This window comes from Lissotriton helveticus, chromosome 6 (assembly GCF_964261635.1).
Source record: "Lissotriton helveticus chromosome 6, aLisHel1.1, whole genome shotgun sequence".
Classification (NCBI taxonomy): domain Eukaryota; kingdom Metazoa; phylum Chordata; class Amphibia; order Caudata; family Salamandridae; genus Lissotriton; species Lissotriton helveticus.
The window spans coordinates 130774012-130846100 of NC_136067.1; positions in this window are offsets into that span (position 1 = coordinate 130774012).

A 72089-nucleotide genomic window follows, 5' to 3' on the forward strand; every position below is an offset into this window, starting at 1 on the left:
TTAATCCTAACCTCAGGATGTCCCAATAAAATGTACTCGTCATACCTGACAGTTAGTTTTAGCCCACATCACTTTTGTTCTTTGTCCACCCCACACCTAGCTCATCAAGAGGTTTTAGGATACCTCTATTGATAAACAAAACATCCCCGAGCTCCTCCCTCTCAGAGAGGGGGTTGTAGCATGCACTGCGACTAGGCTCGCATTACGAGGAGGTTCCCTATGATGAAGCATGCCACCTTTGGGTGGGTGAGAGAAATCGTCCTGTAAAAGGGATACTCCCGCACTCTCTTCTTTCTTCTTAACTGAGACCCAGGGGACTCTTTTTGTATTCATAGTCCTTCTGAAGCTGCCACACAAGAGCTAGGTGATCAGAGTGTCCTTTGGAATGTTTTTTTTTTTTAAATGGAGACTGCAACACTTTTCTTCGTGTTGCTGTGGCCATCACATTGCTTGGTCCTGTGGGCGCCCCCTGGATTGACTAATATGTTTGAGTATTTCAACAGTATTTTCCCATGGGACTATTGTGGGAGTCCCTCTGCAACAGATATCTCTAAATTTTAAACCTTAATTCGTCTAAAACCCTTGAGCAGAATTACACTAAAACAGGAAAAAAGTGCTTTCTGGATAAATATCTAGCTTTCTGCCAAATTTGGTGTAATCCAGTTGACCAAATTTTCTGTATCTTTGTCTACTTTTTCCCATGTAAAATGCATTGGAAATTCAAAACAGTTTTGCCCCCCTCACCCACCCCTTTTCCTCCGCACCTCCTTGATGTATAATCCCAAAACTTTGCAGGAAGGTGCTGAGGTGGATAAACCTTTGGTAAAGTTTTGTGAAGATTCGTCAAACGGCGTCAAAGTTATTACCAAATCAGGAAAAACTATTTCTATGAAACCTCTGACTCACTTACAAGTACACATTTATATTTAATACACATATATATCCCAATTTACAATGTGGGATAAAGGCTTGCATTGAAACTCTGTGTGTGATATTACAACATGTTGTAAAGGTCGAATTATTGTAATGCCAATGGGACATAAGGCATTTGGTGTAAAGATCCGTTGTAATGACTAATGTTCATTTGATGAGCCAGAAATGACAGGAATTTAAGTTTCAGGATGAGATGTGGTGGAGCAGAAGTGTCTGGAATAATTTTGCCTTTTTCCTCCACTTAGCTTTATTTATAATGCATAACATTTTAACTTTAACCCCTTTTAAAGTTTAGGAAAATCTAGCGACTCCAAAGCAGATGTGTGATGCGTTTAAACGTAATAAACCATGTGCAGGCTTTGATTGCCTGCACCCCGCAATTACTCTTTCAGTTCCTTCTGTCAATCTGCCAGGGCCTGCTCTTTAGTTTTCCTGCTCCCCTTTAAAGTCAGCCTTTGAAAGTAAATAGAAGATGGGTCCACTGTTAATTCCTGAATGTTCTTTACAAAGAATAATGAATGGTTATAGAGGATAAAACAGAGGACTTAAAGTGCCAGACTACCAAAAGGTAGGCCAATCGGAACCCAGAGTTTAGGAAAACATTACATCAAGGAATAGCTGAAAGATACTAGGATTAAAAAAGGAAATGACAAAGTCACTGGTGTATATAGCCTTTCTTCTGAATTGTCCAAAGCTACTAGTAAGGTGCCAAAGATTCAGTAGAAGAACTGCACAGCTTGATTTCTCTGGCAGTGAGACATCCCAAATCAAAACATGGATCACTGCAAAGAAAGCAGCATTGCTGATTGAAGAGAATCCTCAAATTCCATAATTTTGCATCCTTCCTAAACTACACAAAAATAAAAATTCATTAGATGAGTGTTCTATATCTTCCAGGAAAGGATTTATCCTACACCTTCTTTCAAATTTTACTCACTTCTTTCTGACAGAAATAGTACTCAATATGCCCTCAAGTGCATGACACAATTCAAATTTTAGGGGCGGAATGATTTAACCGCATGCGCGCTAGCGGTTTTCCCGCTGCGCGCTTCGATTTAAAAAAACCCGCGTTACGTGACGAGCTCAGCGCGTCATCCGCGTAGCGCAGGTTACGCCCATGACGAGCTGAGCTCGTCATGAGCGTAGAAGGGGTTAAAAGCCTTAGAGCCTTCTGTAGCGACTCCACCGGACATTAAGGGCATGCTCCATTGTCAAAGGTCCTTGCCTTCAGCTCGGGCCACCTTTAACACTGAAGAGGTGTGTTTGATGGCTGGTAGAGCCTGCTACGGCGGGCTCTAAGGCTCTAAGGCTATATTAGTACAGCATTTATTTGCCATACAGAAACATCCTTGAAGAAAACTATTCTGAGTTCCAGGATCAACATTATTGAAAAATTAATGGTATTTCATCTGCAGCAGGTGGTTTATTCAGTATTTCTGTGGCACAGATTGAGGCTTTGGTGATATAGATAATGAAGAAGAAGAAGAAAGGTGTGCTAGCGAAATCATTTCATAGGTGATGTAATGTGCATTTAGACTAGGGGGTGGGCATAACTTGCATAACTCTGTGCAGTGTAATCATGCAGAATTACCTAAGAATACCGCAAGATTATGCAAAATTAGGTAATAAGAATAATTATTTGTTTAGTACTATTTCGTAGATCAGAAAGGCATCCTCGCGTCCAAAATTGCAACAGAACTCGGATAGAGAGTGCGAGCGGCTACTCAAGCTCGGTGAATTTGCTCTTGTGGAAGGATTGTTTCCTCCAAATTAGGCTTAATTACACGAGCAGGAGCAATTGTGTAATTATTAGTAATTCCTCATCAAAGGGAAACACAGAACTATTGAAATTACTTCAATTACTCCGGCATAATTGAAATTCTGCCAAGGCCTAATTTAAACTGGTTCAAACAGTAAAATGACAAATGCCCTCACATGGATAAATCAATAAGATAAAGCAAACACAATAGGATGATGGCTCATAGAGCTGAAACATTTCAGATACTCACCCCCACTCACTATTAGGTCTGGGTTAAATCCATCATCGTTCTTCTGCTCACTTTGCCACCCCAGTTCAAACCCAGCCATATGCAAATCCGTCTTGACCCTGCTCCTCATGGGAACAGTCCAGCCCGAACTGCCAGGCCAGGTCGTCCCTGGACCGAAAATAATCATTCCGGGACCAGTTTTGGGGTAATACCCCTCGTCAGCCAGGATAGCTTAACATCCAGTGGCAAAGTGAGTAAGGGACCCATGTCTGGGCATATCCTGCCAACTTAGGGTGAACAAAGCAAACACAATAAGATGATGGACGGAGCGCTGAAACATTTCAGACACTCCCACCTAGTCACTATTAGATCTGGGTTAGATCCATCATCGTTTTTCCCCTCACTCGGCGACCCCAGTTCAGACCCAGCCATATGCAAATCAGTCTTGACCCTGTTTGTCATGGGAACAGTCCAACCCGAAATGCCAGGCCATGTCCTCACTGGACCGGAGGTAAGCATTCTGAGATCAGTTTCAGGGCAACATCCCTCATCAGCCAGGCTAGATTGAATCCAGTGGGAATGTGATCAAGGAACCCATGCCTGGGCATACCCTGCCAACTTAGGGCAAATACAGCAAGCACAATAGGATGATGGACAGAGCGCTGATACTTTTCAGAAACTCAGCCCAGTCACTATTAGATCTGTGAAATCCCTCATCATCCTTTTCCTCACTTTGCCACCCCAGTTCAGACCCAGCCATATGCAAATCAGTCTTGACCCTGTTCGTCATGGAAACAGTCCAGCTGCACTGCCAGGCAAGGACCATTAATATTATGGATGGAAGATGGCAAACTATAAGAACTTCAACAAAGTACAAACTGAGGCACCTGATTTGATATACCAGCTCAAGGGTCCTGGTCATCCAAATTCTATTAGTATGACAACATGAAGGATCAAACTATGGTTTCAGGGATGTTTTACTACAGTCTGCTAAGCCATATATTAACCACTAAATTGGTATCTCATTTTATGCAAAACATTCATGCACATGAGAATTTACAATGGGTGACCAAATAGAAAATTACCCCATCACACTTGAGCATCACTCGACGTTTTGGAAAAAGAACACAGATTTTTTTTTATTGAATACCAATAAAACTGCCCATAATGAAGACATTGAGTTAGAGTTTGGACAGTAGACATGTGATGCCACTAAGGGCTTGGTGTAAGTTCTAATTCTAACTAAGAACTGGTGAAGAATAAAAAATGGAAGTTGTGATGCAAAGCACTGTAGTCATTACTAGAGATGTGCACTCATAAATCACAAGACTTAATAATAAACCTGATCAGGATGCATTATATTTATGACAAGGTCTACAAGGAGGTACCTAAATACTTGAACTAAGGAGGCTAATGACAAACTCCATTTTGTAGTATGTGAAGTATTTGTACTGAAGTACAACCGATGTAGTACAAAATGTTATTCACTAACCCACATATGGAGATCTCCAACTCTGACACCGCTATCTTTCCTGTGAGGAGATCTCTGCCATGTGTGTGGAGAACTCCTCACACAAAGGTCTACTTTCTCAGATATACCTATAAACCTTGCTCTGCTGGAGGATTTTGACTTCTATGAAAACGACTACCACGAAAATACGAGCCGGAAGTTGGACAGCACTGTGGCAATTCTGCTGCATGTTAAGTTCACATACAAATTTACCTTTGCCATGCTGGAAAGTCTCCCCAGCACTGTGTGATTATAAGTAAACCCCATGGAATGGTGCAATACCATGTGGGGCAATTTGTCCAGCCACGGATTTCAGCATATCATGCGGTGTTCTGTATGCATTTATCACCTATTCTTAAAAGGTGCTAAATGTATGCAGGCCGGTGCAAGGGATGAAGGTTGAGTGAGTGAGGTGTAGGGACTAGGTGAGGGAAGTGGAAGTTTTTTCTACCCCTTTAGATAAAAACGAAACAGAATGAGACTTGGCTGCTTCTGCAGCTAAAGTCTTGTGTGATTTTTCCAGCAGTTTTTTCCAGCTGGAAAAATCGGCTTGGTTCTTTTACACCTGGTAACTCCAGTTGAGGGAAAAACAAATTACTTACAATCAGATGGTGCAAAATTAATGCATAAAATCATGTGGTAATTTTCCTACACCCAGCTTAAAGATTTAGGGCCATATGTAGGTAATTTGGAAATACCGATTCCAAATTACCGAATTTTACCGAATCGGTATTTAGAAATCGTCCTGACTGAACTTGAGAGGCTTGTGGAGTCCACGATAGAGCCAGAGAGCATCTGAGGAATTGGGGATGCAGACAGCTCTGCCAGAGCTGCTTCCAAACAAGGTAAGAAGCATACACAGCATTGTGCACCCCCCTTTCCCATCACAAATACCCAATTGGACTATGTGAATCCCACTCCAGTATAGGTTTTAGTTCAGACCAGCAATGCATTATGGGAGATGTAGTCAGTGAAACCCCTATCATGGCAGGAATCACACTGAACAACAAGGCATGCTACACACATCAGCGATAAGCAGGCAGAGGACAATGAGATAGTGTGGCAGAAATGTATTTTAATTGTTTCAATGCAGGGCTGCAGGAACACTGAGCTAATGTACAATTTCTGTCTACAGGTGAGACCTCACGCAGGACTGTGCAGGACAAGGGAGAAAGGGCACCCTGGAAGGCAACAACAGAGAAGGCCAGTACAAGTGCAGGGCACACAACACCACCACAGCCAGCCTCACCACCACAGTCAGCCTCGCCACCACAGCCAGCCTCACCACCACAGCCAGCCTCACCACCACAGCCAGCCTCACCAACATCAACACCACCTGCAGTGGTGAGACCTAGAAGGCGTGCTGTTGCCAGACAGCTGGATTCTGAGTCCTCCTCTGAAGACTCGATGGGGGGGAACTTTTACTGTGTCACTGGATGTCAGCAATGCTGGTTTGGTGGCCACGACTGAGGGAGCACACACAGGTGCCAGGCGCCGATGCAGGGCTCGGGTGAGCAGTCCACCTCCACAGGATGAGAGGCATGGTGTCTTCGGAGGGCTGGAGGCCACAATGGTAAAGGTGCAACGCCTACAGGGAAAGGCTATTCAGTCAGTGCAAAGACAAATGAGGCGCCTCAATGAAAACATGAACATCATTGACAAGGGCATTAACTCAATGGCTGAGGGCGTGAAGGAGATGGCTGCGGGTATGCGGGACATGTCCCAGTCTGTGATGCTGCTGTGCAGCAAAATGGATGAGGACAGAGTACAAAGGCGCAGGGAGAGGCAAAAAATGGGGCACCATACGAGGGCAGTGAACCGCCTGGCAACTGCCACTACTCTACTATGCAGGTGCTCCGTGGCCATGCAGGAGGGGATGGCGCACTGCAGCACTGATGTGTCTAGGGGGCTGGTAAAGGTGACCACTGCTCTTGAAATGCTGCTTATGAGTCACTCTGCCACTACTGGTGCTGTCGAGGTTGCAGACAGCGAAGACACAACCAGTCAGAGCAGCATTACCCCCGTAACAGAAACCCCACCCAGACACCCAGAGGAGCAGCAGACAGCATGGGGCCACCACTGTTTCCACAGCTAGTGGGAAAGTTAGTCAATGCCATCCAGCACTGTTGTGCGTGGCCGTAGACGTTGATGCAGCCCACACTTTTCAGGACAGAATTGGGTGAAGTAACTCATTACTTGCTACTATGGATGTCACAAATTGGAGGTTTTTGTTATGGCGTAGTGCCTACAAATTAAACTACATCATTACATTCAACAACTGGCTGTGTCTCCTTACTTACTTAAAAACAGTTGCATGTGACCTCTGCCCGTCTCTGTCTCCCATCTGTTGCTGGTGGCACTCCTGCTGCGTTGAGCTCTGGTTGTGCACATTCATCATCATGGTCCTCATAATCAGTTAATTCCACTTCTGTACCTTTCTCTGTGGCAAGGTTGTGCAGCATTGCACAAGTTGTAATGATTTTGCAGCAGATGATGGGTGTGTACAGATGTGCGCCTCCGCTTTTGTGGAGGCAGCGGAACCTGCTTTTTAACAGTCCAAACGTGCGCTCCATTACGTTCCATGTTGTTTAGTGTGCCACATTGTATCGTCTCTCACTCAGGGTTGATGGGTTTAGGTAGGGAGTGAGGATAAATGACCGCACGGCATATGCACTGTCGCCTAGGTGGAAATGAGAGTGCCATTAGTCACATACACCAATACACATTCATCTGCAGTAAGTGTAAGGGAGTGTCACAGTGATTTACCTAGCAGGTATCCTTCTTCAAATTCTCCAGCAGCCAGGAGTGTGTAGATCCCACTGTTCTGGAAGATGTATTAATCGTCGTTGCTCCCAGGAAATTTGGCCAAGATGTCAGTGATCATGTTGGCAGCATCGCAGATTACCTGCACATTTATGGAGTGGGTGGACCTTCTGTTTCTGTAGATATTCTCAGTGGCTGGTGGTGGGCAGATTGGAATGTGTGTGCCATCAATACAGCCTATGACATGCGGGAACTGTGCCATCTGGTAAACGTCTGTTTTGATTTTCAGCAGTTACGCATGTGTGTGTGGGAAGCTGATGTAGTGATGCATTCTCTGCATCATAGCATCCAGGAACTTTCTGAAGAAACGGGACAGGCAACTCTAAGACACCCCACCTACCGCAGCTATCACCCCCTGGTAACTACCAGATGCGAGCAGATGTAGGCTACAGAGCACCTGCACATGTGGTGGTATGGCGTGCGCCCTTGGTGTTGGGTGCTCCAGGAGTGGGTGCAGGTCCTTTATCAAGTCCAGGATGGTGTGGGGTGTAGCCTGTACCTTTCATGGATCTCAGCCTCAGTCTGTTGGAAGAGTGCAATGCGCTGTCTGTAAATGCGCTCCTCCCATCTACAGATCCTGCATCCTGCTGCCTGTAGACGTAGCCGCCTTGCAATCACATAGAAAGCCGCCATAGTGATCACACTGTTGCATTTTGGGATTGCTTATATATAATGTGGCTGATTACCACCTGCTTCCAGTCAGTGTTAATTACAGACTCTTAAAATACCGAATTTCATGAAATTCGGTATTACAGAATTTACCTACATCTCTTTTCTAGTTTTTACCGTTTCTTATTTACCGATTCGGTAAATAAGAATTCTGTAAATACCGATTCGGTAATTTAGAATTCGATAATGAGGAATCGGTATTTACAGATTCATAATTACTGATTCCTAATTTTTGGCCTCCTACATCTCAAATGCCTAAATACCGGTTGGTAACGGCTAATTTACCAAATTTCGGCCGTTACCGACCGGTATTTAGCTACCTACCGGTATTTAGCTACCTACATATTGCCCTATGTACTATATCTACCCTCTCTTACCATAAATTATGTTTTACTTCAATCATCATATTGCTCTTGTTATTTAAATAGTATTTGATAACAAATTTTTAATTTGTTTACTCTTGCCAGTTTTCCAACTAAAGACAGGAAATATATTTTAACAAAAACACAGAGATTTGAAAAGTTTACTTAAACAAAATATAAAGCCTTTACGTGTATATGATAAACCTATATATACAGATACTACAAAAAGCATTTCTAATTTCTGACTTTTATGTCAAAGGTGATTAAGATCTTCTTCACATATGATTATCCTTTAAAAAAATACACTTACTGCTGTCCCACACAGGGGCTAATTGCTATGTCCATGGAATTGTGTGAATCACTTTTTGGATTCTATTCATCAAACCACTTTCATAACAATAAATATTGTACTGCTAATTCTCCTCCATATCTGCTTAACACTGAGGAGTATTATCAGTGCCATCGTTATGAACTTGATATGATGGATAGAATCTGTGACTGAGATTTGAATTATCGGCATGTTGCAAGGATGATTGATGTAAAACGTGATTTATGTTAAGAGAGGGTTGCTATAGTGTGTAAGGTTACTGTGGACCCCTACCTTATTTAACATAGAACGTGTAAAGCACACGTATCACCCAAGGGTATCAAGGTGCTGAATAACAGGTGTGTATTATTACCCAACTCAATGGTACTCATTTTATTGATCTCAGATGGATGAAAGGCTGAGTGGACCCACCTGGATTTGAACCTGTGCCCAAGAGGTTGAACACAGGTCCCTACATTGGACATATTAGTCCACTGAGCCATCAGACATGGCTGTTTCTCCTTAACAGGGTCCTCCCTTTGTATAAACTAAGCTGTAAATCAGGGCATAAGTCATAAGGTAAAAACCTTGACTGGGAAGACCGACTAGGTGTGTTAACCTCTACTCCATCAGACTGAAATTGTGACTAGGTCCTAGTTAACCACAAACAATGTCTTCTAATTAGGGCCTTTAATTTTTCTTGGAGCTTTTAGCCCTAATATTAAAACAATGACATCCCTGGTTCTCATTTTTGGATTTTAAACATTTGGAACTCCTTTTTCCTATCATACTTTTCTGGATTTTTAGAAATTATGTTGCATTTTATGAATGTTTTATGGTTTTGGAACTGCTATGCACTTTACTAACTTTTCCTAAATTAAGACTCTCTGTTGTCTGCTCTCTACAATAGCTGACAGGGTTTGAATTGTTAAAACTGTGTTTAACCAGACAGGATTTTGAACTTATTTCAGTGGAAAGACTCACACCCTCGCCCAGCTAATAACCCATTTTCTTACAAACTCTTAAAAGGTACAAATAATTAAAATAATTGACATTCATTCTATACATACCTTTGAATACATTTTAGTTGATATAAAATGTTACTATAGGTGGGATTATTTTATTAGTATCTTTGACAAATATTATTTAACAAATAAAAAAAAATAATTTAAATTAATATTTAGACATACATGGGTGAAAGTATTAAAACATTTGAGTTACTACTTAGAGCTTTAAAATTAATATTGAGATGTAATTTATATAAATATTGTATATTAAAATATTTTTACATCTTTCAATAGATCATACAGTTTTAAAAAATTGCCCATGTTTCCCTATCAGGAGATCTCCACCATGGTGGCAGAGTGCTTCTGTTACCTGTGAAAAGTTATGAGTAGTACCATTAGAAACATAAGTCTTGGTCTAGGAGAATCCACCAATGGGTGGAAACATGTAAGTCTTAACCTAGGATGACCTTTACACTCAGAAGCGTGAATAACAAAAAAGTGTAAAGTTTGTACTGGTGCAGTATTAGATTAATCTATGTGTATCTTTACAGATGGTAATTTGCTTATGTGAATACGCCCCTAAAGTTATATTTGGAGCAGGGTGTTGTCAAGAATAAATGGAATGAATGTTCCATATTTACATTTTAATGAGATCTGAGTAGCTGTATCATGGGAGTAATGAGCCTTTCAGGAAACGGCATAATAGCAGGGAAAGTGCCAGTCAGATATTCATTACATGGTGGTTGCACAATCTCTGTTTGATGTTTAGGGACAGCAGTTGCAAGAGCAAGTGAGATGACAAGACCCTCACTGACAGGGTGAATGAATTAGTTCTTGGACTTAGTTGAATACCTACCAACGGCAACACTGTTGCAGCTCCTGTGCAGCAGTCTCTCCAGCAGTTCATGGCAAGACTTGTGAAGTATAGATCACTTTTTTTTTCTCTTTTTTTGTCCCTTGCCTGCATTTTCTGACCGCTGCACCGGGGCTGGGACTTCATTCCCCAGCAAGCTTTGGGACCCACACAGGACGCTCCTGGGTGTGTATCTAGGCCAAGAGAGGGCCCGTCTTCACCTGTCATTGCCAGGAAAAGGCACTGCTGGACTTGTATGCAAGAAGGTAGGACTGCTTTGTGGGCTTCCCTATTCCCACTATAGACCCAAGAGGTCCTATAAATTCATTTAATTGGAGAATATGGGCAAACGTAAAGTACAGGTGTCCAGAGGAGTGTAGGACTCTGCAGATACTCTTATCCCCTCTAACACTAACTACCTGTCCTCTGTAATGCAAGCCATTGATAAAATGGGCTTGGTGGAGGAAAGAATTGATTCTGTAAGGCAGCTCCTTATCCTGCCACCCACCATCACCCAGGGCCCTGGTGGCTGCCACAGTCCAATGAATTCTGGAAAGACTGTGGCTGTAGGTGTGAGTAGTGGATTAGCCCTCCCCAGTATTGCCAGAAACTTGACGAATAATTCTAATAAGGGGAGATTTGGAAACCAAGGTGATTGGCAAGTAGATATCACCAGTGCGGCTTCTAATTTTCCAATAAAGGCTGTTGAATATATCATAGAATCTCTCCTCCAGCTTAATTCACCTCTCCGTAAGAGATGCAGAAGGACAAGCAGGTCACCTCCGAAAGGAAGGCTGTGCACAAATAATATTGGCTTGATAAGTTTAGTTGTCCGTTGCCCACTGTTGTGCAACAAGAAGAAAGTTTGAACGCTTCCCTCATAGCCCTCTTAAATTACACTATTAAAAAACTTTGCAATGGACTGTTTTCCAGTCTGGAATTGGTTTTAATGGACCTGCGAGAGAATCTACTCACCAAATTTGAGCAAGGGATAGTGAATGTTCTGGCACCCCATCGATCAAAGTCCCCCCTTTAAATCAAGCAAAGAGAGAATCATGGCTGGACCTGAAATACAAAGTTATGCTATGGATCAATCAATCAATCAATCAATCATGCCATTTGTATAGCGCACTACTCACCGGGAGAGTCTCAAGGCGCTTGGGGGGAGGGGTATGCTACTGCTCGAACAGCCAGGTCTTGAGTTGTTTCCTGAAGGCGAGATGGTCCTGGGTCAGCCAAAGGTGGATGGGGAGGGAGTTCCAAGTCTTGGCAGCCAGGTAAGAGAAGGATCTTCCTCCGGCGGTGGCTCTTCGGATGCGTGGTACGGCTGCAAGGGCGAGGCTGGTGGACCGTAGCTGGCGGGTGGGCGTGTAGAAGGTCAGGCGGTCGTTGAGGTACTTGGGGCCCAGGTCGTGGAAAGACTTGTGTGCGTGGGTGAGGAGCCGGAACGTGATCCTCTTGTCGACGGGGAGCCAGTGCAGGTTCCTCAGGTGGCTGGAGATGTGGCTGCGTCGGGGGACATCCAGGATGAGTCGGGCGGAGGCGTTCTGGATGCGCTGGAGTCTTTTCTGTAGCTTGGCTGTGGTTCCGGCGTAGAGGGCGTTTCCGTAGTCCAGTCGGCTGGTGACGAGTGCCTGGGTGACAGTCTTCCTGGTCTCGGTCGGGATCCAGCGGAAGATCTTGCGAAGCATACGCAGGGTGTTGAAGCACGTTGAGGGGACGGCGTTGACTTGTCTGGTCATCGAGAGGGAGGGGTCCAGGATGAAGCCCAGGTTGCGTGCGTGGTCGGTTGGCTTGGGTGCGGTGCCCAGGGCTGGGGGCCACCAGGAGTCGTCCCAGGCGGAGGGCGAAGATCTCAGGATGAGGACTTCCGTCTTGTTCAAGTTCAGTTTCAGGCGGCTGTCCTTCATCCACTCGGCGACGTCTTTCATCCCTTCGTGTAGGCAGGTTCTGGCGGTGTCGGGGTCTCTGGTGAGGGAGAGGATCAGCTGGGTGTCGTCGGCGTAAGAGATGATGTTGAGGTTGTGCTGGCGTGCGATGGCTGCGAGAGGTTTCATGTAGATGTTGAAGAGGGTGGGGCTGAGTGAAGATCCTTGCGGGACGCCGCAGATGGCTTCGGTGGCCTCGGAGCGAAACGGGGGGAGGCGGACTCGAGATGATCCACTCCAGTGCCTTCTCTTGGATACCGATGTTGCTGAGGCGCTGGACTAGGGTGTGGTGGCAGACCGTGTCGAACGCAGCGGAGAGGTCCAGGAGGATGAGGGCCACTGTTTCCCCCTTGTCGAGCAGGGTCTGGATGTCGTCGGTGGCTGCGATGAGGGCGGTCTCGGTGCTGTGGTTGGCTCTGAAGCCTGACTGCGAGGGGTCGAGGGATCCGTTCGTCTCGAGGAAGGCGGTCAGCTGTCTGTTGACGATCTTCTCGATGACTTTAGCAGGAAAAGGAAGGAGCGAGATGGGGCGGACGTTTTTGAGATCGGTGGGGTCCGCTGTAGGTTTCTTCAGGAGGGCGCTGATCTCGGCGTGCTTCCAGCTCTCCGGGAAGGTGGCGGTGTTGAAGGAGGCGTTGATGATGTTCCGGAGTTGGGGTGCGATGGTGGAGTCGGCTTTGTTGAAGACGTGGTGTGGGCAGGGGTCGGTCGGTGATCCGGAGTGAATGGTGTTCATCGTGTGGGCTGTGTCTTCGGTGGTCACCGTGGTCCAGGTGCGAAGGGTGGCGGTGGGGGGCGTTGGTTCGACGGTTGGGTGCGTGGGTGGTGCGCCGAAGCTGTTGTGGATGTCGGCGATCTTGCGGTGGAAGAACGAGGCGAGGGAGTCGCAGAGGTCTTGTGACGGAGTGATGTCTTTGGTGCCGGTGCTGGGGTTGGAGAACTCCTTGACGATAGTGAAGAGCTCTTTGCTGTCGTGGGCGTTGTTGTCCAGTCGTTCCTTTAGCAATTTCTTCTTGGTGGTGCGGATGAGCTGGTGGTGCTTGCGGGTAGCGTGTTTGAGGGCGGTCATGTTGTCGGTGGTCCGGTCGAGGAGCCAGGCTTTCTCGAGGGTGCGGCAGGTCTTCTTGGAGTCCTTGAGGTCGTCGGTGAACCAGGATGCCTTCTTGCTTCTGGGTCTGCTGGGAGGGTTCTTTAGTGGCGCGAGGTCGTCGGCGCAGACGGTCAGCCACTGTGTGAAGTTGCGGGCTGCTTCGTTGGGGTCTGTTGTGTTGGCGGGTGGGCTCTGGCTGAGGGAGGTGGTGAGCTGGTCTGCGGTGATCTTGCTCCAATTCCTGTGAGGTACCTGTTGCGGGTGGTGGTGGGTCGTGGATCTTTTGAAGCTGAAGTGGACGCAGTTGTGGTCGGTCCAGTGGAGTCCGGTGGCGTGGCTGAAGGTGATGTACTTGCTGGAAGAGAAGACGGGATCAAGCGTGTGGCCGGCGTAGTGGGTGGGGGTGTTGACCAGTTGCTTGAGTCCGAGGTTGGCGAGGTTTTCCAGCAGGGCGGTGGTGTTGCGGTCCTTGTTGTTCTCCAGGTGGAAGTTGAGGTCCCCGAGGAGGATGTAGTCGGTGGAGGGGAGGGCGTGCGGGCTGATGAAGTCTGTGATGTCTTCGCTGAATTGTGTGCGTGGTCCCGGGGGTCTGTAGACGAGGGTGCCTCTGAGGGTCGTCTTAGGGTCGGTGTGAATCTGGAAGTGGAGATGTTCGGCTGCGGCGAAGGAGTCGTTGGCGTCGGTCGTGATGCGGATGGTGTTCCTGTGGAGGATGGCGATGCCACCTCCGGTCTGGTTGATGCGGTCCCTCCTGTTGATCTTGTACCCATCCGGGATGGCGATGGCGATGTCGGGTGCAGAGGAGGCGTTCATCCAGGTTTCCGTGAGGAAGGCGACGTCCGGTGATGTAGCGTCGAGGAGGTTCCAGAGTTCCACGGCGTGTCTGTGGACGGAGCGGGTGTTGATCAGGATGCACTTGAGGTGGTTGCTGCTGGTGTTTGTCTTGGCGGATGCGGGGCAGGTTCGGAGGCAGGTGAACTTGCAGGTGCAGCAGGTGAAGGGTCCGTGGGTGCGTCTCGGGGTGGCTCGGCAGCAGGCGTGGGTCCGGCCGGCATTGAGTGCGTTGAGAGTGGCGGCGTCGTAGGTCAGTCGGGTCGTCTTGCCTCGGCGGGGAGGACCAGGGGTCCTGGCGCTGGGCACGGGCCAGGCGCGGACCGGCGCAGACGGGCTTACCTTTGGCGCACCTTCGGCGCTCAATCGGTGCTCCCGCTGCGCGCGTCTGCTGCGCGGGCACTCTGGGGGCGTCATAAGTAAGGAGCCGGGAGGGAGGAGCAGCTGGGTGGCGGGAGCGGGGCGGCGAATGGAATCACAGGGGGGCGGGGCCGCAGGGAGGCAGCGGCGTGAAATTCCAAGCAGCAGCGGGCAGCGGGATCGGAGCTAACTCAGGCTGGATAGGTGATCTTTTACCTGAGATCCTGATAAAGAGGAGAATGTCAGCGGTAGGCCGAGAACCAAAATCATCTCCAGTTGACTGTGTTGTTGTTAGTTTTAGAAACCCATTGCTGGCGGGGAAACTACTTGTTGCTTTGAAACATCTGGCTGTTTCTTTTATAAACCTTCTCATATTTTGGGTTGGATGGAAAAAGATTCTCTGCAGCGTAAGGTAAAGACTTTCACTCCAGCCCGGGCTTCACTGGTTCCTCTGTGTAATAGCTTTTCATTCCCTGAGTAATCTGCAGGAAATTGACTGCCGTCTATTGTCTTTTGGGCCCTATTCTCTACTACCCCAGAATGCAACATCCACACAAGATTGACTTAGAGCCCAGTCCTGAAAGCTAATTCAAGACTAATATCAAGACTAAAGTCTGTTTTTGTAATTTTCAATTTGCTGTCTTGGAACATCGCCAGTATCCACTCCAAGTTATCCAACAAAAACTGTTTGAGTTATATAAAATAATTTGATCCAATCTGTTTACAGGAGACATGGACCATGAACGATTTTCATATTCATAGATTTATTTCTTTTTGTAAACCTGCAGTACCATCGACATGTGGGTGGGTGAGGGTGGGCAAGGGGAGTTTTGGCTATCTTGATTTCTATTTAGATTCCTCGTTTAAAAATTAAGCCAGTTGGATCTTCCCCTTGTTTTCAGGTATTAATGTTGAATGGTCTGGGTTCAGCCGATTTATTAGTTGTTAATTTTTACCATATCACTTTTTGATTATCATTTTTCTGATGTTGTGGCTATGTTAGATGAAACTATCACAAATGTGAGTTCTGCAAACTGAACCTACTGCCTACTTGCCGAATCAATGGTGAATGCATTTCAGGATTGCTGATTTCCCAGTCCCAAGACAATCAGCAGGCCCCCTGACAGCATTGGGAGACGTCAGCACCCGGTATGCAAGGACTGCTGCTTGCACAACTGCTGTGTACGAGCATCTTAAGTGGACAGCTAAAAGCCTCAACTTGGTTCAGAGCAGATGTATCCCATTGGTGGCTTAGTAACATTATTGTTCTTCCCTATCCATGGAATGAGTGCAAGATAAAGGACTCACAGTCCTTATATGGTCCTGAGGAGGCTCCGAATTACCTGCCCCAAAACACGCCGAGTTTCTTCTGAAAAAGGAGGAAACCACAAGTTGAAAGATTATTTGAGACAAGGATCACCAGCCAAATCACATTCAGTGTGGGACTTTCGGATATTAGGCAATTGGTTCATTGCTTTCGAAGTGGACTACCTTGCAAATTAATCCAAGTGTAAATATTGGTTTTTGGGAAATGTATGTGCAATCATATTATATCAAAATGTTTTGGGAAAATGTAGTTACTTAAAATGCAGGTGCAATCAATAGGTGTTTGTCACCTGATATTGCCTCTCCTCTGTAATGGCCTCTTCCAATTGATGACTGCGAAACATTTTCCATCTATTCCTACTTTACATCAATGATTTTTTTTTTTTTAAAGGTTTTATATAGGGCTGGCTGGACCCAAGGGTATCAGAGCACTTTACAATGGTCACATGAGTATATATAAAGATAAACATAAAATAAGATATCAAAAAAGTACAATGAGATAGTAAACAAGTACAATAAAAGAATAGATGACAGTGCAATTTTTACAATCTGGATAACAACGTGCGAAATTTTACAGCAAGTCAAGTTGCGTGAGGATTGTGGTAGATAAAGGGGGTAAAGAGAAGAGGAGGGCAGGATGTAAGAATGGTGAGAGGCTGTGATGAGGGTTGGGGAAAAAATCAAGTGAGTCAGGAAGGGCCTATGAGAGGGAATAGAGAGATAGAGGGAGAAGAAAGGAAGTGAAAAAAGGAGGTGGAGAAAGGGCATCGGGGAAAAGACGGGGGATCCTGAAGAGTAGAAAGCCGGGTTGGGATAAGAACCCAGAGATGGGCTTAAGGGCGCCACAATTTGCTGAGAAGGTGTAGTTTGAGATCTTTTTTGAAGCTGAAGTAGGAGGGGTTGCACCAGAGTTCTTTAGGGAGTGCATTCCAGATGGGAGGCGCATTTCCGGAGAAGGAGCGTGATTGAGTGGATTTCTTGTTTAACAGGGGAAGGACGAGCACGAGTGTGTTTGAGCTCCTCAATGATCGTGAGCAGCCAGCTATATTTAGTTTATCTGCGAGGTACAGCGGGGTGTGTTGATGCAGGGTGCGTAATGCAGGCAGTCTTATAGGTAGATCTGCCTTCAATGGGAAGCCATTTGAGGGCTTTAAGGGTAGTAGAGATGTGATTGAACTGTTTGAGGTCAGGGATTTAATTGGAGCTAAGTGGACTTTAGGTGTTCCAGATAGAATGGAGTTACCGTAGTCGATTTTAGACAGGGCCAGAGATTGGACAGCTGATCTAAAGTCATCAGCAGGAATAAAGGGTTTTAGTTTCTTTCAGAGAGTGAAGAGAGCAATGTTGGCCGAGTTTTTTATGTGGGAGATAAGAGAAAGGTTCTGGTCAATGTTAATTCCGAGGGATTTAACTGAATTGGCTAAGGTGAGGGAGCAGTTGAGAACTGTAAGATCCTAGATCCAGGATTAAATGGGGAGTGGGCTGTTTTTAGGGGAGAAAAGAATGATTTCAGTTTTTTTGGGGTTGAGCTTGAGGTGGTTGAAGTGCAACCAGGATTGAATCTTAGTCAAGGTGTCATTGAGGTGTAGCACGTCAGGGCGGGATTTAATCTCATGATAAATTTGGGTGTCATCAGCGTAGAGGTGGTACTTGATTCCCGCATGCTTAAGAATAAGGGTGAGGGGTTCCATGAAGAGGTTGAAAAGAGAGGGAGAGAGAATAGAGCCCTGGGGGACACCCAGCGAGACAGGCACTGGTTTGGAAAGGCAGTCTTGAATTTTAATTTGCTGGGTTCTGTGCAGGAAAAAGAAGGAGAACCATTTGAGAACAGAGCCGTTGAAGACAAAACATTCTTTGAGAGTGTTAAGTAAAGTAGAGTGGTTCACGGTATCGAAAGCAGAAGAGAGATCAAGGAGAATTAGAATGGAGGACTCACCCTTGTCGAGGGAGTGATGAATGTCATCAATTATGTTGAGCAAGGCTGTTTCTTTGCTACAGCCCTTTCTGAAACCTGATTGTAAAGAGTCCAACAAATTCAAAGTGGTGATGTGTGTGTCTAATTGGTGCAGGGCACATTTTTCAAGGGCTTTAGAGAGAAGAGGAAGGTTAGAGATAGGTCAAAGATTATTTAGGTCCTTAGCAGGATTTTTGAGGATGGGAGAAATGTGTCCAAGTTGGAAGGAGGCAGGGACACATCCTGTGGCAAAGGAGGAGTTGATGATAGATGTCCATAAAGGGGCAATGATGTGTTTTAAATCTTGGACAAGGTTGGCAGGGATAGGGTCTCTGCAGTGAGAGGATGGTTTAAGTTTAGCAATGACATTATGGACTTCGAGCTCAGTCACTGGATGGAAGTGATGCCAGAAAGCATTGTTTTTTTCTCAAGTTTAGGGGGGTTGGATACAGGAAGAGAAATGACTAGAGGCAGAGATGAGGGGTCGTGAGGAGGAGTTAAGAGGGCCAGAGAATTGGAGGAAAAATCTAGTGGGGGTAGAGAGCAGTGTGGAAGGGGAGATACGACGAAGGAGTGATCGATTTTGGAGATTTTTTCAGAGAAGTACTTAGCAATCTCTTCACATCTCTCAATAGTGGCAGTAACCTTGGGGAGGCGGACGTGGTTTGGTTTTTAATTATGCTGAATAGCTCCCTGGGTCTATTTTTAGCCTGGTCAAGTTGAGAGTGGAAGAAGACCGCTTTAGTATTAAGGATATATTTTTTGTAATTGAAACTGGCAGATCTGAGGAGTGCGAGATTTGAAGGGGATGGATTTTGTCTCCAAAAGCATTCAGTCGACCTAAGGGCGCGCCTCTCGTTGTTGAGATCCGTAATGAACCAGGATTTGGAGGAGGTGTTTTTCTGAAGTTTAAGTTTAGCAGGACCAATTTGGTCAAGGACAACCATGATGGATTTATTATAGTGCTCGGTGAGGTCATTAGCATTAAGGGAAAGAGGAGGAAGTTAAAGTTGCGCTGTGACTTTAGATTCCAGTTCGCCCGGGGGAATAAGATGGAAATTTCTAGTCAGTTTCTTCTGTTTGATGAGTTTAGGGGAGGGGGTAGCATTTTGTTAGAGATCGTGAAAAGGATAAGGTGATGGTCAGACCAGTCAGTGGGTACGATGGAGGAAAGGGAGGCCAAATCAGCACTTGAAATTACAGTGTCCAGAGTTGTTCCTTTTGTGTGAGTAGGCGAATGGCAGAGTTGTTTCAGGTCATTTATATCAATTAGATCTGTAAGGAGGTTAACCAAAGGATTGTCCTTTTTGTTCCAATGGAGGTTAAAGTCCACGAAGAAGAGGTTTTTAGAATTGGAAAGGGAGGATTGAGACAGAAGGTCGGATAATTCTTCTACAAAGGGAAGTGAGTCACTAGGGGGGGTGGTAGATATTATGAAGGTGAATTGGCGGGGAACCATGCACTCGGAGTTCAGCTCCGATGTATTTGAAAGTAGAATGTTTGGAGCTCTGCACAAATGAGAGTTGGAGTTCGTTTTTATAGATTATGGCAAGACCACCTCCAATTATGTCCTGTCTATCTTTTCTGAGGATGGAGTAGCCAGGGGGAGAGAGCAGGTCAAGAATGGAAGAAGAATGATCATTAAGCCAAGTTTCAGTTAGAAAGGTAATGTCAATGGTTTCACTAAGGATGGTTTCTGAAATTTCAATCGCATGACGGGCCGCAGAGAGACAGTTAACCAGCATGCAGGAAAGGGGTTTAGGCTTTGGAGGGGGGATAGAATGGATAGTGGTAAGTTGCGGTGGCAGCCTAGGGGAAGCTGGGGAGGTTGGCATTCTGTTTGTTCCAAGGATCACAGGGATATATGCTTGGGGGATAGGGGGGTCAGTAATCAGAGAGTTCTGAGGGAAAGAGTGGCCGAGAACACTGAGATCAGGAGAGGGGAGCTGGCTAGCGGTATGTGATGTACTATCTGAATCGTTACAGAGGGGGATAGATCTCCGTTGTTGAAGGAATGTAGTGTTGGTTTGGGCAGAGCCCAGGGGAATAGAGTGGTTGTTGAGTGCGGAGAGGGAGTTGACGTCATTCCTGAGGGATGTGAGTTCAAACGAAAGGTTAGCGAGATGGAGTTCGATGTTGAAGAGTGTCTGAGTTAAAATAGAGGTAGGGACGAAGTCAGGGAGGTTGGAGAGGAGAGGAGAGTGCTCCGAGATAGTCTAGGTGGGAGGTCTGTGGTGGGGTGGGGTCGGAGCCCAGGAGGGGGGTGAAGAGGGGTGTTCTGGAAGGAGGACGAAGGGAGGGGAGGGAGGAGAGAAAGGAGATTCACTGGTGCCCGTTGAGAGTCATGGGGAGGAAAGGGTGCGTGAGGAGAGTGAGTAGGGCAGACGTCCTGGTTGGGTCATTATGAGATGGAGAATTTGGAGTCAGTAATTTGGCCGAACAGAGATCAACTTTAGGGTGGTGGGAGGAAAGAAAAGATAAAAGGGGGGAATTAGAGTAAAGAGGTAACGAATCAAGAGGAGGAGGTAAAGTTTGAGTGGTGGGGGGCTATAGGGGACTTAGAGGGAGGGATGGTAATTGACATGGGAGGGAACTGGTGCGTGTGAGGGATATGGTGTGTGAGGTCTTCGGAGACATCCAAGGTAATTGAAGTGTCAGAGAGAGGAGGGGTGGAAGTAGGAGAGAGAAAGGGAGGGCGGTCAACCTGTGGGAGGGAGACTGGAGGGTTGGAGGGAGATTTTGATAGAAGGTAAAATAAGGTGCTGTACTGGTTTTCAAAGATGCTCAGGTGTTTTTCGGAGGCTTGGATGAGGATGTTGCCAGATTTTAAAATAAAGATGTCAGTTTTGCCTTGAAAAGCCGGAGAGGGGAAGGTAGAAAGTTTTAGACCATTTGGGATTTTGGATGATTTTGAGATGGGGAGGTGGTTAAGGAAGATACTTTTCCATTTGAAGGAACGTTTGGAGTTGAAGATGTAGTTGTTTTTTATCGAGGAGGTGAGACTGAGGTAGTTATCCGTGAATAAGGTTTCTTGGGGACAAATTAATAATTTATGTTTAAAATTTTTCTTAGCATTTTTTGAGAGGTTAGGGGGGTATAGGATGGTCCAAGAATTGGGGCGATGTTTAGTTCTAGGTGAATCCGGAGTAGCGAGGGGGTGATTACGGGGAGGCATGTTAATCCTCAAGTAAGGTCCAGGGGGAGAGAAGAGAAGTGAGGGAGGGAAAGAGGGATGGGGCGTGGAAAGGAGTGGGAGAGAACCTAGGGAGAACCGGGGGAAAGCCAGAGGCTCGAGTAAACCCCCCAGAGAGGGCCAAGTTATGAGGGTGAGCGATGGGTGAGGCGTTCTAAGGGAATGTAAAGGGGAGAGATAGGGGAGGGTCCAAAAAGGTGAATAAGTAGACTGAGAGGAACCATGCAGCATGTAAGAGTGAGGGGGTGAGAAAAAAAACAGTTACAAGCCAGGGCGAAAAGAGAAAGATGAAAAAAGGGGGCAAGAGAGAGGTTAGCAAAAGACAGCAGGCATTGACAGATCAGTGGGGCATGGAGAGGAGAAGGTGTACTGGACAGTCGAGTCACATATAAAGATACATGTACTATTTTACACAATCAGAATGAGGAACATTGTGTTACCGTAAACCTTCAAACATATGAATAATAAAATTCCGCACTTGTTCCGTCAGTATTACAAGAAGAACTCAGTGCAATAAAGAGTCTGGACAGTCGAGTCGCATATAAAGATACATTCACTATTTAAAGAATCAGAATAAGGAACATTGTGTTACCGTAAACCTTCAAACATATGAGTAATAATATTCCGCAGATGTTCCATCAGTATTACAAGAAGAACTCAATAAAGAGTCAAAATGAGGCCAATCAGTCAGAGTGCAAATATAACAAAAGAATAAAAAAAATGACATGAGGCTGCTCATGCGAAATAACAATTAGAAGACATAACCAGATATAAGATTGAGGAGGTCCTGCCGCAGCAGTAGGCTAGATTGTAGTAAATTAATTAGTGCATTGAAGAAACGACATAAGGCAGATTCTTAGGGTGTATCTATGGCAAGGGATTAATAATATCATGTTGCTGATCAGGCTAAATTACAAGGGAGACACTCAGACCAAAAAGACATAAGTTTGACATGGTTTGTTCCGACTTGTTTGAAAACACATAAATGGTTGAAGATTGCCCTAAACAGTGACCTGTAAAATAGGGGGAAGATTTTTGCAGTGCGAAAGTCATTAAAAGCTTCTTTGAGGGCCACGAAGGCAGAACATATAGATTTGGCATGGTCAGACCTGTTATGGGCTGGGAACTCAAAGGATAAAAGGTTTTACTGGAAGGTTGTGAATCGCCCATTATTTAAAGAAGGGCTTGTATCCAATATAGACTGCTAAATCCCAGTGGGGTCTTGTGTTGCACACTTTATGCAATTTATCTTGTACACAACAGGACAATATGCTATGTTTTGTTAAAAATATGGTATTGGCTCTTTAGTTTAGGCTTATCTTCACTGTCAAGGATGTTACTGTACCCATTACAAAAAAACAGTGCAGTAAAGCACCAGGCCCTGATGGAGTCCCTGCAGACTTTTTTAGAGAGCATATTTATTTATGGGCTTCTTTTCTACAAATTGGGAGATAGGATTAACCCTGCCTGTTATCGCCCAGTATCTCTATTGGATTCTGTAAGTGAGATTGGAGGATCGGGCCAACTCTAATAATATCTTCTCTGAGGTGCAATGTGGCTTCAGACAAGGCTTTTGTACAGCTGAACAGCGTCTGAATCTTTCCTTAATAATCAGTAAGTACACCAAGGTCATGAAAGCCTCCTTACCTCCTTACCTCCTTACCTTTAGCATTCTTGGACTTGCCCTGAGCATGCAACACTGCAAACCATTCCAGATTATGTGTAATGTTTGGAAAACCCGGTTTAGAAGAACCCGTTATTACCCTTCTTTGCCATCTTCGTTGTGACACATTGTCTGAGATCCGCTCTATTCATTGTAATCAAGGAGTTGACCAGGGTTGAATTGGTGCCCCATTCTTGTTTCTTATATATATTAATGGCCTAGAAGGCCATTTGTTAGAGAAGAAATTTATTTTCCTGAGGGCGGGCACCCGGTTTATTCTGAGCCTCCTATTCATGGATGATACTGTCCTTATAACTAGGACTGCAAATAGTTTGCAGAGAGCATTAGATATTTTTACTGAATTCATGACAACTTTAGATCTGAAGATCAACCAGCAAAGTCCTTTGTAATTGTGTGTGGGCCAAAGGGAACTAAAACCAAGACACACTTTATTGAGGGCACCTCTGTCACAAAAGTAGAGGGTTTTAGTTACCTGGGGCTACCTATTGATTCACAATTAAATTGGGAATCTCTGCTAGGCTTGAGGGTGCAGCAAATGACCATATCAGTGGATGCTGTTTTCCGCTTTGCATCCAAAGTAGGCCATAGACCATTGAGGAAGATAAAAACCCTGCACAAAGCAAAATGACACTCAGTTGCTACCTACGGGGCAAGATTGCTCCAGACTCCAAAAAGCGGAAAATGTTTTTTTGTGCAGATTACTTATGGTGTCACTGGGTTTGCCCACCTTTTTTTGTCATATGGTAGTGGGCTTACATTATATGGAAGATGCTATTGGGCTTGCCCCATTTTTATTATGGTTGAAAATGTTATAAATCCCTGAGCTAAAAGCATTCTTTTGAACTGCCTACCCTTGGACAAATCAGACAACATTCCCTGTCTAGGGTATGTTAAGTGCCCCTTTTATTAGACTGGGAGCCCCAGAGTTATTTAATAATGATGATCTAATCCCCCTCTCAGCTAAAGCTTGGATAAAGTCTGGTTTTTATGACCAGACTCAGCTTACTCACAGACATAAGGCAGTCCACCTTTCCTCTTTGGATAATTATCATTCTTTCTCTCCAATGAATGAGGTGGAATTATATTCCACCTCACATATACTCACATTGAAAATGCCCAATATAGGTTTTGTCTGACCAGGCTACGAAAAGGGTCATTGCATTTTCTTTTATCCTTTCCACAGCAAGGTGCATGGCTTTAATTTATCACCATGACAACAATTGACGGCAAAGCACATTGCTCTTTTGAGAGTTCTACAAATTTGAAAGAACTCGACCCCCCCCCCCCTTTTGCACCCACTACATTTCAACTCATATAGGAACGGTTTTATATTCCCACAACACTTGGACTCGCCAGGGGATTGCCATGCACTGATTATCTATATCGGAGGGTCTTTAAGATTTAAGAAGAGATATTTCTGATCAGTCTCTATTGATCACTTTTACAACAGTATTTTGGAACTTGGTAAATTCGATTGTACTTTTAGCTTTAAGACATTTTTTTCTATTAGTGAGATTTTATTTGCTGTGCAATCTTTTATGATAAACAATCGATTTCAAAGTGCGTGTATTTCTATTTTATGTTGATCTTTTCTGGCTATTTTGCTGAATAAATATTAGGAGGTACTGACTGACAGGGTGTGGGCATGAGTTTTTGGGCTTAGTCGAATAGCTACCAATGATGACGCTGGTGCAGATTCTGTTCTGCAGTCTTTCCAGCGGTTTATGCCAAAAGTTGTGAAGAATCGCTCTCTTCTTTTAAGTACCTTTGTCACCTTTTCCTTTGTATGTTAATATTCTCTTTCTGTCGCGTCCCTTTATACAAATATGTGGGAACGAGATTAGACATATTATCTCAATCTGATTCAATTGATTTTTTTGTGTGATTTAATTTGATCTTTTAGAGATTAAGAACATAGGGGCTGATTACAACGCTGGAAGCCCGCCACTGCCCGCCGGGCGGTGGCGAGCCCTCCGCCATCGAACAACGATTCTCCAACAGACAAATTATGATGGCGGGGGATACGGACCACGACCATGGCAGGCGCAAAGACCGCCCGCCATGTATCCACCACAACATGTAATGGGGTGACCCTGTAACCCTCAGAACCTGGGTGGGTAATGTAGTAAATAATAATGGTTCTGTCGGACAGAAATACACAATTATATAGTATTCCAATTACGTTATTCATACACTTTGTCCCTGATGAGGATACAAAGACAATGGTATCTATACCAGTAAACTTAAACACACTTGTACATTTAAACACACTGACCAAAAAGTTTTAAGTGAAGTTTTACTCATACACTTTCGTATTCTTTATATTTGAATCAAGACATTCATGTTGCTGTCCAATTATAAAACATTAAACATACAAGGCACGTGAATTCTGTGCCAAACTGTTACACCATTAAAACAACATATAAAATTGTCACTTCATGGACTTATTAACAACGACAACTATATGTACAATAATCCCGTAGGTGCATCAATCTATTCTTGGGTCCTAGAGGATTTTTAATAGTTCATTCGTGTAGGAAGGGAATGCGTCGACGTTTCGACCCTGGGAATGATGCGCTAATTTTGCGCATCAGGAGCGGGTCTTCATCAGGACTGTAGTGATGTAGGACAGCCTTATGTGGACCTTGACTCAATTTGGTCCGGTTTGAGTAGAACTGCTGGTCAGACGACTCTGTGGAAAATGACAATGTATATGTACATAAGCGGCGTTCATTTGTGTTCACTCATTACCAACTGCATGTGCCCTAAGACTCCGAATTTCGAAGCTGAACGTACGAAAGCTTTGTATGATATCGAAATACGTAATATAATGGGGATAGACATAAATTGACATGCTGGCTAGATATGTTGAAAAGGGAGGACTGTTAAAATCTGGATTGTGGCGTAAACATTATCGGCGCCATCTTGTCCTTTTCAGATCCATACGTGCGCGTAAGCAGCAACCATTTTGATTACCATGGCCTCTCTGCCCACTCCCGATAGCCAGCGTCTCTCTCTCCCCCTCACTCCCCAGCCTCGCAAGCATCCCCGACAGCCCCCTGTCTCTCATGCATAGGCCATAAAACCCTCTTCCTCTGCGCGACCCTGCTCTAAAAGTGACACCCCTGCCTGACCGACACCCCCTGCATTCCTCCCAGGAACACCCTTCCCCTCTTCTGATGACCCCCCCGGCTACACCTGGCCTCCCGACCCGGTCCCAAGTCATAAAACAAAGCCTCATGGATGTACCCCCCCTGGCCCCGCATAGCGAAACGTGATACACCAACCGAAGTGCCCGATCTTATCGCCTGCCCAACCTTAGATCTGACCACCCCCTCTTGCCCTCGTCTCCTGTTGGAATGTCCGGCTGCAAGATTACAATCACATGTTACATTTGGGAGGGGAAACGACATCCGAGCGACAGGCATGGGAATAGGCCTGAAGCTGGGATTCCAAACATGCCTTTTCGTACTTCAAAGTTTCTTTATTGCAATAAGGAATGTTTATGCATCATAAACCTGTGTATAAAAGACGGAGCCTCAGAGAAACTTGTTAGAGCACCTCTTGAAGACATTGTGCGCGTGTCCGAAATGACAGGCTCTCCTCATGAGAAATAAAAATCTGTTCTTGCACTCCCGCTTCCAGCGCCCGTCTCTTTATTTGGTAACTGATCGAAATGGGAACTAAGAGGCGTCTTGTGCCAGCAGCCTGGGCATCGGTTGTAATTTGGGCTGTTTTTCCTCAATTGGCGTCCCAACGCGGGGCCCATCAGCGACATAAGGTCCGGTAAGAGAGGTCCAGACGATGGGGTGAACATCTGAACGATTGGAGTATACCTGCCTTGAGAGGGCCCTCGTCCGGCTGCCGATTGAATGAACTTCACCGATTCCGAACGGACCTCTCTCAAGCGACCTACTGTCCTGACTGGGATCCCACAGGAATGCTGCGGTAAAAACATGGAGTAAGAGAACGATCGGGCGCTGGAAAGGGAAGGCGAAGAACTGTCCACACGGTCCGGTCCGGGTAAGGTTAAGTAGGACGTCTTTACGTCTGATTGATAGGATGACTTTATCCATCTGATTGATTGAATGATTGATTGTTTATATTGGAATCGGTATTTAAATACTGGTATTGTTCATTGATTGGTTCATTTAGCCTTGGTTGCTACTTGAAGTATTGGTTCTCTTTGAGACATTCTCTGTTTGCAAACAGCGACGAATAGGAACGTTCCTCTCTCTTTGCAAATAGTGAAGGATAGGTAATGCGGACTTTTGTCCCCCGTTGTAATCCGTCATGCCTATTTTTCTCCCCACTGATTGATTGGTTGCTCTTTGAGACATTCGCTGTCTACAAACGGGGAAGAATAGGAATTGCGATTCTCCTATTAACATGCCTAGAGAATCTAGATTTCATTAAAGACACGGAGGCTCACATTATGCAATGACTTTTAATTGCAGATCCAAGCCAGTCGCATCACAATATAAAGGTTCCAATAAGAACACTGAGAAGAAGTAATAGGCAAAACATAGCAACCATCAGCCTCTTTTAAATCAGGCGAAGAAAGAAGATGTAGTAGTTTCCAGAAATTTCGAAGTAGAGGATAAACGAAGAAGTCAACCGGACGGTCTCTTGGTGATGAAACATCCAAAGTAAATTAGGTGGAAGGATTACCTGAAAGAAAGGAGACAATGAAAATTGTATCCTAAAAGGGGTAATCATAAATAAACAAATCCTGAAAAAGAATTGAATAGTCATAAACAACATTTTAGTATAAGCATAAATACATCATATCATATTAAGTCATACTTAGAATATAAATTATATATCCACACCCAAACAGGGAAGGGTGGGATAATGTGAGCCTCCGTGTCTTTAATGAAATCTAGATTCTCTAGGCATGTTAATAGGAGAATCGCAATTTCATTACAAGAACGGAGGCTACATTATGCATGTTGGTAGCCTTGTAAAACTACATTAGACATGTGATCAATAGGTTTACAATAATGTCTTGCAAAGGTATTAGCATTAGACCAGTCGGCAGCTTTAAGGATATCATCCAACTTACCTCCGGACCAAAGGGACTTACTTGCCATGGCACCTCTAACGGAATGAGCCTGAAATTTGGATATATCAATACCAGCTAGGGACATAGCAGATTTAACCCATCTGGCAATCGAGGTGGAAGAGACAGCCTTATGAGGTTTAATAAAGGAAATGAGAAGCTGATTCTCATTAAGAGGACGAAGGTTAGACATTGTCCTATCATAAGCCTTCATACATTCAACAACACAAAGTTTTGGAGAAGGATCAAAACGGGGATAAAAAATTGAATCAGACATGGTCTTAGTTCTTCTAAAGATTTCAAATTTAACTCCAAATAAGTTATAAGATCTATTAGAGATCTCTAGAGCCTTAACATCTGAAACTCTATGGCAGGAGATGAGGCAAAGAAGAGTTGCGAGTTTAAAAGAAAGAAGTTTTCTGTTCAAAAGAGAATTATCCGGCCAGGAAGTGAAGAGATCTAGAATTAAATTTACATCCCAGAGAGAGTCATATTTTGGTCTTGGGGGTCTTTTAATGCGAATGCTCTTCATCACCCTACAAACAATAACATTTTTACCAATAGACTTGCCGTTAATAAGGACATGACCAGCAGAGATCGCCGATCTATAACAGTTTATTGATCTATAACTCAATCCTTTGTCGAAGAGTTCCGCGAGGAAATTCACTATATCAACAATAGGTGCTTGAGTGGGATCCAAGTCCCTCTCCAAGCACCAACGAAACCAGCATTTCCAGATATTGTTGTATCTGTAGTGAGTTCCTGGTGCCCATGACTCTCTGAGGAGAGTAGAAGCTGGTGACGAAAGTCCTGAGACTTCGTTAGATCTCCTGACACTCTCCAGGCAAGAAGGTTCAAACTCCCTGATAGGGTCATTAGATGAGGATCCCCGTTTACGTCCGTAAGGAGATCTTTCAGGGAAGGAATGAGAAATGGAACTTCGAAGGTCAGTTCCAGAACAGTGGGGAACCACGCCTGTGATGGCCAGAAAGGAGTTACTAGGGCTAGGGAGCATCTGTCCTGTCTCACCTTCTGCAGGACTCTCTGGATCATTGCGAATGGGGGAAAAGCATAAGCATTGATCCCTGACCAGGGTTGGAGAAATGCGTTCACTGCTTGTGCGCCGGGATCCGGCATCCAGCTGAAGTAACGCTCTATTTGAAAGGTGAGACGGCTCGCGAATAGGTCTATCTCGAATGGACCCCAGTAGGAATTTAGTGAGTCGAAGACAGCGACGTTCAGTTTCCAATCGCTGTAGTCTGAAAGGAATCTGGAATTCCAGTCGGCAGAAATGTTCGACTTCCCTGGGTAGTATTCCGCTCTGAGAGCGATTTTTGTGTTCTAAACAGAACATCCAAAGTTTCCTTGCTAGGTTCGAGAGGTCGGCAGACTTGGTACCTCCCAAGCGATTGATGTAGGCCACTGCTGAAATATTGTCCATTTTCAGGACAACCGATCTCCCTTGAATTGAGTGCTTGAAACTCATAAGGGCGTATAGACCGGCAGTAAGTTCTAGGAAATTGATGTGGTGAGATGACTCCTCCTGAGACCAGATACCACCCGTATTCTGGTCTAGGAAACAAGCACACCAGCCATGAAGGGAAGCGTCTGATTCCAGGACAAAATCCGGTTCTGAACCGAAAATTGCTTTCCCATTCCAAGCTTCTAGGTTCTCTAACCCCCAGTTCAGTTCTACTTTGGCCTCTAAATCTAAGGAGATTCGGTCTTCGTACCAGAGACCGGATCTCAACGCCCTTCCTTTTATCCTTTGCAGGGCCCGGTAATTCAGGGGGCCTGGGAAAATCGCTTGGATGGAGGCTGATAAGAGACCTAGAAGTCTCGCCAGTTCCCTTAAAGGGATGTCCTCCTGCCTTAGGACATGACGAATCTCCTTCTTGATCTTCGAGATTTTTGAAGGAGGCAAAAGGAGGAGACACTTGGAAGTGTTTAGAGTGAAACCCAAAAACTCTAGAGATTTTGAGGGGGTTAGAATAGACTTCTCTTTGTTGACGATGAAGCCTAGACTTTCTAACAGATTCATAGTCGTTTCCAGGTCTATAAGAATTTGGGGTAAGTCTTGAGACAAAATCAAAATGTCGTCGAGGTAAATGATAAGTCGAATTCCTCGTTCTCTTAGGAAAGAGGCTACTGCTCTCATTACCTTGGTAAAGCACCAAGGGGCGGAGGAAAGTCCGAAGGGGAGAGCCTTGAACTGATAAAGATGATTTTTCCAGAGAAACTGTAGGTAAGGTTGATGTATTTCCGCCATCGGGATAGTGAAGTAGGCATCCTTCAGGTCTAGTTTTACTAGCCAGTCTTCTTTTTGAAGGATGTCTCTTAGGAGATGTATTCCTTCCATTTTGAAGTGCCTGTAGACCAGAAATTTGTTGAGACCCTTCAAATTTATAACTGGTCTCCAACCTTTTCCTTTTTTCTCTACAAGGAACAAAGAGCTTACGAAGGTTAAAGAATCTAAGGGGACTTCTATTATAGCTCCTTTCTCCAGCATAGAGTGGATCTCTTCCTCGACTATTTTCTCTTTTTCTAATGAAATAGGAATATCTCTTGGTAGAGAGGTTTGAATAGGAGTTTGAGTGAAGTCTATCATAAAGCCTGTTACTGTGGAAAGGACCCAAGGGTCTTGAGTTATTTCTTCCCATTTTTTTGAAAAAAGGCTGAGTCTCCCTCCCACCTTTGGAGGGATAGATGGGGAAGGTGAAAGCTGGAGACTTACTTGGAGGGTTTGACGCGAAGGAAGCTCGTGATCTTGCACCTCTGGCTCTGTTTCCTCTTCCACGGTAGAAGCCGTTGTTATAATTATTTTGTTGTCCACCTCTTCCATAAGGACGTGATCTCTGATAGGGCCTCTGGTTGAATCGGCCGGAAGAAAGGCCCCTTCTTCCGGCCCTCCCGAAAACATTATTACTGAACACTCGTTTGATATTCTTTTGTGCCTTGTCAAGTGCAGTAAAGGTCGAGACGTATTTCCCTAGAGATCTTATAAGCTCTTCGCCAAAGAGCAGGCCTTTTGGGTTTGAGGATGTCTCCTTGTCGGCCATGTCTGTAAGTTTAGGATCTAGTTTAAAGAGGATTAGTCTACGTCTCTCAGCGTTAATGCTGGAATTGGCATTACCAAGGAGAATGAGGGCTCTTTGACTCCAACCCCTTATAAGGTCTGTATCAAGTTGGGTGCCTTTGAGGTAACACTCCTCGGCGGAGTCAAGAATCCTGCTTAGTGGGCCAAGTACGTCCAGCAGGCGATCCTGGCATCCTTTAACCACTTCGACGCTCATGACGAGCTCAGCTCGTCATGGAGTTTCCATTGATTTCAATGGAAATTACATGGAGGAATATCAGGTACCTTAGCATCCAAGTGGTTAAAGGCTTTCTCAAGACCCTTTCTGGGGTCGCGCCCTAGTCTAAAGAGATATTTAATTAGCTCAGGATCCATGTTAGGGGCATAACATGCCTTTTCTTCGATTGAGGGTCTAGAGCACTCGGCTCTTAGGATATTTCTTGTCCCTCTTTCGAGAGGGAAACGGATCCATTTTTGGATAAATTTAGATACGTGTTCCTGTGGAGACCATAGAGTGGAACGGGGATGCTTTAGGTTTAGGGGGGAGAACATCTCTTCTCCCAGGGGGTTTAGGATAGAATCTTTAGGTGTAGAGGGGAGTTCGTCCTCCTCATCAAAAATGCCAACATCCCTGTCATCTAAGTCCAGGACGTATTCGTCTGGATCCATATCATCGTCATCATCGGAGCCATCTCGGTAGTATTGAGCACTTTGGGATAGTGAGCCGCTAAGGGCGTCCAAGGTATTTGGGCCGCAAGGGGCACCCGAAGAAAGTGAGTCATAGAAGACATCTCTATTATTTGAGGTGTAAGGACCTCCCAAGGATTTTGTGGTGCTAAGACCACCAACAATATCAGAGGTGCTAGGACCTCCCGTGCTCACCTGCATTCCAGTAGAAATGTTATTATTTTTCTTTGTGCGTTTTGCTCCCGCTTTTGGACCAGCGAACGTATCAGATAGTTCTTGGGAAGGAAGAGGTCTTTTATAGGGGGCAAGATTGGCGAAGGTCTCCCTTAAACAGGACTTCATTTCTTTTTGGATCATGGATCGAAAATCCTCCCTATTAAAGGAAGGAGTTGTAGCATTATTGCCCTCTGAGTCTGAGTCAGAAGCATTATCCATCTCAATTTATTTTGTAATAACCCCCTTTTTTTTTTAATGTAAAATGCTATATGGGCAATAAAGCGATGGGAGTTTTTTTTTTTTGTTTTCTGTAAAATGGTATAGGCGTAGGAATAGGGGTATAGAGGCAAGGGCGTAGGGTATAGAGGTCCAGTGCTTTTAAATTATCTGTCTGTGTTGACGCTCGAAGTCGCGATGCCGAGGTGCCTCCAACAGCTGAGAGCTAACTGTCAGTCGGTAGAGGGTTGAGGAAAGTCCCTCGGCGAGACACTCACGAAGCGTGAGACTCGCCGAGGTACTTTCCTCTAAGGCGCGTCATGCCGGAAGGGAAAAGGCTCCGCGTAAATGAGGGGACAAGCGGCCGGGACGGGCATGCGGCGCTTCGTTTAAGGTGAGTGCCCCAGCGTGTATCGGATGGGCGCCTCAGCGCCCCAGGCTACGCGCGCATGTCGGGCCCACTGCGGACCTTTCCGCAGTGAACGGCAGGCGCGCGGCCCCGGACATCGAGGGGGAAGTGATGAGTAACTTGCGTGGTACAAGCGTCCCTGACAAAAATAGAGCTTAATTTACATTACGATAAGGCATAATCACGGGGGAGCCTAAATACAAAGGAAATAATCCTAAATATAAAGAAAGTAAGCGTTCAGCGCGATATCGTAACCCAATATTCCTAAAGGTAAAGCGAAATCAATGGTGTTTGAACAAGGGGGTATAAGGAGGGGGGTGGATCTCCATAAATTGCAGATCCGGGGAGGATGGAGGGTAGGAAGTGCTTTTAGGTCACAGGGTGATAAACCAGAATTAACGAAGGACAAGGTAATGTTAGGTAATTAACTTGCCTTAAACTAAAACCTCCCCAGAGACAAATATCTAACAACCAGTTAAAGATAAAAACTTTATATTAGAGAGAATGAAATGAGCTACTTATCTGCTTGGAGCCGCATTTAAAAGAGGCTGATGGTTGCTATGTTTTGCCTATTACTTCTTCTCAGTGTTCTTATTGGAACCTTTATATTGTGATGCGACTGGCTTGGATCTGCAATTAAAAGTCATTGCATAATGTAGCCTCCGTTCTTGTAATGAAATATTCTGTCTCCCTTTGCAGATAGTGAAGGGTAGGTAATGCAGACTTTTGTCCCCCATTGTAATCCGTCATGCCTATCTTTCTCCCCACTGATTGTTTGTTATCGATTTTTATCGATTATCGCTCTTTTGAGATATTCCCTGTATACAAACAGAGAAGAATAGGAATATTCTGTCTCCCTTTGCAGATAGAGAAGGATAGGTAATGTGGACTTTTGTCCCCCGTTGTAATCCGTCATGCCTGTTTTTCTCCCCACTGATTGATTGATTGTCTGGACATTTATTGTTCAAGGAATAGTTCTTTTGAGGTATTCTCTGTTTGCAAATTACGTGGAATAGAAATATTCTGTCTAGTCTTTGCAAGTAGTGAAGGGTAGGTAATGCAGACCTTTGTCCCCCGTTGTAATCTGTCATGCCTATCTACTCCCCACTGATTGGTAAACTAGTTCCACCCGAACCATTTATTAGAGGTAGATCATCTGGCTCAACCGGAGGGCGCCCCTAATAAAAAGGACATATGTAAAATCCGAAGTAACCACCGTATCCTGTTAACAGAAACTTTAGCGCAAAAACACACTAGAAAAGGAAGGAAAAAGAAATCGAGCAAAATCAGTAGGCCACTGATGAGTTTTTTGACTTCGCTAGAAATAAGAAACGTTAGGAATAGCCCGCAATAAGAAACATGAAAGTGGTGAGAGAAGCCAAGCTTGATATCACGGCAGCCACGCGGTAGCTAGGCTCCGCCGCCCCTCACTGCTCCAAACATGTCTGTCCCACCGCCCGCCACGCCCAATAACGGTAACATAAGATAGATACAAGTCAGCAGATACCTACCCCCATTCCGGAAGCTCCCGAAGTGCAACAGGTCCACGGTTACGCCCATCCGGAAGACGAGGCCTCGACACGTGCAGGGCGGGGCCCGGCTGGCCGCCATCGACCGGAGAGGCCGTGGGGTGGATGGCCCGGAATGTACTGGTCTTCCCATCCCCTTCTTCTGGCGCCTTGCAGGCCACGGGGGGGATGTCTTGCTTATGCCTCCGACCCCCCCCCTCTCTCATCGCCTGGTCCGGCCTCACGAATGTCAGCGCCAGGAGACGGCGTGGGGTGCACTGGGAGGGAGAGGCGAGGCGGACGAGCCTCTCCCACCTCCCCAGGTGGAGGCCCCTCAGCTGCACCCCCAACGCTCCACTCACCCGACAAGGGTTCGTCCACTCTTGCGGTGCAACGCCACGCCCGACAGGCTGGAGTCCGTCTACTCTTGCGATCCAGCGACTGCCGGTTGCCGCGGAACTCATAAAACAACGGTCGACTCTTGGGAGATTGGGCCTGGCGTGCAAAGATGGCCAGGTCGCTTGCCAACTAGAAAATGAGTCCCCCGACCAGAAGCGTTCTCCTCAGCTTTGAAGATTCTATGAGAGCTGCAGGGGCCCCCGACCCCTGCGGGCCCCCCCCAATGGGGAATGACTGCCATGATTGCCCGCGGAACGACCAAGACGTAGCCACGAGACGTCGGCGCTCTCATGCTGGCGCCTGCCTCAGTTAGAATTACCAAAATCCTGCAGACTACCAATTTGATCAGTTCCGGTGGAACACCAGTATGACCCGGTAGGAAAGACTGTTGCCTCCCTCCCCCCTTTGACTGATGGTTCATGTCGACGGCCCCTTCTGTTGCCCTTTAACAAAACTTTTGGACTGCCGAAAGAGGCTCTGGTCCAACCACGAGTTGGTGGAGACATTTTGACTATACTTAGACCTGCCTGACCTCACCCAAAATGGCGCCGGTACAAATGAAACTCGCAACTCCCTGTTGTGTTCCAGTTGCTCAGCCTTGATCGCATGGCGGGAGGGGATGGGTACTGATTGAACACTTGGACAATGAATTGATTTTAAGTTCTGACGCGTCATTGATTACCGTATTATTGAAAGTTCGAATTTTCGACACTTATGGTACTTGCCCACAATGAATTTTCGATATGATTTTATTGCACTTGTCGCACCTTTATGAAATCAACGACCACCGACTCCGTTACGTTTTCCTCAAATAAATATCCCCTCATGTACAGTTCCAGTCTGCTCCGTGGCCGGCCCACGTGGTGGTAGACCCGTATTTGTGCACCAACATTTTGGAATAAAGGGTTTTTTTTAAAAGCAAACATAGTTGTAGCGCTTTAGATTGGTAAGTTTCGAATAAATGGCCACTGTTTCCGATATAAGTAAACTACAGGTGAAATCAAGCAACTCGATTACTTAAAGGTTAAAAAGCAAAGTACACAGAAATATTGCAAATGTGAATGGTCCAGGTTTGTTGTGTGTGTGTTTTTATATATATTTTTATTTTTGTGCAACGTAAAGCAATCGATAAAGGTCCCGGTATTTAGCCTTTACTTTATGTGCCACATGTATCAGGGAAGTTGTTTCAGATGCCCCTAAGCCACTCCGAAGGAATGCCACCTAGCCCCTCTAGTTTCTGTGCCTGATGAACAAAAACGACCCTGTACCACTGTAGACCATCCCTCCTCCTCGAAGGAGAGCACGAGTTCACCCCCCACTTTACACTGACTGCCCTTTGTTTTGACCCTTCCCTACACACGATCCGTAATACCACACTTGGGCGATCTATGCAATATACAGTCCATCAATGATTATCTCTCCCGCACTACCGGTCCCTCTGGGCTTAAACGCCGAGATGAAAGGGACTGCATCCCACGGAGATAGGTCGAGTATGTGGTAAGTAGAAGCATTTTTGGGTTTATGCGCGCTGATGTGTTTTAAAACGCTGCCCCACCCCTTCTTGTTCCCTTATTTTCTGCAGGTCACATCGGAAAGTCGACTAGAGTATGGAGAAGACCTAAGCAACACGCCATGGTTCCGCACGGAAAAATTGTATATTGTCTATGGGGACTGCCCCTGAGAACGTGACGAATTTGTGTGATATGAATGCACGCGTGTATGCCCTGATGTGTATAGCTCGCCTGAATACACGTTGCACACATTTGGATTGATAAAAGAAATGTTTTATGTATGACTTAAGTGATGATCGAACGGCCGATGGAATGGGGAAAAGGGGTCTGAACATGGTGCCTATACACGACGAACAAACAAAGATATAGCACTCCCTTACTTAGAAACGACTGTCTCTCTCTCTCTCTGAACCCAGAGACTGGGAGGGTGGCCTGAAGGAGAAACTTGGCGGGTTATTGCAGTATGACAAAATATGACTCCAACCGGCACCCCAAATAATGCAACCAAGAATGACGTGCACCCATGAGTAAATTCATACGGTAACTAAATAGGGAAAGGTTCAGGAATATTCCGGGGTGAGGTTTACCCAAGTACCCTCCTCCTGGAGGACTAGGAATATTGTCAATTTTTAAGATTTACCACCTCCTTCTTGCACCCTCATAGACATAAAACTCAAAGCTGCCCTATTGTTCTCCCAACTGACACCCTCCGTTGCCTCAGCCTGGATACCCATTCGCTAATAATGATTCGAAGATCCCACCGTGAGTATTAGCCCAACCAGGTTAGTTCCCGAACAATTGACAAAGGTGTAAGTATTTGCAACCGAGGCCACCAGCAAAGACAGCCAGATGAATTAAGTAGGATACTAAGGATGCGCAGCATGCAGGAAGAAATCTTTTTGGCCAAGTACTGTTCTATGTTTTGTCTTGGATTTTTGTATATAATACATGTGCTGTCTCCCCCCGCCTGAATTCATGTGTACGTAATGTATGGATCTACGTCGTCCCTCAGCCTGTGTTTCTATATAACTTGACCCCTGCTGTTCTGTGTTGTGTGCGCACTAAATGGCCTATTATTGTACACGTTTCTCTCTCTCTCTTTCTCTCTCTCTCTCTCTCCATGTCGTACGTGTACCAAATAGTTCATTTAAAATGCGGACGACTCTCTCTCTCTGAGGGTCCCCCTGTTCCCTCTTCCTTTGTGTGGTAACGTTGTGCCCCGCCGGCACAAGCCTAATTTGTTTTTGAACACAAAGGTGTTCGGCAAAATTGACAGAAACTAAAACAATTGTAATTTGCCATATTACTACCTCTCCTTTCTGTAAAATGATGGAACTTGAATTGGCTAAGAAGGAAAGGACAGGTAAGACGACTGATGTCCCCTAATCTGGCCTTTTTTATAGGGGGACTATATGTCAGTGGCCCTCTGTTCTCAGTTCGTTAGAAACACAATCCCCAATGCCCAGATTGCCCCACCTCTCTGCACCCAAGTACGGATGTCCAAAGCGTCCTTGTTTCTCCCGATTGACCCCAGCTCCATATCCCGAAGTATAACTGATGACCCTGATTAACCGAGAAAAGAATGTTTAGCCTCTGTCCCTCTCTCATGATGATAGAAGACTGCCAGGGTTTGGGTTAGAAAGACGAGTCTCTACCGAAGGATCCGATTTCGAGTTTGATGGAATACGGAGTTGATAGGAGTCTGACTTCTCTCCATATACGTCATGAATGAACGCCAAATAGACTTAGTACAAACTCAGTAGAAATGCCCGCATACATATTCCATAGTGATAACTTCTGACCGTGACCGATGAACGTATCCCCAACTACTTAAGATTGGGGGCGGAATTGAAATGTATAAATGTCCTCTCCTGCCAGTTCTCTAAAGCTTGTTTTGTACCCATGCAAAGATACACAATCACCGGAGGAGAGGGGCCGGACGTGACGCACAGCCTAGCCGCAGATCATGAAGCACATGTGACCTCGACCAAAGGTGGAGCCGCAGAGCAACGAGACGCGGGATGAGGCACCACTCTCAAACACGGAAAATGAAAGGATGGAGGGCTGCCTTGAAGCCCTCTGCTTGCTGACCCACGCGTGCCAGAAGTCCCCGCCCCTTTGAGCCCGATTGATGGGCCTGCCTTGTTATCCTTTGCTCCCTTGGTTTGTCTCAAAGATCTGATCCCACTCCGCCCTCTCTTCCCTCGATTATCCGACAACCCCCCTTTTTTCACATGGATTTTGACTCAGAGAAGAAGAACAGCATTTAGGTAGAATAGGGTTTGCCACGGAAGGAGAAAGAAATGCAGGTGCCCAGCATGAGGCACCCTTAAAAAGATTAGTTAGGAAACAGGACTGTGGTCTAACAGCAGAGGACAGATCGCACCCTGCGACGTGTAAGGATGGATCCGAGCTGGACCTATAGCTCCACCGCCGGTGCTCAACAGCGCCAACGGAAGAAAACGAACTACTAGAGCCTACCAGTGATGGCTCGCTGCTAAAAAGACACTGTGGCGAAGACCCCCTCACCTTTCTGAACTTTCTACCCCCCCCCTTACTACTTGCTTGTATTGAACTGAATTCCTCCCTCAACCACTTTGTATTGCTTTCAAAATGTTTCATCGGTCACTCTTGACTGTACATTGATATGGTTCCATAATGTGTCGGAACATTTCCTTGATTGACCGCAAAATGTTTCATCGGTCACTCTTGACTGCACATTGATACCGCCGGAGAGAGAGTCAGAACATGGTTCCATAATGTGTCGGAACATTTCCTTGATTGACTCTGACTGAGTAGTATACCAATCTCTAGACTCGTATATATAACACGACAAATGTAAATTCATCTGTATTGCACCTCGTCTATCGCATCGACTGCACATGGTTATATGCAATCCGCCAGTATTAACAAACGCTATTTCATTGACCACACATGGCTATATGTACACCCCGTCAGTTATGATAAACACGGAAATGAACTAACTTATGTTAAAAAGCGGCGACTGTGGAAAATGACAATGTATATGTACATAAGCGGCGTTCATTTGTGTTCACTCATTACCAACTGCATGTGCCCTAAGACTCCGAATTTCGAAGCTGAACGTACGAAAGCTTTGTATGATATCGAAATACGTAATATAATGGGGATAGACATAAATTGACATGCTGGCTAGATATGTTGAAAAGGGAGGACTGTTAAAATCTGGATTGTGGCGTAAACATTATCGGCGCCATCTTGTCCTTTTCAGATCCATACGTGCGCGTAAGCAGCAACCATTTTGATTACCATGGCCTCTCTGCCCACTCCCGATAGCCAGCGTCTCTCTCTCCCCCTCACTCCCCAGCTTCGCAAGCATCCCCGACAGCCCCGGTCTCTCATGCATAGGCCATAAAACCCTCTTCCTCTGCGCGACCCTGCTCTAAAAGTGACACCCCTGCCTGACCGACACCCCCTGCATTCCTCCCAGGAACACCCTTCCCCTCTTCTGATGACCCCCCCCGGCTACAACTGGCCTCCCAACCCGGTCCCAAGTCATAAAACAAAGCCTCATGGATGTACCCCCCCCTGGCCCCGCATAGCGAAACGTGATACACCAACCAAAGTGCCCGATCTTATCGCCTGCCCAACCTTAGATCTGACCACCCCCTCTTGCCCTCGTCTCCTGTTGGAATGTCCGGCTGCAAGATTACAATCACATGTTACATTTGGGAAGGGAAACGACATCCGAGCGACAGGCATGGGAATAGGCCTGAAGCTGGGATTCCAAACATGCCTTTTCGTACTTCAAAGTTTCTTTATTGCAATAAGGAATGTTTGTGCATCATAAACCTGTGTATAAAAGACGGAGCCTCAGAGAAACTTGTTAGAGCACCTCTTGAAGACATTGTGCGCGTGTCCGAAATGACAGGCTCTCCTCATGAGAAATAAAAATCTGTTCTTGCACTCCCGCTTCCAGCGCCCGTCTCTTTATTTGGTAACTGATCGAAATGGGAACTAAGAGGCGTCTTGTGCCAGCAGCCTTGGCATCGGTTGTAATTTGGGCTGTTTTTCCTCAATTCGGGCAATGTCTGGAATTTCCTTCGATCTCTGTATTCGTTAGTTATACAGGAGGTGGAATGAAGAAGGCGTGATGTCCTTGATTTGTTTCCTTGTACACATCCGCTATCCGTGTCTATCGCCTTCTCGTTTTAGCATGCAAATCAAGGACATCACGCCTTCTTCATTCCACCTCCTGTATAACTAACGAATACAGAGATTGAAGGAAATTCCAGACATTGCCCGAGTCGTCTGACCAGCAGTTCTACTCAAACAGGACCAAATTGAGTCAAGGTCCACATAAGGCTGTCCTACATCACTACAGTCCTGATGAAGACCCGCTCCTGATGCGCAAAATTAGCGCATCCTTCCCAGGGTCGAAACGTCGACGCATTCCCTTCCTACACGAACCAACTATTAAAAATCCTCTAGGACCCAAGAATAGATTGATGCACCTACGGGATTATTGTACATATAGTTGTCGTCGTTAATAAGTCCATGAAGTGACAATTTTATATGTTGTTTTAATGGTGTAACAGTTTGGCACAGAATTCACGTGCCTTGTATGTTTAATGTTTTATAATTGGACAGCAACATGAATGTCTTGATTCAAATATAAAGAATACGAAAGTGTATGAGTAAAACTTCACTTAAAACTTTTTGGTCAGTGTGTTTAAATGTACAAGTGTGTTTAAGTTTACTGGTATAGATACCATTGTCTTTGTATCCTCATCAGGGACAAAGTGTATGAATAACGTAATTGGAATACTATATAATTGTGTATTTCTGTCCGACAGAACCATTATTATTTACTACATGTATCCACCACAGGCAATCGTTCCAATTGCCTGGTGGAGCAGTCATGATGTGTAAAATGTAAGGCACCGCCCACCAAATTACAATGCCGCTTGTAGCAAGCCTTTCCATGGCAGTTTTGAGGGCCTGTTGCGGCCCTCATTGTGTGGTAGCCCCCTACATTTCACTGCACTAAGTGGCTGGCACCGCGTGGTGCCTGCCACGCAGTGCAGTGAAATGCACAACATGCATATTTGGCTCTGCGGCGGTTGCTGCAGCCAACAGCACCCGCTGCAATGTTAAAGTGCAAGACGTGACCGCCATGGTGGCAGTCGCATCCTAATTTGGAGTGCAGGACTTCCGTATGACTGGAGGGTGGTAACAATCCCCACTAAGATGGCGGGCAGACTCGAGTCTGCCTGCCATTGTAATCGGCACCCATAGTGCTTGTCCCTATCTATTTAAGTGAAGTGATCATTGTCCCACGCTAGGGGGGAAATTTAGAATTCAAACTTGAGAGATATCTCATCTGTCATATCAGAAGTCCTATTGGATATAATGCACTTTTAATCCGGCGTACAGGATACCCACCATGTTTGTGATGGAGTAACCCTTTGAGTTACATAAGGTCCGTTCAGTAATTAGTAATCTCAGATGGTGAGCAACATGTGATATCTTTATCCTCCTTTGGATATTGTTACAAAATGATAATGAAATAGTCCTAAGCATATGCTGCCCAATAGTCATGGTGGTTTCAATTTAGACAAAATAGGAGGAGATTGACACTTCCCTCTCAAATGTCTGAAGCCTAGCCAGAAGCGGCCTGTGCAGGTAAGAGAGATGGGATGGTGGAGTGGGTTGGGAGGGATTCGATAGACAACTATGAGGGAAAATGAAATAAATAATTATTTTTCACTTGTCGTCCTATGTCGAAACCCCTCTCCCCCCCCATCCAGCCCCACCACTCTTACCTGCATGGACCACTGCTGAGCCTAGTTGGTGGTTATAATATATATTATGTATTTCCATCTTCTCCGGTACTTGCTGTATGGATTTACATTAGAAAGGTGGGTGAATTTTGTGCATGTCTAAAAGTTTTGAGAACAGATCTTTGAAAATCTATGTGGTCAATATTTATCTTTTGTTCGGCTAATGACTTTATTCATCAGAATACAATCTGCCCCATGACAAAAAGAGCTGTTCAGTCTGTATTGAAGTGCATGAGAAATACAGCTCGGGGATACAGTGCAGAAAACATTACTCCTTCTGCAGGAATGTGAGACCAGCATGTGATATCTGCATCTTAGAGAAAGTATTCATCATAAAACAAATCTTATTTGGAAGAAAGGACATTGCAGGAAAATGTCATGTCACTCGCAGTAACAGACCATAAACAAAAATAATTCTATAATAAGCATAAAAGGACACCTTAATGATTCTGCTTGAATGCTGCCTGCAGACAAGTAATAAAAAACAAAATAGAAATACAGGCACTAAAAAAATCACTAGTAAAAATAGAATTCCATAGTCAGAATAAATCCTACACCTGTGCCTTTTTTGTCCAACTCTTTGTTTCTACCTCAGTCAACTAGGAAATCTGTGAGGAAACAGAGAGTAGAGGGTAGCTGTATGAGACTATAAAAAGGTTGTTAATAATACCCTACAATACTATTGTATCAACTACATAGCCGACAACTACATTGTTATGGCAAGTATATATTTACCATTTCTACCTCAACTTATGGTTAGGTCCATGGAATGGATACAATATTTTGTCATTTTGAAGAGTTCATGAAATAAAGTACTTTTATATTATAGACAATATTTTATTCACTTAACTCTGACAATCAGAGGTGCCCACAAATTATACCCCCATCCATAGTAAAGCGTGGACACTTCCCTTTCAAACTAGGCTCCGGGCAGCTGGTGGCAACTTAGTAGATAGTTCAGGGGCACATAACTTTGTTCATCCCCTATGTAAAAGATCTAGCAGCCCATCCTAGTAAAATCTTTCGGTCTCACATAACAGCGGTCCTTCACTTCACAGTCTAGTTCTTAGCTGTAAGGTTTGTCTAATACTTGTGTGCTGCACCTTCTCTCTGAGTGATGACCATGAAGCATAGATGCACTTACACTGCTGCTATTCTGAGTGGATATTACATGCAGCACATACTATGGTTCTTCTGCTCAGGGTATGGCTCACCAAGTTCTGGTTTCTTATCCCAAAATACAACAACATTATAGCCCTGCTTAAACAGGGTGGTGGTGTAGCGGCCAGGGCGGCTATCTCTGAAACGCGGGGCTCACTGTTCGATCGCCGGCTGCAGATCAGCCCAGCACCATGTGACTCTGGGCAATAGGTCGCTTAATCTTCCCGATATCCTGCAGCGCCTTGAGACCCTTCGGGGTGATTAGTTTGCCGTTTACAAATACAGGGTTGCAATAAATGGTAAGGAATCAGCACCCATCCAAGAGGTATTTTTTCAGTAGTTTCAAATGTCCACAATACATATAAAAGTGCACGATCTTGTAATAAATAAATCCGGACTAACCATGAAAGTGGGGAGAGGATGTGGCATAATGACCAGAACTGCCGACGTCAAAGTTGGGAACCAGATTCAAGTCTTGATGATGGCTAAACATCTTGGGCTTATTTATGAGCCATTGCTTCACTTTTGCGCCACCGGTGCGTGTAAAAAATGCACCATGTTGCGTCATATTTACAAAGTAACACATCTAGGAGGATGCATCACTTTGTGAAACTCTGCACCACATTATACCTGTGCCAGGTATATTGTATGTAGGGTGGGCATTCTGACGCAAGTAAGCCTCTTAGAAGTGGCGCAGTGAAATCTATGAGATTTCACTGCGCCACTTCTAGGATTCAAATGCGTCAATATCTTACACCTGCCTCACAGCAGGTGTAAGACTGACGCATGCACAATGAAATGGGACTTGCCCATGTTAAATAACCCATTGCTGAAGTTGCGTCACTTTTGTGATACACTCCAGCAATGCGTCATTTTTGCGCCTACAGATACATCAGAAATACTGAGGTATCTGTAACTCCTTGCAACATGATGCATCATATTGTAAATGTGACGCATCCTGCATGTCGCAAGGAGGGCGCAATGAAAAGTGACGCATCGATGTTCTCACGCAGCGATGCGTCACTTTTCATAAATGATGCCCCTTGTGATTATGGGCAAATCACTTAATCTCCCAGCTGTTCCTATTGGCGACTTGTGATGAAACAACTTACACCAGGAAATGTTGCTGCCATGTAAATTCTTTGGATTCTGTGAGCACAAGAAGTCTAGGTAACATCACCTTGGTATTGCATGGGTATCATATTTATTTTTTATATTGCCAAAGCTTGGAAAGATCATTTATAATTCAGAATGTATGCAGAACAGCACAATATCATCCATATACTCGGGCATGAGATGAATTGGCCAGTAAAATCAAGAAGTCAGGTGTGGAGCCTGGGCCAAACAGCTTACAAGCAAAATTGTACAAACAAGACATGCAGCCTGATTCATGTACATGCCGTTTTGCGTGTCCCTAATAGCGAATCATAGCGATTCGCTATTGAGGACACGCAAAACGGCATTCATGTAGGAATTGCTACTTAAATAGCGATTCCTACATGTTCTTTATTTGCGAGTAGCAATTTGCTACTCGCAAATACTCCCCATTCATTCCTATGGGCCAAGAGGCCCATAGGAATGAATGGGGAGTATCCCTCATTTGCGAGTAGCAATTTGCTACTCGCAAATGAGATAGCGATTTTAAGGGTGCCAGGGGTGTCCAAAGGACGCCCTGTAGCACCCCTAAAATGCACATTTGAACAGGTGTTGCGCGCACACATGTCCAAAGGGCATGTGTGTGTGCAACATGCAACTTAGAAAAATGCTTTTAAAAGCATTTTTCTGAGTTTTTGCTATTTACCGACAGGTCTGACCTCTCGGTAAATAGCGGCCCCAAAAGTCCAAAATCGCTATTTTGTTTTGTGTCATGAATAGCATTTGAGGAATCTCTATTAGAGATTCCTTAAATGCCATTCCACGCAAATATGCGAATTCTTACATAGCGATTTTTGCATTTGGTATCATGAATACCAAATGCAAAAATCGCACTCGCAAAGGGCCAGATTCTCAGAATCTGGCCCTTTGCGAGTGCAATTTACCTACATGAATCAGGCTGATAGAGTCTTGCACTCAATGGCTCAACCAACTATATAATGTTTGTTATTCAACAGGTCTGACTTCCTCATCCTGGCAGAGATCGGTACTTTCTCATTTGCATACAAAAAAGGCTCACTTAATTCCCTAGCTAATTACAGAATGAACAAAACCACATCCAAATCTACGTCTAAATGATCTGAGAACTTGTCGCCAGGAGCTGGAGCTATTCCCAAACAGGTTTTAAAGCAATTATGGTACATTGGACAATATAATGACTCTTTCAATGTTAGCCAACAACCATTCGGCTCTCACAACAATGGACCTCTATTCACATTTCATTGATTTCCGGACTGCGTTTGAAATAATTTATCAAAAGAAACGCTGGCTCAATTTAAAGGGAAGGAGGACTGATAACACGCTTTTGAGGACAATTCACGCCTTGTCCATGGACACTTGCATTCGATTGAAATTGTGCAGTGGCATTTAGCTTACTAGAAAGATCTATGGGGTATATTACCAACAACTAGCGATAGTTTTTGTCTCTAACTTGTTTAGAGACAAAAATTATCGCCGCAAATCGGCGATTTTTATCGCAGATAAACCTTGCTATTAGCAAGGTTTATCGCAAATGCGATAAAAAACGGCCGCAATGCATGAATATCGCTGAAAAGTCAGCGATATTCATGCATTATCGAGCAAATGCTCTTAGCCATGTTATCCACCTCCCATTGGATAACATGGCTAAGAACTGCTCAGGGCAGGTGTTAGCTTTTGGAGATATTCGCGCTTAGCGCGAATATCTCCAAAAGTTGGTAATAGGAGATAGCGATGTTAGCGACTGTTTCCAGTCGCTAACATCTTGGCACGCCCACTTTGCATGTCATTAGTGATAAATATCACTGACATGCAAAGTGGGGCCCATGATGGTCGCTATCTCCTATTAGCTGTCGCTAACTGGTGTTAGCGACAGCTTGGTAATAGGGAGATAATTTTATCTCCGCTTTCTTGGCTTTTAAAGCCAAAAAAGCGGAGATAAAACCCCTTGATAATATACCCCTATATGCCCAGAGGAGTTCAACAGGGCTGGGTCTTCGGACCACTACTCGTTCATCTTTGTGCTGTGGACATTACTGATAATATGCTAAATAATCGAGCTTGCCCAACACAATTAGGATAGTCTGATTCAATTGTTCATGTATGTGAATGAATGTGATTTTTTACTAAACAGGAACACTGAACCTGCTTAACAATCACTGATTGGTATATGAAGAAAAATAGAGGGGCATGTCTATGAAAGAGTTGTGTCACTCTTTTGCCACGCAATGGGGAGAAAAAGTGAAGCAACTCTTAAGTTGCTTTATCAAGTCACGCAAGTACACCTTGTGTGGCTTGATAAATCCAGAGTAACGCAACGCAGGGCAAATCACTGCATCGCGTTACTCTTCCCCAGATGGGCATTGATTTTGGCGCATTCACAGATTTACCATTAGTGGTAGACCTGGGAAGGCGTAAAAATGCTACACCTCTCTAGGTGAGGCGCAATGAAGGGAAATATCTTTATTTCTCCTCATTACTTAAATGCCTCCGGGGTTGTTTTGTGCAGGAAAGTGTCCCATCCTATACAAAAAGAATCTTGCTTACAACACAGTCACCGTTGAACCATGGTGCAAGGGTGCCTGCAGTAGCGATAGGCATCTCATTGTGCCCCTGGGATGGAAAATGGCATGAATTCACTGTAAAGGCACATTCCTTTACCTTACCTATCAAACAGCGCAGCAAGATGATTTGCTGCACTGCACGAATATTTCATAAATATGCTCCCTAATGTACTGTACATCAGCAACTGGATGATCAGAAAGAACGGATGGTATGTAAACAATGAAAATATCAAGCTGGCTAGTATTTACAAATATTTGGGCCGGTGGTTTATTATCAGCTGCTCCTTTGCCAGCCAAAAAGAGGAAAGCAGAAGCAAGCAATCTGACCTTTAAGCTTCTCAAACTAGCAAACGACCTAACAGAGCCTGTATTGAAGCTGCTATTTGATGCAATTAAAGCATAACACATGCCATCATCATGCTATGGCTGTGAAGTGTTGCCCGCATCATTGATCAAACAGCTAAAATAGCACAATGTCATCGTTTTAAGTGGCTGTTTACTTTTACTGTTTTGCCGGTCCTCGGATGCTTGTTTCCGTTCTGGGAAGGACATGGCTTTTGTAGTTCGGACTGGACTGTTCCCATGGGGCACAGGGTCAGCGCTGATTTGCATATCGCCATTGTCTAACCCAGGGTGGTGTGGAGTGGAAAAACGATGGATTTGGGCCCAGATCTTTGGACTGGGGTGAATGTGTGACATTGATCCACATTCTGTCCATCATTGTTGTGTTTGCAGTTACCGCTCTAAGTGTACTGGGGATGCTCAGACGTGAGTCCCAGGCACTCCACACCACTGGAATCAAGCTAGCTGGGCTGAAGAGAGGTGTTACCTCGAAACTGGGCCGGTCCTCGGATGCTTGTTTCCGTTCTGGGAAGGACATGGCTTTTGTAGTTCGGACTGGACTGTTCCCATGGGGCACAGGGTCAGCGCTGATTTGCATATCGCCATTGTCTAACCCAGGGTGGTGTGGAGTGGAAAAACGATGGATTTGGGCCCAGATCTTTGGACTGGGGTGAATGTGTGACATTGATCCAGATTCTGTCCATCATTGTTGTGTTTGCAGTTACCGCTCTAAGTGTACTGGGGATGCTCAGACGTGAGTCCCAGGCACTCCACACCACTGGAATCAAGCTAGCCGGGCTGAAGAGAGGTGTTACCTCGAAACCGGGCCGGTCCTCGGATGCTTGTTTCCGTTCTGGGAAGGACATGGCTTTTGTAGTTCGGACTGGACTGTTCCCATGGGGCACAGGGTCAGCGCTGATTTGCATATCGCCATTGTCTAACCCAGGGTGGTGTGGAGTGGAAAAACGATGGATTTGGGCCCAGATCTTTGGACTGGGGTGAATGTGTGACATTGATCCACATTCTGTCCATCATTGTTGTGTTTGCAGTTACCGCTCTAAGTGTACTGGGGATGCTCAGACGTGAGTCCCAGGCACTCCACACCACTGGAATCAAGCTAGCCGGGCTGAAGAGAGGTGTTACCTCGAAACCGGGCCGGTCCTCGGATGCTTGTTTCCGTTCTGGGAAGGACATGGCTTTTGTAGTTCGGACTGGACTGTTCCCATGGGGCACAGGGTCAGCGCTGATTTGCATATCGCCATTGTCTAACCCAGGGTGGTGTGGAGTGGAAAAACGATGGATTTGGGCCCAGATCTTTGGACTGGGGTGAATGTGTGACATTGATCCACATTCTGTCCATCATTGTTGTGTTTTGCAGTTACCGCTCTAAGTGTACTGGGGATGCTCAGACGTGAGTCCCAGGCACTCCACACCACTGGAATCAAGCTAGCCGGGCTGAAGAGAGGTGTTACCTCGAAACCGGGCCGGTCCTCGGATGCTTGTTTCCGTTCTGGGAAGGACATGGCTTTTGTAGTTCGGACTGGACTGTTCCCATGGGGCACAGGGTCAGCGCTGATTTGCATATCGCCATTGTCTAACCCAGGGTGGTGTGGAGTGGAAAAACGATGGATTTGGGCCCAGATCTTTGGACTGGGGTGAATGTGTGACATTGATCCACATTCTGTCCATCATTGTTGTGTTTGCAGTTACCGCTCTAAGTGTACTGGGGATGCTCAGACGTGAGTCCCAGGCACTCCACACCACTGGAATCAAGCTAGCCAGGCTGAAGAGAGGTGTTACCTCGAAACCGGGCCGGTCCTCAGATGCTTGTTTCCGTTCTGGGAAGGACATGGCTTTTGTAGTTCGGACTGGACTGTTCCCATGGGGCACAGGGTCAGCGCTGATTTGCATATCGCCATTGTCTAACCCAGGGTGGTGTGGAGTGGAAAAACGATGGATTTGGGCCCAGATCTTTGGACTGGGGTGAATGTGTGACATTGATCCACATTCTGTCCATCATTGTTGTGTTTGCAGTTACCGCTCTAAGTGTACTGGGGATGCTCAGACGTGAGTCCCAGGCACTCCACACCACTGGAATCAAGCTAGCCGGGGTGAAGAGAGGTGTTACCTCGAAACCGGGCCGGTCCTCGGATGCTTGTTTCCGTTCTGGGAAGGACATGGCTTTTGTAGTTCGGACTGGACTGTTCCCATGGGGCACAGGGTAGCGCTGATTTGCATATCGCCATTGTCTAACCCAGGGTGGTGTGGAGTGGAAAAACGATGGATTTGGGCCCAGATCTTTGGACTGGGGTGAATGTGTGACATTGATCCACATTCTGTCCATCATTGTTGTGTTTGAGTTTACTTTGCCTTCGCCATCAGCCCTGTCCTAAATTTGCCTAGGATTTAACTTGGTAAATCAGACAGTATAACAGGCAGGACATATATTATGTTTCTGGCAAAATTGCAAGACTGCCCAGTAGGACTCACTAAGATCTACATCATGGTTGTCCAAAGTCGGTCCTGGAAGGGCTAGATCCATTCCAGATTTTTAGCAAATCCACATTTAGTTATATATGGTTATCGTAAAAATCTCTTTTTTTCTCTCACCATTCACCATTGCCTTCAAAACACTCAGCCTTTGGGCCATACTTACCAGAAAATGTCAGAGCGTGGAGCTGTGACTAATTTGGCAGCACAGCGCTCCGACATATTCAAAACACAAGGATGCGGGGGGCGTGGCTTCGGCGCCAACTAAGATGGCCGCCTAGTGTAGGGCGTCCGCGGCATCGGGACGAACTTCTTCTGCCTCACTCGTCTTCTGCCTCTTTTGCCGATGTAGGTCGACTGCAGAGGCCAGCGGAATGTAGACGGATCACAACGCGACATTCTTGATGCTCCCGGAGCCTGTCTGCGCTGAGTTACGTCCACGACCCGTTCTCCTCACATCGGTGCGGGCCGCCGCCATTTCAAGCGCTTCCCTGCAGGTATTTGCCTGCCGCCTGTCACCGTTGCCCAGACCTTCTTATATGCTGGTGAGCATGCCCCCTGTTGCCTGCTTTTTAAATACAGTAGTTGCTGTATCCTCATCCAGTCTCCCTGGGTGGCCTCAAATGTCTTTTATTCCTATTTTTTCACTCAGGCTTCTCTTAGTTTTTGCCTGCAACATGTACCCAGCAATACATTGTTACTTCAGCTGCACTGTCTCCTCCATAATTGACTGTCACTGATGCCCACATCCTATAGTGGCATATCCAGGAGTGCTTCACCACAGAAGTTCTTTGCAGCTAGTTCTACCCTGAGCTTGTTTATTTATTTATTTATTTATGCTGCCTCCTGCTGCTATTTGGGTTCTTTCAGGCTGCTGGTGACTACATTTCATGCTTCTAAGTTCTCTTCCTGCTCAACCTGGCCGCAGTCCATCTTTCCTCATGACGGAGGGGTCCTCCACCTATATCACACTTTCGAGGACTGCTGTTTTGGAGTTTTTCCTATATTCAGGATTCCTTGGTATTGCCTGTATTTATGTTGCAAAAAGAGTGTCCCTTCAAGAATGTTATTACATGTCCTTTATAATTGACAAGCACTAATGCTCCTTTCATACACCGGCGTCTTGGAAGTGTGTTTTCTCACAGGATTCCTTTGCTGTTATTGGTACACCTCATGTACTGTTCTACTCACCTCAGTCTTTGGATTTTACCATCCTTCACTATTCATTTGCAGACATTTTTTTAAATTCCGCAGGCAGTGGCTCTTTTGATGTTTCCTATGACTTTACTTCCAAATAATTACTTCTCAATATGTACTGTGTTGGTCTCCTCCTATTTTCACATGCAAGAAATTCTTTCTGACTCTATGCTCCATCCAAACCGGAGGTTTCTCTAATTTTCTATATTTCCACTACACTCCATTTTTCGCATGCCCTACGAACTTCTGAGACTTTTGTGCCTTACCAGGTGTCCAATTTATTCGTTCTTCAGAAAATTTCAGGGCACATCTTACGCATATCGTCAAGCTGCGCAAAACAAAATTTATTTTTGTTCCCTCCTCGACTGTTCTACAGTCTTCCTCTGCAAAGTTGTGTGCCTCCAACCCGACACCAACAATGGCTGGATCTGCTCCTCATCGCTCTTCTGTCACGCAGGCTACTTCAAATAAATCTTCACCCCCTGCTTCTTCTTCCAAGCGCTTAAAGCAGGATCCCCCATCTCCTGACAAGACATCGTCTCCTATTTCCATGGCGCTGATTCTGGAAGAAATACGCGCACTGCGTCCATTCATTGAGGAAACAAATAAAGACATGCAACTGTTGAAAGAAAAATGGTCAGTTATTGATACCCGGATTACTTCAGTTGAACAGCAAGTTTCTGAAATACAATACAATTCCCAATGTATCTCTTCTCTGGAAAAGTCAGTTCACTCCCTCCAACAACACACGGAGGATTTGGAAAACAGGAATAGAAGGAACAATCTTTGTATTTATGGCCTGCTGGAGTCCCTTGAGGGAGATAACCCTGTGGCTTTCTTCACCTCTTTCCTTCCAAAGCTCTTGGACATGCCACCATCCACTTCCATTAGTATTCAAAGAGCTCATAGACTTGGTCCACGTTCAGCTGCTTCTACTAAGCCACGCTGGGTTATCATCCTTTTTCTGAAATTTACTGAGCTCCTTTCTGTCCTTTCTGCAGCTAGAGCCAAGCGCCAAGTCTCCTGGTTGGGTCAGCGCGTGATCCTTTCTCAAGATGTCTCTAATGCTACTGCTTCAAGGAGGAAGGAATTCCTCTCTCTTCGACCTTCTTTACGTTCTCTGGGTGCACGCTATGGTCTGTTCCATCCCTGCATTTTCAAAGTAACCCATCAAAACCGAACTTGGACTTTTCAAGACCCTGGTGAACTTAAATACTTCATTCTTCTACAGTCCAATGGTGGCATGGATACTTCCTCTTCCTCTAGTGGCTGAGCAGTTCCTGGATGCTTTTTGATGCTTTTTGATGCTTTTTGATGTTTTTGATGCTGTTTGATTTCATTATTGTTTCTTATAACTCTTCTTCTGCAGTTATAACTTTAGTAATGTTCTTGATTTGTTCTGTATGCATTCTCGTTTTATGACTCTGTTATATAAGTTTGTTACGAGCTTCATATGCATTTTAGTGTCCTTTGCTTTGTTCTAACATCTCTCTTCCCTTCCCAGATTCGTATTTATTATGCTCCCTCCTTCCTGTGATCTCCTCCCTGTGGTTCTAAGATGTCCTGGTGCGGTTGAGTCCCCTGCTCTTCGGTTGGTCCGTCTTGTTAAGTGTCGCCATTTCCCCACCTTCCTTTTGTATCTCCCTCTCAGGTACGTTTTTTGCAGTCATCCTTCTGGATTTGTACTGTCTCTTCTGTCTTTTCCTTCCCTATTTCTCTCCTAACGTTCTCCCTGCTTTTCTATCTTTTTTCTCTCCTACTCTTCTACCTCTTTTAGTCTTAGGCTCGTTAATGTTTGCCTGTTCTTTTGCACTTTTTGAAGTTATTATGTTTCTCTTGTTTATACATTTAGAGTTGTTTCCTGGAATGTGAAGGGTTTTAAAAATTCTATTAAGCGGCAGAGAGTACTCACTCATTTATCCTCCTATAACCCCGATATGGTACTTTTACAAGAAACCCATCTCTCTGACCTTGAATCTTTAAAACTGAAAAAAGTTGGGTTGGTACTGTTCTGTTTTCTACTTCGATCAACAAAAAAAATGGTGTTGCTATTTTAATCCATAAAAAGTTAAAATGTACAATTCTATTGGAAGAAAGAGACGCAGATGGTCGTTGGATTTTAGCTAAGTTGCTTATTAATGCCATTCCTATCACTGTGTTTAATGTTTACGGCCCTACTCAACTTGATTCCTCCTTTTGGCCATTAGTTACCAGCAAATGTAGCCAACATAAAGATGATTTCTTCCTTTTGGGAGGCGATTATAAGATAGTTGACCCATTTTTGGATCGTAAATCCTCTGTCCATTTTGTCCCTCATAAGCCTCATAAACAATTTCTGGAGACTATTTCACAAACACATCTTTCTGACTCTTGGAGACTCACTCATCCAGACACCTTAGACTTTTCCTTTTTATCGCCTCCTCATGCCTCTTTCTCTCGCTTAGACTATATCTTTCTTTCCCAATCCCCATCTCAAAACTTATTGTCTTCCTCTATTGAACCTATTGTTATTTCGGATCATGCTCCTATTCTCACAGACTTTGACTTGCTTCCACCTCCTCCTAAATCATCTCGTTGGCGTTTTAACTGTTCACTTCTTGCTGATCCTAACTTCTCTTCTTCTTTTTGCTCTTTTACTAATGAATTTTTTCAGCTCAACTCTAATCCTCATACCCTTCCTCAAATCCTTTGGGACTCCTTTAAGGCTACGGCACGTGGCTTTATCATTGACTTTGTATCTAAGAAAAAGAAACAATTTACTCAGAAGCGTAAAGTTGCCTTAGCCCATATAAAATTCTACACTTCCTCTACTAAACACATGTCACCTGAGCTTCTCCGTGCCAAGATCGCATTCAATAAACTTACTACTGATAATGCTTCCTCTTTTCTTCTTCGTAGTAGTGCGCGTTATTATGGCGGACGTAATAAATCTGGCAAACTCTTGGCTAACTACCTTAAATCTCGTAAAGAGCGTACCTATATTGAATCCATATATTCCCCTACCAACACTCTCCTTCATACAGATAGGGATATCCTTGACCAATTCCAATCGTTTTATCAGACTTTATACACTCCGGAGGCCCCGCCTACATCCTCTCTTCTTCAATCTTACTTTGACAACTTACTCAAACCTCCTCAGCTTAATTTCCCGTACCTCGAGGTAGATCTATTTCTACACAAGCTTTCCTCTGCTCTGTCCTCTCTTACCAAGGGTAAAACTCCGGGTCCTGACGGTTTTCCGGTTCAGTTCAACTTACATTTCTCTGATCTCTTATTACCTAAACTTCTTTCTCTCTTCCAATCATTTTTTTCTTCTGGTGGGGCCAAGGGCTCTTTTCAAGACGCTACTATCTGTCTTATTCCCAAGGAGGGTCGTGACCCGAAGTTTTGTAAAAATTACCGCCCAATTTCATTAGTTATCGTTGATTAAAAACTCTTCGCAAAGTTGCTCGCCCTACGTTTAGATCCTTTCATGCCTCACCTCATTGGAAAGGAGCAATGTGGTTTTGTTAAGGGTCGTCTCACCTCTGATAACTTTAGACTCCTTTTAAATGTCTTAAATAAAGCTTCTTCTCTTTCTATTCCTTTGGCAGCTATTTCTGTAGACGCCGAAAAGGCTTTTGATAGAGTCGATTGGTCTTTTTTATTTGCTTCCCTAAAATGGCATGGTTTTGGCCCTAAATTTATCTCTTTCATATCCTTGTTGTATTCTATGCCCAAAGCTTCGGTTCTTGTTAATGGTCAGCTCTCCTCTTCCTTTACTCTTCAACGTGGTGTACGTCATGGTTGTCCTCTCTCCCCTTTTCTTTTTGTGTTGGCTCTTGAACCCTGTCTATCCTCCATCCGTAATAATACTTCTATTTCTGGTTTTCCATATGGGGATCAACAATTAAAGCTCTCAGCATATGCTGATGACATTCTTTTATTTATTTCGGACCCAGTGTCATCTATCCCTTCATTATTGGCTGAATTTGAAGCGTTTTCTCTTGTTTCAGGATATATAATTAATTCTGTTAAAACAGAAATTCTCCCGTTAACTAAATTTTGTCTTCCTCACTTTTTCTCTTCTACTGGTTTTGCCTGGAACAGTACCAAAATAAAATATCTTGGCGTTCTGTTTTCCAACTCTATTTCATCATCTATTAAATTAAATATGTCTGCTGTTATCTCCCGGATAGAACAATTGTTTTTCTCCTGGAATCCCCTCTTTCTCTCTTGGTGGGGTCAGCTTGACTCTATTAAAATGATGATTGCTCCAGTTCTTATGTATTTGTTTTCCATGCTCCCTGTGCATATTCCTGCTCTCTATTTCAATCGTATTGACTCGGTTTTGTCAAAATTTCTCTGGAAACACAAAAAAGCTAGGATTTCTTTGTTCGCTCTCCGTAAGGTCAAATCCAATGGGGGTGTCAACTTTCCAGATTTCCGTCTATACCACAAATCCTTTTCTATGCGTCAGGCTTCCAGGTGGCTTTCACCAGAGCAGTCTCCTCTTTCCCCCCTCTGGCTTACCATTGAACAATCCTTATTGTTGCCCTTTTCATTTCAGGACATCTCTCGTTTTACTTCCAAATCCCCCTATACCATTCTTCCTTTATTTAAGTACACTTCTTCTCTCCTGAAACCTTTGATTGCCCCATCGTCTGCTTCACGCGAATCTTTCTCACTCTCGCCCATTTGGTATAATTCCCTCCTTTTGTTGAACAACAGACCTGTTGCTTGGACTTCTTGGAGGTCAAAGGGCATCATTTGGATTAATCAGCTCTTCGATGGCACTTCGCCTTGCTCCTTCCCCAATTTCAAACCCGGTTTCATTGCCCTCGTTCTTTTTCACAGAAATATAGTATTCTCATGGAACTTATTCTCGATCGTTATTATTCACTTCCTTCTCTAACTTCGCCCCCCCTCCTTCTCCTCTTCTTGTGCTACTTGCCATTCTCCCTAAAGCTTCTCTTATTTATCGATTCTTCTCTGCGCCTAACCCGGAACGTACTAAAACTAAACTTGGGATCTCCTGGGAAAAAGATTTGGGCTGCTCATGGCCCGTTACTTTCTGGGATAAACTATGGTCCAAAATCCTGAAAAATTCTCGCTCCGCTTCTCTTACTCAATCTTTATTTTTCCTATATCATAGACTTTACCTTTCTCCTCTCTCTCTTTCTCGCTTTACTTCCTCCTCTGACTCTAATTGTTGGACATGTGATACACCTGACGCTGATCTCCTTCATCTCTTCTTTTTCTGTCCTTCTGTAGGTGTATTCTGGAAGCAGGTCTGGACTTACATTTCTCTCATTTTTACAATCTCTGTTCCATATTCCATTACTCTTGTGTTTATGTGGAATCTCTCAGATTCTTTATATCTTCCTTCTCACTCACTTGGTCTTTTTGACCTTATGCTTGCTCTCGCTTTTCAACACATTACATCTAATTGGAAATCCCTCACCAAGGTTTCCGTACGCTGTTGGTGGAACTCCCTATGTCATTTCCACAGACTTGATGTTGCCTTTGCCTCCTCCTGTAAACCTTCTCGTAATGTTGAACTCTATTGGTTGCCCCTTACCGCATACTTAGATCATTCAGCTAAAAAAAAATACACTTCTCTATCCTCAGAAAATGTTAAGCCTCCTTGAAGAGTCTTTACTCTTTTCTCCTTGTTTTATGTGATACCTTTCACAGTTCTATTTGTAATATGATGTTTTTCAGATATTTTGTAGCTTTTTCTTCCTTACGGTGCAAAGTTTTTACTTGCCGATAATCTAGTATAAGCATTATTCTGTTATATCATTGTTTTTCTTCCCTCCTTCCCTCCCCTTTCCTTTCTCTTAAAAACCCCCCAGAAAATGCTTGGTTTCTTAGTACTGACATCAGTCGTGTTTTGCTCTGCATTTTATTTCCCTTGTTGATGTCATATTGTAGTTTCATATCATTTCTTTCAATAAAGCTTTTAAACTGAAAAAAAACACAAGGATGCACTGTATTTACTACAATGCGGCACACCATATTTTCTCTAGTGCTGGCATTACAATTAGCTGCCTAGCACCAATGCAGGCATCCTTGCACAATGGTGCAAGGGTGTCTGAGTTTGCGGGTAAAGATTGTTAAGTGCAGGAAGATATCCCTTCCTACACATAAAAAATCCATAATGGTATTTGTTACTTCTATGTGTGCTGCATTCTGCGGCACACAGCACACATAGAAGTAGCAAATCATCATTATTTAATGACTGCTTATGTGCAGGAAGACACACCTTCCTGCACATAAACAGTCATTAATGGCTTTTTGCTCTTTTTATGAGCGCTACAAAATGCAGCACACATATAAAAAAGCAAAAACAGGGAAAATAAAAGCATTTTGCCTCGTGTGCACCAATTCTAACGCCTGCTCTTGTATGTAGTACGTTTTTGGTGCTGCCACAGATTTACACCTCCTTGTAAATCTAGGGCAGTGTCCAAAAGCGTTGGGTGTTTTGGTGGAATGCACACCTCTATGCCGCAGAGGAGTGCGGTGGAAAGAGGCATATTTACAAGTTGGTATTAAGCCACGCTAAGTGGCTTAGCACCATCTTATAAATATTGAAAATGGTGCTACGCTACCGGAGTGTCAAAAAAGCAAAGCTCTGTGGCAATAGGGGCATGTAAATATGCCCTTGTATGTTTTACCTCATACCTCCACCCTTGTTCTTATCATACACAGTAGAAGTGGACCTTTTTTGTGTGTTTATCTTGCCTCTATGTCTGGCTGGACCTAATTTGCATTCATAATTGCCCTCATTTGCTAGACAACCCGTCATTTGGGGTTATGCCCTTGGATCTCGCTTGAGATCCTGCTCTTGCTCATTATGCACTCCCTCTTGGCCTGCCTAGACCTCACCTGCGTTCCTGTATAAAATGATTACCTTGCCTAGGTATCATTTGCATTCTTGTGTTGTTTCATTTTTCACGGTCCTCTGCTTGGCTGTATTTCATCTGCAATGGTCTGCAACATATTTGCAACATCTTTAGGAGAAAACAATATTGTATGGGTAATCAGTATGCTAGGGTGAAATCAGTACAGCACATGTCTTCTAATGCAGGGTGAAATTAATGCACCAGTTCATTTCTTATTCTAAAGTGAAAAATAGCTCTGCAGTCCTTTTTCAAGCAGAGGTAATTTTTGGAGAGTAAGTATAGCAATATGGATTACTTGTTTGTGACTTCAAAGAGCTCCACTGGCTCCCAATCCACAAACAGGTACTCTTCAAACTCCTCACACACACATAGAAAGCCTAATACACACCGGCCCCAGGTACCGCAATAGCTGCATAAAACATCCACAAACATACCAGACACCTTTGGTCGGTCGGACTACTACTCGCACACCCCCATACTCACAGAAGCAGATCCAACAGTTGTGCCTTCTCCTACCTCTCTCCTAAAGCTTGGAATCCTCTGCGCCTGCACATCAGAACCTACTCCTCAGCCCAAGAAACTGAAGATCTGGCTCTTCATTACACACTGACCCTGGCTCGGCCTATTGTTAAAGATCCTGCACTAAATTGTTCTCTTTATCCTGAAAGAGCTGCACACATCCCCTGGAGAAGCTTAGCAACTCTCTCTGCCACCACATAGGCCAGCCCCACGAATAACAAGTGAGCTAACACCAGGAAGATATAGGAAAGGGGGTAAGAAAACAAGAAGGAGGGGATTGATCAAGGAGTATTGTGCACAAGTGTCAAGTTTAGAATGAGATAATGTCTCCACTGGGGCTAGCAGCTGAGTATGTGTTGTCTCTGCAAAGTATATTCCACATACTTATTTCAAGCACGATGCTGGAAGCGTTGTTTGGCTGAAGTCTGACACTGTGCTCTTGCTCCCATGAGAACTCTGTAGAATGAGAGCAGCAGTGTGTTGGGTAAGGTTTCCTATAGCTTGGCCACACCAAACATAGAGGCTGACCATGTGTTTGTGAGATATCTTGTGAAGATTTGCAAGTTTTGGATGGTTAGTCATGTTCTGGTAAAGACCGACAAGCACTCCCTTAGCTGAGCAAATCTAGCGAGCGCTGGCAGTACTGTGTGGGGCAGCGCGTGCCTAGTGAGTGACTGGAGGGGTTGTAAGTGCAAGGGTGCCTGTGTTGGAGCTAGGCTGCCAAAATGGCAAAGAAAAGGACACAATGTGCTGTATTACCATAAATACGGTGAATTCCTGCCCTTTCCCTGTGGCACAGTGCGGCCCAACAACGTGACTTGCTGCAGAGAGCTGCATCAGTTTTTCAGAAATATGGCCCTACTTGTTTTAGAGGATTGTAATTGGTGCCATTAGTAACATGAAAATTATAAGGTAACAGTGGGGGGTCTGTCCCCTCTGACCCTGCGTGCAGGGCCAGGTCACCCCCCCCGCTGCCGAACAGCTCCACCAGCTGAGTGCACTCCTGCTCCAGTGCTCCTGTGCGCGAGTTCGCGCTCACGCTCTGCCGCTGATCACCGCCGTGACCTGGGCCAGACCTTGGTATTTGTCTCCTGCTGCGTAATTCTCGTTTCATTTTTGTGTGTTTCCTTGGGCATTTTCTTAGCCATTCGGCTCTGATCGGCCCCCCACCCCCTATTGCCCTATTTTTCTCCCGCTCCCGCTTTTTACGCCATTCGCCCTGAGGCCACGCCCCCTCAGCGCCCCGCTCCAGCCTCCCAGCTGCTCCTAACTCCCTGATCGTGTGCTATTGTTGCATCCTGTGTTGTTTTTTTGTGCCCATCTGGTGGTTTCTTAGCCATTTGGCTCTGATCGCCCCCCTACCCACTCTTGCTCTATTTTCTCCCGCTCGCTTCTCTGCCGTTTCTCCCCAAGGCCACCGCCCTCGCCGCCCCACTCCCGCCTCCCAGCTGCTCCTCCCCTCCCTTCCTCGCCATATATAGGGCCAGGTCACCCCCCCGCCGAACAACTCCACCAGCTGAGTGCCGCTCCTGCTCCGGTGCTCCTGTGCGTGAGTTCATGCTCACGGTCTGCGGCTGATCACCGCCGTGACCTGGGCCAGACCTTGGTATTTGTCTCCGGCTGCATAATTCTCCTGCCATTTTTGTGAGTTTTCATTGGGCATTTTCTTAGCCATTCGGCTCTGATCGGCCCCACCACCCGCTCTTGCCCTATTTTTCTCCCACTCCCGCTTTTTCCGCCATTCCCCCGAGGCCACGCCCCCTCGCCGACCCGCTCCCGCCTCCTAGCTGCTCCTCCCTCCCTTCCTTCCCTCAAATGGCGACCACCACCCGGACGCACAGCGGGCGCCCCGATTGCGCCCCAAAGGCAAGCCCGTCTGCGCCCGTCCGCGCCTGTCCGCGCCTGGCCCGCGCTCAGCGCCAGAACCCCTGGACCCCGCTCCCACCATGAAGCCAGACTCCGATACGACGCCAACACCCTCCATGCTCTCAACACCGGCCGAGACCACCATTGCTTCCATGCCTTCCCGAAACGCACCCACGGACCCTTCGCTTGCCACACTTGCAACTTCACATGCGACAGAACGACCAAACCTCCTAGGACCGGACCCAACCACCTCCACTGCATCCTCCTGAACACCCGCTCCGCGAGCAAACACGCTGTCGAGCTCTGGGACCTGCTCGACACCGCCGCACAAGACATTGCCTTCCTGACCGAGACTTGGTGGAACGACGCCTCGGCACCTGACATCGCCATTGCCATCCTGGACAGCTACAAAATCTCCCGCAGAGACCGCACCAACGGGACTGGAGGAGGAATAGCCATCGTTCACAAGTCCCCCCTCCAGGTCCACACCCTCGCAGATGACTCCCTCAACTCCGCCGAACACCGTCACTTCCAGATACACACCGACCCCAACACCACCCTCAGAGGTACACTCATCTACAGACCTCCTGGACCCCGAACCGTCTTCAGTGACTCCATCACAGACCTCGCTAGCACCCACGCAATCACCTCCACGGACTAAATCCTCCTTGGAGACCTGAACTACCACCTCGAGAACAACAACGACGCCAACTCTGCCACCTGGATTGCTAACCTCGCCAACCTCAGCCTCTGACAACTCGTCGCCGAACCCACCCACGCCACCAGCCACACGTTCGACCCCGTCTTCTCCACAAGCTCCCACATCACCTTCAAACACACCACCGAACTCCACTGGACTGACCACCGCTGCATCCACTACCCCTTCAAGAAGCCAACCACGCACCACCACACCCAACTGCTGCCACGCGGCTGCTGGAGCAAATTCACTGAAGACCAGCTGACCTCCACCCTTGCCCAGAACTCACCCACTGACTCCACCGACATAGACGCCGCCGCCCGAAGCTTCAGACAGTGGTTCAACGACTGCGCCAACACCCTCACCCCGGTCAAGAAACCCCCCAGCAACCACCACAGCAAGAAAGCTGCCTGGTTCACCGAGGAACTCCAGACCTCCAAACGTACATGCCGGAAGCTAGAGAAGAAATGGCTCCACGACCGCACACCAGACAGCCACGCAGCCCAGAAGGACGCCATCCACAGACATCACCACCTCATCAGAACAGCCAAGAGATCGTCCTTAAAAACCCGACTAGACAACAACGCACACAACAGCAAAGAACTTTTCAACATTGTGAAGGAACTCTCCAACCCCAGCGAACACCAACGACATCCCGCCCTCGCAAGATCTGTGCGACTCACTGGCCACCTTTTTCCATCGCAAGATCGCCGACATCCATGACAGCCTCAACGCCTCACCCGCCCCGGCCGCAACAGACCCCACCCCGATCGTCACCCGCAGCAACCAGCTGACCACCTGGTCCCACGTCAACGACGAAGAAACACGTAAGGTTATGAGCTCCATCCACTCTGGATCTCCGTCAGACCCCTGCCCACACCATGTGTTCAACAAAGCTAGTGCTACCATCGCACCCCAACTACGGAAGGTCATCAACATCTCCTTCGACACAGCGATGTTCCCGGAATGCTGGAAGCAGGCAGAAATTAACGCCCTCCTCAAGAAACCCAAGGTGGACCCCAAAGACCTCAAGAACTTCCGCCCAATCTCCCTGCTCCCCTTCCTGGCAAAGGTAATCGAGAAAATCGTCAACATGCAGCTGACCCGTCACCTCGAGGACAACAACATCCTAGACCCATCCCAGTCCGGGTTCAGACGAAATCACAGCACCGAGACAGCCCTCATCGCCGCCACAGACTACATCAGGTGCCAACTAGACAACGGCGAAACTTCAGCCCTCATCCTTCTGGACCTGTCAGTCGCCTTCGACACGGTCTGCCACCGCACACTAATGACACGCCTCCAAGAAGCCGGAATCCAGAAGAAGGCCCTGGACTGGACCACGTCCTTCCTCTCCGGCAGAACCCAGAGAGTCCGTCTCCCGCCCTTCTGATCCGAAGCCACTGACATCATCTGCGGCGAACCCCAGGGCTCATCCCTCAGCCCGACCCTGTTCAACATCTACATGGCCCCCCTCGCTCAAGTGGCCCACCAGCACGACCTGAACATCATCTCCTACACTGATGACACCCAACTCATCCTCTCCCTCACCAAAGACCCGCACACCGCCAAAACCAACCTCCATGAGGGAATGAAGACTGTCGCCGAGTGGCTGAGGAACAGCCGCCTGAAACTGAACTCGGACAAGACGAAAGTCCTCATCCTCGGCCCCACCCCCTCTACCTGGTACGACTCCTGGTGGCCGATCACACTGGGAACAGCACCAACACCCACTGACCACACACGCAACCTAGGATTCATCCTCAACTCCTCCCTCTCCATGTTAAGACAGGTCAATGCCATCTCCTCCTCCGGCTACAAACCCTCCGCGTGCTTCACAGAATCTACAAATGGATCCCGACCGAAACCAGAAGAACGGTGACCCAAGCCCTCGTCAGCAGCAGACTGGATTACGGCAACGCACTCTATGCAGGAATTCCGGCCAAACACCTACAACAACTGCAACGCATCCTGAATGCCTCCGCCCACCTGATCCTCAACATCCCTCGACGCAGCCACATCACCCCCCACCTTAGAGACCTGCATTGGCTCCCCATCAACAAGAGGATCACTTCCAAGCTCCTCACTCACGCACACAAAGCACTCCACAACACCGGACCAGCCTACCTGAACAGCAGACTCAGCTTCTACACCCCCCGCCCGCCAGCCTCGCCCTCGCCGCTGTCCCGCGCATCCAACGAACCACCTCCGGCGGCAGATCCTTCTCCTTCCTCGCCACCAAAACCTGGAACACTCTCCCCACCCAGCTGCGACAGACCCAGGACCTCCTCACCTTCAGGAAGCTCCTCAAGACTTGGCTCTTCGAGCAGTAGCAGCTCCCTCCCCCACCCCCAGCGCCTTGAGACCCTCACGGGTAAGTAGTGCGCTTTACAAGTTATTGATTGATTGATTGATTGATTGATTGATTGTCCAGGTCAATGAATAGTCCTTTAGGAGTTATAAAAACACAGGGACTTAAAACAAAGTTCAAAGTAGGCCGGACTGATGAGGAAGGTAAGTGGATGCGCTCTAAATTCATGCCATCACTGAAGTGCTCAATTTCTCAGTTTCCTCATCTGAGACCATCATCCATATGAAAATTAAAATCTCCTAGCCGAATGAATTTATTAGTATTCCATAAGCAGGAGGCAACAGAAAAAAGAAGGGATACAATGTACTGTGCCGATGATGATGGGTCGTGTCGGCATCTTGAAAGAGGGATGCGTCAAAAATGTGTCATGCTGACTATGCTGGTGGGGGCAGAGGCGCAACTAGAGCCACATTTCTGGGGGGGGGGGCTTTGAAAAAAATTCGGGGAGGGGGGCTGAACCTTTAATCAGTAGGCAGAGTGGAGCTGCAGGGGCCCTTGGAAGGGGTGAAACAACAGCAAGGCCTAATTAAGATTCAAATGGTCTTAGACCTGTGAAGTGCTCCGGCGCGGCTGTGTGTGCCCGGAATCTGTCTCATCCTCGGGCTGCCACACTCGACGGAGGGGCTGAAGCCCGGTGAGTCCAATGGGTGTTGCGCGCCTGGGTGGGGGCCAGTAGCACGAAAGGCAGCATTCCAACATCATCAGTGAGGGGCATGCGGTCCATATTCAGATATGTTGTCGAGCGCATCTCTGGTGGCAGACAGGAAGTATTCTGTCGTGTGCATTTCGAGGTGAAAGGTCGTCAGTAGCTGTAATGTGTTTTTTTCGACGGGTAGAAAAGATATTATGTGATTCCTGAACCTTGTCTTCCATCGAGGGGGTAGTATCGTACTTTGGCACAGTCCACCCGCTTGTCCGCCTCCAGCAGGATGACACACTGAGCCAGCCCTAGGATCTCACAAGGTGCAGTGAGATGTCCAGCAACTGCTGCGTTAATGCAACTGTATGTGTGTATCTGCACTCACCTGGGTGTACGTCATGTTCAGCTTTTCCTTAATGTTAAGTGATATTTTTAAGATAAAATATTTTTTGCATAGTTTCGACATTTGAATATTTTTAGTGAGCAGTTTTACGAGAATGGAAACATTTGCTCTTTGCTATTATGTGGGGGAGGCTTTCCAGGGCCCTTTTGCCTTTTCTTTTTTTGTTTTTTTGACTGCTGGTCGGCCAGCTCAATGGTTTGTGTATAGCAGCATGCGCCATTAGAGCATGCACTTTTACCACCCATCTATATGTATGCGTGAGAGACACTGCATGGAATAAAACCTCATATGTCAGTACAGTATGCTGTAAATGTGTTCAAATTCTTGCTGTCAAGTCAGCAGTTTTACTACAGATTTGCACCTCAGACATGTGATAACTTTTAAACCCCAGGCCTAATAATGGCCTGATTCTCGCAAATATCACTTTATTACGGTTGTGAGAAGTCGGAATTTCATCGGCATGATCGCGAGTAGTGCCACAGTTTACATTTCGGGTGGTCAGCAGTTGTGCTTTTTGCTCAACCTCACCTGGGTGAAGTTTTCATGCAGAAAATGTTTTTGTGGGCGCATTTTTGTTCACAATGTTTTTAGCAGGAAAACTTTCATGCCAAAAAGCATGTTCTTTACGTCCACCATCTCCCAAAAAACGCATCTTTCTGTGGACTGCTTAACCACGTTTTTAGTTTTGTATAATCCAAAACGATTGCAATGCTCCCGCCCAGCAGAATCTAGTGCTGCTTTATCGACTACATTGCAACAAAGGAGGCACTCGAACGGCCATGATGGTCTGTGGTAAAGTGCAACCACGTTCTTCGCAAAGATAAACTATCAGAGCCGCTGCTCCTGGGGATACAATCTAATTAACAAAACGACCTTCTCCTTGTACTTGTCCCGTTCTTCGCAAGCACACGATGCGAGCGCCTCGTTATTTACACAAACATTTCAGAGCAATTAAAGCTCGCCGGTGCTTCCAAGCACCACAATAACGATAAGACAGCTCCGAGCTCTTCTCTTTGTCTTATGCGTCGAGGGAGCAATTGTTAATGTAAATGCTACTTGTGAAATCAAATCCATCATGAGAAAAACCGCTGCCTTGCACTGCCAGGCTCACGGGATGAAGGTGGACTCTCTTCACCTCGCAGCCCAGACTGGTCGCTTCAGTCATTTCCTTCCATTGCCGGAACAAAGGAGCGCGTTGCAGCCCCTGCTAAAATCATTCTTCCAGGTGGAAAATCATTCATTAGCACTGGTGTCTCTCTTGTAGGTGTGTAATGCACGCTAGGAGCTTCCCCGCCAAATTTGGGAAAGGGGATGCAAGGACAAGGGAAAGGCTTCAGTCAGGGGGGACTGAGTCTGCCCTGACAATGAAGTCAGACCCGCGGAGGGGATGGCGTTGGGGTGCAAGTGGGCAACATAGCTGCGGCTTTTGTTACAGGGGACCGATATTGCAGCCACCTGCAGGTAAGAGGGGTGGGCCCAGATTGGGAGGGGATTCAACACACGACCATGAGGGAAAATTAAATGAATAACTAATTTTCCCTCCTCCTCATCTGTCCAACCACCCATCCGGCCCCACCGCTCTTACCTGCATGGGGTGTAGCTGATTGCAGCACTGCTGCAAAACCGGCCCGCAGTAATGAAAATGGCTGCCTCAGTTTAAAAAAAACTCTCACCCATCTGTCCCACCGGGAAAATGCCCGGTGCCCCACAACCAGTCCGGCCCTGGTTTCAGTAAGAGTTACCAAGCCAAGCAAGGCTTGCCCTGGCGTGGAACCTAAAAGTAAAGTAAAGTCCACATTTGTAAAGCGCACAATCACCCGTATGGGTCTCTAGGCGCTGGGGGCCGTCGGGAAGATTAAGTGAGCTATTGCCCAGAGTCACATGGTGCTGGGCTAACCTGCCGCCGGAGCCGGGGATCGAACCGTGGTCCCCAGATTCCAGCGTCAGTCGCCCTGGCCGCGGCACCACACCTCTTCCCTACAGAATCTACAGAAATGTAACACAATGCAGCAGCTAGCGCTAAGCAATTTTACATTTCTAGCTGGGAGGCGTTCCATGGATGGAGCATGGGGCTTCTCATGCATTCACCCATGGATTTTGGAGCATTCTCTGATTTGCTATCTTGTATACCTGGATATGCATCATAATGCTACGCCTTTCACAGTGAGGCGTAATGAGGAGAAATATCTTTATCTCTCCTCCTTACTTTCTATTTCTACTCGTGAGGCATTCTGCATCACACACAGAGAAAGGAAATTGCCTTTAAGGATTAGGTTGTTTTTTTGTCCTCATATGTCTGATCAGTGTGTAAATACAGATAAAAGAGATTTCCGACTTATTCTCTTGCCGTCGTATGAGAGGCTACCCAGGCACTCCACTAAGGAGGAGATGGATTCCATTACGGGGTCCCTCTCTGCAAAGTCGGCTGACTCTTTACTAGGAAGTCACAGGAACTTATATAGATTCTCTTTTCAGGGATACCAATTCATCTTGGTTAAGCCCCTAAGCTCTCTAGAACATCCTGTTTTACTGATGAATAATCGTTGCACTAATATAGACCAGTAGCTCAAATGATCAGTATAAAGTGGGAGATGGAAAAACAAAGGCCAGTGAAAAGAGGGAAAAACAATGACGAAAAAGAATGAAACTTAAAATAGTGACAAGAGATAGAGAGGAGAAGAGGAGTGTCTACTCTAGGAATGCGCTCTCTTAACCCAGTTATCCCAAATACTTCAGAATTTTGTTCTTTTAGTGGACTGCGTTGCCCTATCCATCTTAGCTAATCTTTGAATTGAATTAACCCATTCATATTCAAGAGGGGAAATAGGTAAAATCCATTTAATGCACAACTCTCTGCGTGCTAATAAGACTAAAATGAAAAAAAGTGTCTTAAGTGGTTTATATATAAAACAGATAGACTCCTCGGTCGATATTACCCCAAAAATAACCAGAGCAAGACTCACCTTCACTTCATGACTCACCAAATCCGACAAAGTTACACCTACCAAAATGACCAGATGGAAGGACACCACCAGAACATGTGTGTTTCATCGGCATTAATTTCTCCGCACTTTTGACACTTCCTCACCGTGTTCAGGCCCATCTTTGCCAATCATAGAGGCGTCCAATAAGCCTTATGAATGGTAAAAAGATGTTTTTTTCTTAAAGGTGCAGATTTCATGCAATACCACAGAAGAGATATAGATACTTGCCAAGGTGCTTCTAGCTCGTACTCCGGCAGTTCCTTCCTCCAAGTCCCTGTGGACCATGAATGTGAGTCTTCTGAAGATTGGACCAACATCCAGTACCATTCCGATACCTCTTTTTGTATCGGAGGGCGCAGGGCTATTTTGGATACATACTGCTCATTTTGCTTTCCCCCCTGTCTCAAAGTCTTTACCCAGCTTGATAACTGACAATATTTAAATCTGGAGCCAGAACCTTCAGTAATCTCCTGGACATTTTGCCAATATTTTAGTTCTGTTCCTTCCAGCAGCTGGCCCCATCTACAGATTCCCTTTTCCCTCATCGGAGGTGCTAAGGAGTCTTGCATACAGGCTGGAGTTCCAGGAGATCTCCAAATAGAGGCATAATGGCTATAATATGGAATCTGTAGTGTAACACTAATTTGGTAGCAGAGTTTACAAGCCCACTGAAGAGGCTTTAATCTTATTTGTTTTTAAATTGGGATCTCCAAACTTATAAAGAAAAAAGTTGGATACATCTGGAGGGCCATACATAAGTGCACGGAAAAGAGGCGAGAAGTTGGGGGGAGTCTTTTAACAGCTGCATTCACATTTTCAAATGAAAGGCACTCTGATATTGAAAAAGGTCTGGGCTCGCTATGTCCCCATTATCCTTCTTTTCCCTGCATTTCTTCCAGGCAATTCTGGGCCTTTTCTTTCCCCACATGAATCTGGAAAAAAGTCCTTGCATTTTTGTAATCTAATCCTCCTTAAATTCCAGTGGGATTGAATCGTATATGAATGTATATTTAGGTAAAATAGACATTTTAACAAGTTTGACTTGCCTAAGAAGGATACAGGCAAAGAGTCCCACTGCTGTAACTGTTTCTTAATTTTTGAGGTGACCAAGTCAAAGTTTACTTTCGCTAAAAAATCCAGATTATGAACCACTTCAATCCCCAGGTATCTAATCCTCTTTTTAATTAGGTCACTCTGAAAACTTGTGTTCCACTGCATAATCTCGGTTTTGGATAGGTTGACAGTGTTGCCTGATTTTTTACCAGAGCTCTCTAAATTCTCCCACATAACTGAGATTACTGGCTGTAGAGGGCCTGTAAATATCATTAGGTCATTGGCATACAGCCCTATTTTCTTTTCCCACTCCTTAGAAGAAAATGGGATGAAATTTTGACATGCTTTTAGCTTACTAGCCAATAACTCAATATAGAGATTGAATAACACTCTAAAGACTTGCCTCGAATCTGAAACTGCAAAGAGACTGCCGAATGATCCGATAGATGCTCCGGTGTATGGTTAAGGATTAGTTTTGTGCAGGAAGGTGTCCTTTGGCACTAGGCAGCACACAGTGCTCGAGGGCAAGAAATTAGCAGAAATGCTTCATATAATTGTAAATAAGAATCATTCCTGCTCTCTCCCTTTCATGCAACGCAGCTTAACAACTTTGCTTGCTGCCCTGCATTGCATGAAAGAAAAGTAATATGCCTCTCAGAACTCACAGGAGAAAGTGTATTTCACACAGTAAGCTACAAATACCACTTGCAAAACATGCTGTAAATTGTGGCTGTCTGTAGTACACTGAAATGAGAAATATGGGCAGTTAGACTCTTTGTTTTAAAAGGTCAGAAAGACCCCTCAGCGTTTTACAGGGAAAACATTCCATGCTTTCTGCTGTAAAGTGCATCTATTATTAAGCTGATGTAGTCAGCACTGTCATATGCAGTCTGTTAAAGTAATGATTTATGAACTATGATTCCTTTTTACATTTGTGTTAAAAATGTATATGAACTGACACTTCTGACTGCGTCAGGCTCAACGTATGCATTTTGTAACCTGGAACGCTACACTTTTTGCAGCTGGATACGGAATTCAGGCAAGCCATAGTGAATTATATTCACTGCGTCCGAGCCAGCTTGCCAACGTAGATGGCCCTACATGGAGGATAGGGAACAAGCCACTATGCACTGGGAGTTTGAAGAGGTGACGAGGATGCAGTGGGTGTCTAGCATTGGCGGCTTTGTTATTCGCTTAAACGTACATGCAGGGAAGGGTCACTTCCAATGCTTAGTGCAAAGAAGAGGTCGGATCACAAGAAGATTTTGGGTTTGATTTAGACTTGGGAGCAGAGGCTTCTCTGTCAAAATGGCAATAGAGTACTTTCTCAGCTAATGTGAAATATCACCTGCCTCAGGGCCGGTCCTAGGATATGTGGGGCCCCGGGCAGAATAGGAACATGTGAGGCCCCTAAGCAGAGACCACGCGGAATCGGATCGGGCCAGCTAAAGAAAGGTTTTTTGGTTTTTTTTTAATAATTAAAATTAAACCAAACTGCACACCCTCGACTGGGTTTTGTCAATGGTTGTTAGCTGTTTAAGCTAAATGAGCAACAACAATAAATTATTTTCCTTTCAACTTGTTGCTTTGGCCAATAAGTAGCTCTTTCACACACATTTGCATAGAATCACAACTGGAATGCAGGACCATTGCTCTTTGTGCTCTGCAGAGAGGCCATATTTTGAATGATCATGTTATCTGAACACCTTTTTGACCCACAGACAGGCATAATGAGAAAGTTGTACTTCCTTCATCCTCAACTCGGAAGTGCTCAACTGTAGCCTGTTATAAACACCTGGAGGCGACAGTACAAAGGGTGCATCATCCAAGAGTAATATGCTGTGAAATGAAATACAGAAACACACATGCTGAAAATAGCTAGCACTCTTGAGAAAAGCAAGATTAATTAAAGCATGTGAAATATAAACAGGAACAAAATCACTGCATTGTTTTACCCTAACATCAGGACCACTGGAATTATGTGGCAGGGTGAGTAAATTATGCGGCATGAAAATGCAAATTATGCGGCATAATCCGGCACATTTTGAAATAATATTACTTCATTTTTTGCCATTTTTAAACTTGGTAACACTGTTTGGGAACCGGTTGCACCCCATTAGTACCAATTTAACACCCAAATTTAGCCGTGAGAAATAGGAAGTTGACTATTCCAGCTTTTCAAAGGGCCTTCCCACATGCGCAAGACGTGTTGGTGCGTTTTTAGTAACTTTTGAACTGTTTGAGATAGAAAGCAATTTTGTTGTTAAAATCTGTAGATTATACAGCAGATGATGGATTATGTGCCAAATGCGTCAAATGCATAATTGTGCAGAAATCGCTGCACAATCGCATTATTCCGGTGGCCCTGCCTAACATGCAGCATCAGACTGGGAAAGAAAATAGGCCCTAGTACTAAAATAAAAGGGGCCCCCATTAGTGAGTTAGTTAGCTAGAAAAGTGTCTCATGTTTGCAAACTAGGGCAGTTTTAAACTTGTAAAGCCCTGCTGTATAAGTTTTTTGTAAGGTATGGAAGACTGCACTGATATTAGTTTTCTGCAGGCGATAAAAGCTTTAATATCATGAAAATCAACAGTAAAAACTAGCTCACCAGACCATAAAGCAGGTCAACAGCTAGCCAAAAAAACGGCCAACATACTGACCTGACAGCAGGGCTTTAAGTGGGATGAAAACACTAGGGGGGTCTTTCAAAGGGGCATGGCTAATGTAGTTAAGGGAGTGGCTTAAAAACATGTAAGCTATATAAATCTGTACTTAGCATAGTGCGCCGCCCAACTGGTATTTTGCTGCTTCTGTCATTGCCTCCAGAAAAATATTACGACAAGTAAAATAAAACCTATAACATGCCAGTACTATTGGCTTTGTCAATGATTATCAGTTGCATACGATAAATAAGCAACACCTATGGCTTCCTTGTATATAATATCAAAAATGCTCCAGTTCTGACATGAGGAGACTGTGAAAGAACTATAACGAGTGTTGTTGAAGTTGCATTAAAGGCAGCAGAGAGTTGTGCTGCTGCAAAGTTAAGATTTGTGTATTCATTTTGAGGGTGACTGCAAAAATGGAGAGCGGCCCGTCTCATCAGCTTCTTTTCTGAACTTTTATTTGTTTTGCAGACACTAGATTAATGTTTTTGCAGGAAAAGTTAAGGCCCCTTTTCAATGTCCATATTAATTTAATACCAGGTCCAAGACTCGAGTAACCCAGCAGACTTTAAACTCTGCTCCATTCACTTTTGCTGATACTGCTCCTCTGCATGCACCTCTTGTCTCGTTGCCATACTCACACCTATCTGCTCCACCCCCCCACACTTTATTTTGTTTATCTTACCCCTGTTATTCACTCCCTGCTCCCTTTCCACTTGTCCTAGGTGAGGAGTTTCCATTGTGATGCGCCGCCATTCTTTTGCTCTGTGCCCAGCAGGATATTCTGCCTTTCATTCATACAGGGGCAGGGCGCACTTCCCAGGCAAGGACACTTTAATTAACTTTCTAATCACTATCATCGACATGCAGATGCAGCCATTAGGCCCACAGAGACAGGACTGCAAGGGAGAGTGATAAAAAAGAAGAAATGTAATCTCTTAGGGGGCCCCCTGGGCCTCGGAACTCTGGAGTCCCTAAAGGCGCGAGACCCCAAGGCTGCCTGCAGGCGCGGGGGCCCTGGGCAGCTGCCCATGCTGCCCATGCCTAGCGCCGGCCCTGACCTGCCTGATGTAGAGTCAGGAGGAACTTGCGTCTGCATGACAGGAATCACTCTATCTCCACCAACTAAATACACCTCTGATGGACCTACGGAGAAAGGGCAGCAGGAGATTTGGGCATGTGTTCATCTACCCTATTTAGAGTGGTTGAACAAATGGCCAGTTTTCAATGTCCGTCACTGCCAGGTTGAACCTGGTGATGAAGGGTAGTGAACGCTGCAAAATGACCTCCACCTCCATTAGTGTAAATTGCTTACAGTGACGGAGTCATTGTTGTTTTTATTTTTAAAAACAAAATGACGCTTTGAGACTTTGTTTTTAAAAATAAAAAACAA